This window comes from Cupressus sempervirens, chromosome 9 (genome assembly GCF_028749045.1).
Source record: "Cupressus sempervirens isolate cs-2001-9-10 chromosome 9, ASM2874904v1, whole genome shotgun sequence".
Taxonomy (NCBI): Eukaryota; Viridiplantae; Streptophyta; class Pinopsida; order Cupressales; family Cupressaceae; genus Cupressus; species Cupressus sempervirens.
In genome coordinates this window covers 177933743-178005831 of record NC_143126.1, presented here as the reverse complement: position 1 = coordinate 178005831, position 72089 = coordinate 177933743, and the positions used below count along the sequence as shown (strand labels likewise).

Here is a 72089-nt window from a genome sequence, read left to right as displayed (position 1 = left end):
TTATGTTTTGTAGTGAGAGCTTCTTGGTATATATGTGATAGGTATTGCTCTTGAGGCTTGTGATTGTAGGTTATAGATTGGATATTTTGATGATATGAGATTCACTTGGTAGACCTATTGGAGGTATGGATGGTTGGATGGATTTGGCACTTGTTGTGGGTGCTATTTTAGTTATGGATATTTTGACAACTAGAAATACATGTGATCACCTTTGGATCAATCTTTTGTACTTGGAATTTGAGTTGGTATAGTATTTTATGATCTTCTAATGCGACAGGTTTGGTGGCTTTCCCTTTTGATGGCTTCTATATATGTTTGATAGTAGTGGCATAATATGAGTTGAGATCATTCATGTTTGAGATGTTGGATACTTTGATTTTATTTTAGGTACCAAGATACAACACATGGTGTACATTGATCCATGTTGGGGGATGTGTTGGGAGAGATTGTTCCCTTGTTCATTTATGTGGCTACAGATTGACCCTATGCAATGTATACAACAAGTGGGAGATTGTTGAGATAATGGGTATTGCACACATTGCATAATATTGTTATATTTTATTATTTTATTTTATTATGTAATGTTGCATCATCACCCATGTATAGAGAGGGGGGTCAAGGGGCTTGGAGAGCAGGCCCCCTAGATGGACGTGCAACATGTAAAGATTCCTAAAGGATATACTCGATGAGTTGTATTTTAACATTGTAATAGTATTTCATGTAATTAATTAATACTAGGGAAATGGATTAAAATTTCAATATTTAATGTGGGGTCAATGGGTTAGGTAGCACATGGTTTATATAATACCACTTGGTGGCTTTGTGGGACTTGATACTATATAAGCAACCACAAGGGTAGTTGTTGGTGTCAGAAAAAGAGAAAAAGAATACAAAACAAAAAGAGGGAAATAGTTGAGTGGAATAAGGCTTGACAAGTTAGCCAAGGGAGCATTTGTGAAGGTTGTAAGCTTGGCATGGGATGTGTGGATTCATGCTTGTTCACATGGATTGCTTGGTTGTGGCTATGGCTTTGAAGATTTCCATGCTTGTATTGCAAAGGTGTTTTTGCTGAATAATACATGGTGATGGATGCTTTTGGAGGCTAGGATTTTCCCTCAATGAGGGTTTCTCAAGGTATATCTTGTGTCACATTTTTGTGGCTATGTTGTCTATTCTCTTGCACGTGGATTTTAGTTGCATATTTATTTTAGATCTATTATGGATTATGTGGAAATGGTTATATTATTTTTTGCAAGTTTCCTTACAGAAAATATGATATTTTACCTCTTCCATTACCTTAACATTAGAAGTCTCAGGTGCATTCATCAATTTGAGAAAACTAAATTGTTTCTATATATATATAACAAACAAGTCAACACGTAATCATCAATATTGAGTACATGTATTTAAATTCATTCGTAATAAATTTCAAAATATAAACTTGACTTGTGTTTAATATGTTTTTGTTTTGTTTTGGTGTTCTTTCTGATTTCCTTCCCTTTCCTCCCAACCATGAGCTATGTAGAGTACCCTAAAGAAGAAAAAAATATAACATAACACGAATCAATAAGACACATCATGAGTTCAACTCAAATCATAAACTTGATAGGTGTACAAACTATGATACCACATAGCTCTCAAGGCCAAAGTTAATGGTAAAAAACATGGCATCATCAATTTAAGAAATTTCAGCCCTCGACAAGCCCTATAAAATAGTAAAGTGTATTCTTATAAATATGCGATAATTTTGTAAATGGAAATAAGGGACAATAACAACAAGAATATCATAGGAGGGAAAGAAGACACAAGAAGGACTTCAAGGATGATATTGGAAGGATAGCTGAAAGATAGGAAAAATTGTGGCTAAAAAAGACTAGAAGGGCTAAATTGAAAACAAAGAGACCGAGAAGGGAAAGAGAGATGCAAATGAACTTTTGGCACCTTGTTAAGAAATAAAATTGAAGATTCATGATCTCCATGCTCCTATAAGACACCATATGTTATATGGAGGTTCTTTGATGCATATGGGTATATGGAGGATGAACTCATGAGATTCATTAGATGGAGTTAAGGTATGCAAGGAGCAAGATATGTGGATGGGAATTGGATGGATTTGATGAATTTGGGATGGTTTCAATGATGGTAGGAGATGGAGAGGTATTATTGTAATTTTAAGATTACCAATTAAGAAAAAATATTTCAAATACAATGTATTATTGTACTTTTAAGAATATTTAAAGAACTTTATCTTAGGTGTTCTTTCTCCTAGTCTCGCACCTCTTCAGAATGAGTACTATGTGGTGTTCTTTTACTGCTTGGTGCACTCTACATTGCATATTGTTTGAACATATCAATCTGAAGTGCTCTGTGATTTTTTTAAAAAATACTTTATAATATTTAGGTGATTAAATAATATCATGTCAAAAATCATGAGGTTCAATAGATAGGATTTGGGTAATGCTAGGAGCAAGAGATGTAGATGAGAATTGGATGGATTTGATGAATGGGAGGGTTTCAATGATGGTAGGAGATTGGAGAAATCATATCAATTAAGAAATCATATTTTAAAGCCAATGTATTATTGTACTTTTAAGATTATTTTAAAAACTTTACCTTGGGTGTGCTTTCTCCTAGCCTTGCACCTCTAATAGAACAAGTACTCTGTAGTGTTCTCAAACTACTTGCTAACCCTACATTGCATATTGTTCACATATCAATCTAGAGTGTTCTATACATTTTTTTTTAACTTTTACAATACTTAGGTGATTTAATAATATCATGTCAAAACTTAAACAAACAAACGTATGTATCTTGTCCATTGAAGACCATTTCCATCAAATCATCTGTGACTATGAAATCCCCACCTTTGTATGAATAACAAGTATGCCCATAATGTGCACATGGATGAGATGAAACTCCATCCTCATATGCCTCCATATCTATGCCATCACACATGAGTTGATAGCTAAAACAAAAATGTATATTAGGTCCCGAAGACTATAATGATGCATGTGATGATGATGGAAGTAGCACAAATGAGGATGACACTAGTGGCTCACGTGACACAATCAAAGATGGCATTAGTGGTGTAGGTGACAAAAGCAAAGATGGCACTAGTGTTGTAGGTGATACAAGCAGAGATGACACTAGGCATGTAGGTGATGTTGATGGAGTTGTTGTAGGCTATGATGATCAAGGTGCCATAAGTGATGATGATGGAGTTGTCACATGTTGTCATGACCCTAGTGCCATAGGTGATGATGATGGAGCTGTCGCATGCTATGATGACCCTAAAGGTGCAACTAATGATGGTCAAGGTACCATAGGTGAAGAAAAACTATCTAATTATGAGTTGTGCTCAATGATAACATCTATCAATGATGCATCTGCATGAAGAGTCTATAAATCAATATACTCCTCTTGAATTGATGGGAGCACAAAATGAGGCATGCTTTTTTGTGTTGTATGCCTCCTCTCATTTTGTGGTACCACTCTATGAGTCCTAGTTCTATTCTACACACAACCTCTCCCTCTACCATAGGGGTGATAGATTTCAAAGTAATTTGGCTTCTCGCCAAGGATGAACTCACAATATAGCTTTCTCAAAAAATATAGAGGCACCTCATAATTATTACATGATGGCAGGTCAAATACCATATACCACCTATCCCAAAAAAATGTTCTCATCGTAGCATGAGTGGACCAATGAATAGGAAAAGTTTTGGTTGTGTATTAGGGAGTTGTCAAATATAGGATCTGTGAAAAGAGAACATATAGTACCTTTCTTTATGTATTTATCTTTCACTTGATGATATGATAACCTATTGGCATAAAATACATGACACCTATCCCTCCATGTACCCCATTTCATAACCTTCCTAGACATATCATTTGCATTTTGGACCATTTGTTAAAGTGTATTTCCTGCAGTTGAGTAGTGAGAAAGAGTAGATGACTACAACCTATTGACCATTTAGATAATGTTAGCACTATTTTGTGAGAGGTGGTTTATTAGGTCCTCTTATGTAGTAGTTAAATGATGTAATTGTATGCATTGAGGGTTTATAGGAGGCAATAGGTTTTGAACAGGAACATTGAATGGAGGGTTGTGTGGTTGTGTCACTATGGATGGAGGGTTTCATGGTTATGTCACAATGGGCAGAGTTTTTCAGTGGTTTTTTCATGATGGGTGGAGGGCTTGTTTGTGTAGGAGGTGGTATTTCTTCTCTCCCTCATTTTATTGGATTTCTTGATGCATCTATATTTAAAAAATACATAACTTATAAACAAAATCAAATTACAAAAATTGATTAAAAAATACATAAACGATGAATAGAATGAAGACTTACCTTGTTTTTAGGGTGCCATGGATAGAGATGAAATCAAAAATCATTTTTTATGGTAAACCTGATCAGGTTTTGTTGTTCTCCTATGCAATTCACATTCCTACTACCATTTGAGGGTATATAAATATGCTCAAATGTAGACAACAGTCACAATATATACTTTACAAAACCCAATTGGGTTTCATTAAACTTGATCAGGTTATGTAAAGTATATAATTGAAAAAACTTGATCAAGTTTCACTAATCCAATCAAGATTTTTGGATTATATTATTTCATAAACCAATAAGGTTTTACAAACCCTAATCAAGTTTTTAAAAGTATAATGCCAAAGTTTGGAAATAAAGCCTAGTCGACATTTCACTTTTAAAAAACCAGATCAAGTTTTCAAAAAACTGATCAGGTTATTGAAATATATATATATATTTTTTTTGGGTGGGGTGGGGCAGGGCAGGGGGGGGGGGGGGGGGGGGTGGGGGGGTGGTGTTGTCCACTTTTTTGTACACCATCTTGGTGCACTTACCATTTCTTTATGTCCTTCTCCTTTATGTCCACCAAGGTGGCCAATGCACTTAAGAGAAACCAAAAAATATTCCTTTGGTCTAGCTTTGAGGATAAGAGGAAAATGTCCCTTGTCAACTAGAGTCAAGTTTGCAAACCTAAGAAGGAAGGGGCCTAGGGATTAGAAGTTTAAGAAAAATGAATAAAGCTTTGATCTCAAAATTGGTTTGGTTAGTTTTGGAGGCTTCAAAACATTTAACAAAGATCATCAGAGAAAAATATCTGGCTAGTGGCCCCTCTTACCCCCTCTTAATGGATGATAATGTTAATGGTACTTCTATACTATGGAAGAACTTATTAAAATCTAGAGGGGTTTTCAGCAGAGGGAGAAAGAAAATTTGTGGTAATGGAAGTAACACTCTATTTTGGTCAGATGATTGGTGTTCTACTTCCCTGCTTCAGGAGCTGATAGCTAACCAAGACCTTAATAATTAGCTCATGACTACTATTAGTATCAAAGTGGAAAACTATATTTTTTGGAGAAATGGTAAGGGTAAATTATTAGATCTAGAAAGTATTTGGTTTAGAAAAAGAGAGGAAAGGAGGATTAATGGTATCATAAGAAAGGCTATTTGCAATCTTAGTTTTTTCTTGCAGACCAATCTTTTTTTAATTTGATATAGGAGGACAAATGGATTTGGAGTCATAACTGGAATGGTATCTTCTAGGCCAGCTCTACATTCACCTCTATTGATTGACTAGGAGATGCTATCCAATTTCAGAAAGAGGTCTAGATCCCTAACCTTCTCCCTAACATTAATTTTTACTCATGGTTGGTTTCTCATGAGAAGATCTTGATTTTAGATGACCTCAGTAAAAGAGGGTTCGGTCTTGCTAATAGATTTTTTTTATCTGACAAGGATGGTAAAACTATTGACCACTTATTTATTCATTTCTCATTCACTATAGATCTCTAGAATCTTGTTTTGTAGGAGACCAAGATCAACATAAAGATTCTTATCTCTATCAAACTTTTCATTCCTCAATAGAATAATGTCCCTCAACTCCATGTAGTCCTAAGAAACCTATGGCTTCACATTCATCCTACTGTGGCTTGGGATATTTGGAAGGAAAGAAATAACAAAATATTAAGAGAATTAAAAAAGGAAATATAACCTATTTTATGCATTACTAACAGAATAATAATGGAAAGAATCAATAATGCAAGTTTCCCAAAAGGAATGGCCTTTCTTGGTTTCACAGACCTAGGAATCAAACAAAACTTGAATTTCACATATTGTTTGATAAATCTGAATTGAAATGATATCTAGAAACTATAGATGGAAAAATCCAGAGGATAAATTAACAAAGTGTAATGTGGATGGGTGCTCTAAATGAAACTTAGGAATAATAGGGGCATATGGTATCATAAGGAAAAATAAAGGTCTTCTTATCTTCGGATTTTCTAAAAACATAGGAATTAACTCTAATAACTATGTTGAGGAGTTTGTACATGGTATGGATTGAAATTATTACAAGATTATGGAGTTGTTAACATTGAAGTGGAAGGGGATTCAAAACATATCATTGTGTTAGCGAACAGATTGTCTTTCCTACAAAATTTAGTAATTCAATCTATGCCCAAGACCAAAAATTTAAAAAGTTCACAACAATTGGTTAAACATTATGTTAATTGTTTCCCTCTAATTTTTTACTAGTATATCTCCCTTTACAAATAATTTTTCAATAAATTCAAAAGATCAAAACAAAAAAATTACACACTTTTGCCAAAAATTGTATAAGGAACACTTGTGCACTCTTAGGTATTTAGGTATTGATTTACAACTTCAAAAATTTAACATTTAATCAAAAAACTCAATCTTTCCATAAGTGAGTAAGACTCAAAATAGAACTTAAATTCTACAGCAACCTAAACCAATTTTCACAAACCAAAAACAAATACAAATAGAAAGGGAAATAGTAGTAGATATCATACAATATTAACCATCATGGCTCACAAAGTAACCATAACTTATTCTACTCAAACACTAAGTTTAAAAACTCAATACAATATGATAGACATATATTCAAAAAGACTTCCCAAGCAAAAAGTCATTAAGAGATAACTTTTGCATATATTACTATATGTCTATTACTATTTCCATCTAACCAACTTTAGTAATACTAAACTATAGCAGAGTATTTTTAACCTATGAAAATCTAACCCTGTTCTAGTCAAATGCTCCAACATTTATAGATTTTTACAAACCAAAAAGGCCTCCATTGAAACCTAGCCTTCTGGTTGAAAATAGTTATAAGAAAAGAAACTATTTTGAAAAATCAGATGTCAAAGATAACCATTTGCAACTAAATATCCTTGTCAGGATTTTCTTCATTTACCATGGTTTTCTTGACTAATTTCTAGCCTTTGAAGGTGATTGCGAATTCTTGCAACATGTGGGAGTGAGGATTCTTCAAGCTAAGTAGTTTTGATTTGCAAGAACCTTTTTACAACTTGAGCTCTCTAATCCTACGAATTTTCCTTGGCATAAGGTCCTTGTTCAAATATAGCATTGATTTATTGCTGGCCAGGGTGGTGAAGTATTTGGAAGTTGGGGTGTCATTGTCCTTTATCCCAAACATGGTGTCGTTTAAGCTCTTAGTTAAGACCTCAAAGTCCATGTTGTCATCCTCAAGCTATAGAATACCTACAAGGTTGACAATATGCATATCCTTTAAGAGCTCTATATACATTCTAATGACTCTAAGTTCCACTACTCACATCTCTTCGATGGTCCCTTATAAATCAAATCCTTCCAACCTATTTTTTTTTTTAGGATGAAAAACATGCATGAGTCTATAGTTTTCATGGGATGTTCACTCAGAAATTTCAACACACCATTTTTTCAACTTCTTGGACTTGAAATGCAATGGCTTGTCACCGGATTTGATCAACATCCCACACTAGAACAAGGGTTTGGACCTCACCCAAAAATTTGTTTCCTTCCATGTACATGGTAGTGAAATCCAGAATAAATTTACTACCCTCCTTTACTATAGATCCCACCCACTCATGTATTGTGTATGACAATAATTTTCCCTTTTGCATTTGTTTAACAAATTGTTGGTTGTCTGATAAATTGGGATCAAAATATTATAGAGTCCAAATTAATAGAAAAGTGCCCAAATTCATTAGAGAATCTATGTACTCAAATATGGTGATTACCAAGGTTTTTAGTTCTTTCTTTTCTTTACTATCCCTTTCAGACTAAGTCAGCATATGATTTGCAGAGAATTTGAAGAAGTGGTTCCCAATATCTGTGGTGATGGCCCACAATTCTACAGTAGTAAATTTAAAATCCTCTATGTCAATCTACTTAGATTCATCCTTCTATTTATAGGTAGCCACCTCTATCATCACCTTTCTAGTCACAAGTTCTTTGATAACTCGCACGTCACTTTTTATCTTCTTGCTCTTAGAATTGCAGGTTGTGTATTTTGTGACAATGTTCTTAATTGGTACATGGACACCAATTGAATGTTGCATTTCTTGCTTACTCAATTTGATAGGCATGGTGCAATAGTGGAAGTGTCATCACCCCTTGATTTCCTTTCGAAGGAGTCATGAAACTATGTTGATCTAAATTTGAAGCTTCTATTAATTCTACATCACCATCTTGATTATCTAAAAAGGTGATCTCTTCTCCTTGAGTTATCATTTTCTCTTTCTGACCTTTTGTTGTGCGAGTGCCTTAGATTTGGTATTGGACCTAGTTCTAGGAGTCATGATTTGTTTAGGAGATTTTTCTCCTTTTAGCTTCTTCGGAGTAAAAATATCACCTACAATATTTGATGAAATTTGGATGTTACAAGTAAATGTTTTAGAGAAAGAAACCACCTTTGGGGATTTTGTAGTTTGTTTCTTGTTCACTGATTTCATGCTCCTTATCCTTAACCAATTATCTATGCAAGTTCAAATGGATCTGGTTCTAAGGTTTATATCATCTTCTTCATCCCAGTTACAATCCACTTCTAGTTTCTTCTACTCACTTGCCTCTTCCCATCCTGGTTTAACAACATCCAAACCATCTTCAATGACTCCCTCCAATTTGAACTTAAATTTCAAGGAACTAACTTGAGGAAGTGTTAATCTTGAATGATTCCTTTTAACAACCTCTATCTCATCTTGACAATCTTTGCATAAAACTTCTACATTAGGAACCATTGGTGATTGACCCTTAAGATTGAGCAACTTTGCTGCAAAACCTTTGCTATCAAAATCTCTCCTTCCCTGGTAGAATCCATGGTTAAAAATGATAAAGTTATTTCCAATCAAAGAGGCATTTATCATATTATGCTAAATGACCAATTTTGATGGGAAAAATAAACTCCCACTTCTCTTGAGGTATGCTATCTTTAATCATGAAAAATAATTTCCTACATATCACAGCCATAATAAAATAATCTAAGGCATAACAAGGTAGCTTCACAAGTTCTTCTACAAATCCTCCTACTCATAAGTATGTAACCTTAGGAAATTAAATGAAAGAGCTTCCCTATGTCTAAACTAGCCTTTGGTCCTTTGTGGATATTCTCGACAAAAATAATTTCCTACATATCACAGCCATAATAAAATAATCTAAGGCATAACAAGGTAGCTTCACAAGTTCTTCTACAAATCCTCCTACTCATAAGTATGTAAACTTAGGAAATTAAATGAAAGAGCTTCCCTATGTCTGAACTAGCCTTTGGTCCTTTGTGGATATTCTCGACATTGGTGCTTTTCTAAGGTTCAAATGCACGTTTTCTATCAAAACATCATGATTTTTCTAGAATTCCTCTAACACTTTTTCCTTTTTTAGTAGGAAGTAATATTGGCAAATAGTTACATCTTTGTTCCAAGGCTCATGGGAAAGGGAAGTAATATTGCTAACACTTGTAATCCAATAGGTTAGGTAGGAAGACATATGGAAATATTCTCTTGATATCTTAGAATGTTTGAGTTGATTCCTTAGCAAACTAGCTATCAATTCTGCTCAATCTAGAAATTGTTTTCCTCTTAGGATAATGTCTATGTAGCAGTACATCCAGTCTTCAAAGAGGAAACATCAGCAAACCCTTTAACCCAGTGTAGCAAAACCATGAGATCATGAACATGATGCTTCATGTGATCTTTAGTGATTATTTTGGGCAACCTTGGACAACCTTTATATGTATTCTTTGTCCATTTCCTAGGCATCATGTTACAGTACTTGTCTAGGTTCTCTTAGTATTCAACTAGAGACTGGCTAGTAGCAAAGGTTCTCTCAGGTAGATGCAAAACTAATGCGATAGTTTTTCAAGAGATGGACAATTTTGGTTCCCTATCTTTGTTCAAAATACTCTTGGTTAGATTACATCATAGTGATCAGTGCACAACTGATCTAATTTAGGACATAAAAGGGTGGGAGGAAAAGCAATGGCTTCGACTAGACCACTTGTTTAGATTTCTAGGCAACCATTAACCTCATTATCTTGTTCAAGAAAACTCTCTTGTAACTTCTCAACCCTGACTCCTTCTAAATTAGTGTCTGAAATGATGGGTCTCTTATATTAAAGACTACAAATATTCCCAAAGAAATGTAGAAGAAACCTCATTCTAAAAAAAGGAAAGAAAAACCCAACACATCTCTTGATCTTTAAAGTAACAATAATAGGAGAAAAGGGCAAGGGATTTCTTGTATTCTCACCTATGACCAGCTGAAAGAGAACCAGACCACTTCCCTTCCTTTACTGTTGCTTTGATTCTAATTTTCCTTTGCACATGATAAAACAATTAAATGGGAAACTAGTGTTTTAAAGGTAAGGGAAGATACTAGCAAAATTATTGCCTCATAATGAGGTATTCATGGTGAGATTATTTCAGCTTAACTTGTACACTTGAAACTATGACATGAATTTTCCATTAAATGATCACCTTAAGTGAATATCCTTGCAATAATTATAAACTCCTAACATCCAATCTAGCTCCCAAATGAAATATGTTCCTTCCTTTTAATTTTGATGACAACTTAGCCTTTGCTTCAAGCAACGATAAATCAAAAAAGACCCTTTAATCATTACCTTGCCACCTTATTTAATTTCTTGGGAACCATTGTCCTTTAAAAACTCATTAACATCCATGTGCAGAATTCTTAGTAGTAGAACTACTTTGAACTACTCTGAACCAAGGTTCAAAGAGGTTCGAAGTGGTTCAAGTAAATATCTCCACTACACTTAGTAGATCCCACCTTAAAAAAAAGAAAATATTGAAAAGCTTGGGTTGAACTGCTTTGAACTACTTTGAACCAAGATTCAAAGAGGCTCAAAGTGGTTCAAGAGAAGGACTTATAAAAAGGCATCATGAGACTGACTTCCATATGCAATGTACAATGACTCTTGAAAAGGAGAAAATGTGAGGAACTTTCATGATGTAAGATTTTCTAATTATAAAGAGGAATCAAAAAGTTATAATGGTGACTGAAAACTAGGGCTAACACATTGGCATTCTTCTAAACAAGGCTAGGTTCCCTTGGCATATTCTTTGTCTCATGAGTGACTATAAAAGACATATGCACTCATTCTACTAGGCTAGAATACACTAAACCATAAGAGAAGGAAATAAAGATGCTTACTTTGTGGCTAATTGGGGTCTAAATTGAAAATTGGAACCATGTGTCCACTTTTGAAAGCCCAGAGGAGTTAGTGGTTATTTTTAAATGAAGGAATGAAAACCTAAGTTTAGGGTTAGGAAGGATGCAAAATAGTACACTACTACCATCAACAACAAAGTCAAAGGAACATGAGGAATTACATTTTGTTTTTGTTACTAAAGTTATCCTTTTTATAGATATTCAAGGGAAGTTCTAAAGGTTTTGAGAGGAAATCATAGAGATAGAGATTATATTTTAGCTACCGACCGCTGTAAAGTTAGCTTTGCTAAATTTGGCAAAGGCACCTTTCATCTATTAATCATGAAACTTTTGGTGTATAAAATAAAGATTTTTAAGACTATGACATGTAGAAATAACATTATTCCCAAATATAATCATCTTGAAGAATTTTCAATCATACATCATCTATTTATGGAAATGGGAAGGTGGTATAATGTAAAATAATGACTCTTGTCATTTCAAGGGCTTGAAAGTTGCTAGTTTTAATATCAAGAGTTTTTCAAGAAAAATGGAATCTTTTGATACAAGTACAATCTTTATTTTATGTTCTTAGAGAGATATTAAGTTCAACACTACTCAATTGGCTCTTCAACTCTTTGATATCTTATACTCAATTTTTTTGGTTTTCTTAGAAGGCTTGAGAAGGGAATCCATAATGCAAAAAGATATTGTCAATCAAGGAACAGTGAGGTTTAATTTTGATATTCTTGAAGAAGCATAGATTTTTGATAAACCATACATGAAGGGAGCTTCTCCAAAGTGGGTTGAGAAAAGAAGCTGCAAGGAGTTGATGCATAATGGGGAAATATGGAACTACTGTGTGAGGACAAGTATGAGAAAATACATTGAGGCTATGAAGGGCAATAATTTGATGCTCTCCATGAGATTTTCCAACTCTTGATTTAGAGGTAAGGTCAGCATTGGTAGTGTTAGTTTTGTTATGACCCTCAAGTTGATTTTCAATGTAACATGCTTGCATTATGAGTGGGAGAAGGTAGAGAGGAAAGGGATGATTGATTACAAAAAATTAAAGTGCAAAATATTCAAGGGTAGGGAAAAGTTGATCATGATTAAATGTATTAACAGATATGATCATTTATGCCTCTCTATCCCCTTTCAAATTGTTTTCCTATGGGTTATGCATTATTTTATCCTACAAGGGTGATTTACCACTTACCATGGTTACCACTTATTGTCATCTTGGGTTAGTTTTTTTTGCTATTTTAGTTCTTGTTTGTATGGTGTCACTTCTCATGACCTTATCTCCATGTATAAGGACTTGAAGTTGATTTTTCTATATGGGTTTGGGCCATGATCCACTTTACATATTTTGAAAAGAAACATTAATTCAAATTCAAATTTAATACAAATTACTTTAGAATACCATTTTAAAAACCATATCAACAAAACATATGAATACACCAATAACTTACAATTGACCACTTTTGGTGATCTACCCTCTTAGGAGAAATAAGGACTATTAGGTCTACCTTGTTAAAGGATTTACAAATATACAATAAAGTATGCACTCTATTAGGAGATTTAGGAAAAGACTATTAAGTCGACCTAGTTAAAGCATTTGATTGATGCACCTGTTAGAATGAATCAGTGGTTGATCTCTGATCTGCAACTTTGATTTGTTGAATGAGATTCCTTGAATTGCAATGATCACCTGGCTGTGATAGATACGTTTCTTCTATAAAATATATTGTTTGTAGCCTTCTTCGACATGCACTTATCTACTTCTTTCTTCTTCACATACTTATATTTGATCATGTTTGGATATGATACAATAAATTACACTTATATCAATCCAATTAGTTACCTCTTAGAGTTAGCTATAATACCAAATTCAACATAATTCAAAAAGTCATCCCATTGCTACAACTTTGGTTCTTAAGAAAAACTCAGTGATGTTCTAACACTTGGAAAATGCTATCAACACTCAAAAAAATTTGGCATATGGTTGATGTCAAAGCTCAGTCCATATTGAGCACTTTGAGTAGCACAAATTCGATTAGCACTGTATGACTTGCTCAATACTAAGAAACTTGGTAGATACTAAATTCACTCAATTGAAACTGCATGACTTGGTCAACACTAAATTCTCTTAGTTAACACTATGAGCTCAGTAGACAGTGATATATTTGGTGTACACTAAGATCTTCATCCCTTCTACTGGAAAGCTCAATAGACTCTGCTATGCCTGGGTAACATTGTGCTTAGCCTCTAAGCTCGGTAGACATTGTACAACTTGGTAAGCACTACAATCTAACTACTTGGCTTGGTAGCAATGAAAATGCTTGGTTATCACTACTATATGAATGATAATGTTGGTAGGTATTGTTCAGCTTAGTAGCAATGAAACCAATTAACTAAGTGTTAAGTCACTAATTGAAAAATTAACCTTAATATCAACAAACAATACGCTACTACCATCAAGAAAAAAGTCAAAAGGAACATGAGAATTTACAATTTGTTTTTCATACTAAAGATATCATTTTTATAGATATTCAAGAAATAAAGTGCATGACATATTATCGTAATAGTGTCGCCATAATATGAAAGTCCTTTCATATATGTCAATTCATTATGCTCACTAAGATAAGTGAGAGCTAATTGACTTCATTGCTTATACTTTTGTGTTGTCAAGGTAAATAAATAAGCCTCATCCATGATGTATTAATCAATGCAACCCCCAAAATATGCAATGAATCAAAGAACCACCCTTAAATAGATGATTTTGGCACTTTATATGTAGTGAGAATACAATTGACCACTTGTCAAAATAGACCAAAGTGGACTTCTATTTTTGATAGTTACAACAACAAATATGAAGCTATATATAACTCAACAAGATAAGACACAAGATCTCACAAGGATCTAATTAATTACAAGTACCAAAATATGCCAAAAATTACCAAATTTTGAAAGTACTATATCCACTCAAAATTAGTCAAAGCTAATACTAGATCTAAAAAGTAGACAAAAAATTATACACATTAAAAAAAATAGCACCCGAATATGCCTCCATATAAGCTCGATTGAAGCCTCTAAAGTTGTAAAAATCAAAATTTTCTATTTGCAAAAAACTTTAGTAACAAAAATCACAAACAACCTACACCAATGTGTAGATCATGAAATTCTACCCCCCCAAAAAAAAATTGCTCGAAAAAAGGAGTCTGTATGAGAGAGATATCATTGTTTGAAAATCACCTCTATAATTATTTTTCTCGAATTGTTGCCATTGCACCTCCAAAAATCAAATGATACTAGATTTCACCTTAGATGTATGATTTTGATGAAGCAAAATTTGATTTAGGGGTTTTTTGACCCTCTAAATATGATGCCAACATTTGGTTTGCACTAGCAAGCTCCAATCTTGACCTAAAAAAATAAATCTCTCCAATGGCTATGCAATGCTGCTCCTACGGCTCTAAAACCATGTAAGAATTTTCCTAAGGAAAGAATGAAATGCCAAGATCTAGAATCTCAAGAGAGACAAGATATGATCAAATGAGAATGGATTAATCATATAATTGGTTGAATACATCATAGAAGTGCCTTATATATAAAGGCATCTGATATATCTAGGAGTCATACAATAGGTGAGCATAGCAACATAAGCACATGTCCACCGAGAGGGGATTATGATCCATTGTGCATGAATGCACGTACAACAATGAGTGGATAAGAATGTGAAGGTGTATCTCATAAAGAGATGTAGTAGACAACATGTGCTCAATTAGAGTGCAAACTACTATGTTGTCAACATGACAACTCATATGAATGTGCAAACTCCTAGGTGTCTACATTAAAACTAATATGAATATGCATTATCCTAAGTAAAATTAAGTAAAGTATAAATGGAAAATATTATTTACACCAACAAGTTCTAATAAGGATTTGAGAGGAAATCATAAAGATAGAGATTACTTTTTACCTACCCACTGCTATAAAGTTAGCTTTGCTAAATTTGGCAAAGACACCTTTCACCTATTAATCATGAAACTTTTGCTTTATAAAATTACGATGTTTAAGACTATGACATGTAGAAATGACACTATTTGCAAAACTAATCATCTTGAAGAATTGTCAATTTTACATCATCTATTTATGGAAATTGGAAGGTGGTAAAATGTAAAATAATTACTCTTTTCATTTCAAGAGCCTAAAAGTTGCTAGTTTTAAAATCAAGGGTTTCTCAAGAAAAGGGGAATCTTCTAATACAATTATAATATTTATTTTATATTCTTGGATAGATATTCATTACAACACTAGTCAAGTGACTCTTCAACTCTATAATATCTTATACTTAATTTTTTGGGTTTCCTCAGAAGGCTTGAAAAGGGAATCCATAATCCAATACTTAATTTTTTTGGTTTCCTTAGAAGGCTTGAAAAGGGAATCCATAATCCAAAAGATATTTTCAATCAAGGAATAGTGAGGTTTACCTCTGATTTTCTTGAAGAAGCCTAGATTTTTCATAAACCATACATGAAGGGAGGTTCTCCAAAATAATTTGATCAAAGAAGTTGCAAGGAATTGCTTAAGCTTGGGGAAATATGGAGTGATTTTTTGAGGACAAGTATGAGAAAATACATTGAGGCTATGAAGGGCCATAATTTGATGCTCTTTGTGAGGTTTTCCAACTCCTTATGTAGAGGTAAGATCACCATTAATAGCACGTTAATTTTTTTCTGACCCTCAAGTTGATTGGCAAGGTAACATGTTTGTATTGTAAATGGGAGAAGGTAGAGAGGCAAGAGACAATGGAATGCAACAAATTCAAGCACAAAACATTATAGGGCATGGAAAATCCGATAATGATGAAATGTATTAATGTGTATGACCATTTATCCCTCCCTAGTCCCTTTGCAATTATTTTCATATGGGTTATGAATTATTTTACCCTACAACAGAGATTTACCACTTACCATGATTACAACTTCTCACTTCTTAATATATTAAGGCATAGTGAAAGGATACATTTAACTTTCTTTTTTCGTACTCTTCCCTAGTTGATAGTATTTAAAATGGTGATATTTTGCACATTCATTTGGGCTTTATCTTATTTTTGTATCACCATATATTTTCTTAGCACACGGATCTTGGTAGGAGTCTTACTAGTAAAGAGAGCCCTCCCCAGCCTCTTAGGAATTCTATTGTTATTGAGGAAAATGTGCCAAAAAATGACCAAGATATCCCTCGAAGTGAAACTAGTGAAACTAGTAATCCAAAGGAAAACCCCAAAAATGATAAAAGAAAAAACCAGACATTGCAAGGATCCTTGTTATTTGAAATTCTTGGTAAACACAAAAATGCATTTGCCAAAACTAGTCCAGCTGGCACACTAAATTAAAGAAAATTTCTTAAGGAAACAATTGAGGTGGATAATCAAGACCTATAAGGGTATGAGGGTGAAGAAGGAGTTGAGAAACCTAGGGCTCAGGTTTATATAATTGATTCAAGTTCTTGGGAAAGGATATCTAAAAGGCCATGGGTTTAAAAAGGAAAGAGTTACAATGAAGCTAGCAAGGATGATTCTCAAGATAAATAGGAGGAGGAGACCTATGACACCAAGGTTGAAAAAACATCAAAGAAAGAGGATAACAATGTCACTAAGGAGGAATTTGAAGTAGAGGATGATGGCGAAGACTCTGAGGAGTTTGAGAAGGAGATTGAGGAAGCTCATATTGAGGTTGTTATTGGGCCTAATATTGATACTCCCATTCTTGGCAACCAAGTTACTAAATAGATTCAAATTTTGACCGATCTTGTGCCCTCAAAGGATAGTAATATTAAAAATATTAAGGAAGATCTAGAGACCAAATCAATGACATAAATGAAAAAGTGTTGTCTCTTAATGATAAGTTTTATAATGCCATAATTCGTTGATCTAGGTGTGGCCATTTTGACTATATGCAAGGTACAAAAAGAAATGATGAGAAATGCCATCTTTGGCACCGTTATAGGAAACAAAAAGAAATTAGAGAAATATATCATGCAAGAGGAAAATTCACATGTGGAGATGAAGAGCGCAAAGGATTTTAACAACTAGATAGAGGATCTCAAGTACCTAGTCGAGGATTAGGAGAACATCAATTAGACCTAGTCCTTCTTGGCACTAGTGTTCCTTTTTGTCTTATTTTATGTTTAGTACTTTTAGTTACTTGTTTTAGATGGTTGCTATGGTCCTTCTTGTAATTTTGGGACACAATTTAAATATTGTTATGTTAAATATTGATTAGGTTAATTGTGTGTACTTTAATTAAATATTGATTTCGTTAGTCATGCATACTTTAAAAAAACTCAGTTATCTTTTTTGATCATCAACAATATTTGGGTTGATAAATTAGACTTAGATTCTAGTAGTACTTTCCTAGGTTTTTTATTAAAAAAAATTCTCTATGGTGGAGTGGAAGCACAAACATGTGTCGTCTTTGGTGATATCAACAGGGTTTTCGGCTGGAATAGTTTCGGCCATAAAGGTTTCAGCTGAAATAGTTCTAGCTGTACATACATGGTGTTTTCCTATGCTAACATGGCATGTACCATTTTGGCCAAAAATGTTTCAGCTGAAAGGGTTCTGGCCAAAACCCTGAGTTTCTATAAAAGCATCGAAAAACCCTTTGCGACTATCATTTTGACTATCACAGTTCCCAGCTTCTTAGAGAGCGGTCTAGGTGTTTCAGCCATAACAGGTTTGTGGGTTTTTTTTTTCATTTTTAAAATTTTTTTAATGTGTTTTTTTATTAGTAAATGTTAATGGTACTTAAATTAATAGTTTTTTTACATATTTTATGATTGAAATATTTAGATTTGTTATTTTTTTAATATATTTAAATTGTTTTTCAAATTTTTTAGTAAATTATTTAAAACATAAGCATGAATGTAGTCAAACATTAGGAAAACATTAGTTAAAAATGTAGAAAAATATTAGGTAAAAATGTAAAAAGAATTAGTTAAAAATGTATAAAAATATAAGGTAAAAATGTAGAAAAAAATTAGTAAAAAAGTAGAAAACCATAAGTTAAAAATGTAGAAAAACATTAGGTGAAAATGTAAAAAAAATTAGTTAATAAATGTAGAAAAACATTAGGTAAAAATGTATAAAAAACATTAGTGAAAAAATGCAGAAAAATATTAGGTAAAAATGTAGAAAAAAATTAGCTAAAATGTACATTTATATGAAACATAGAAACACTTTTACATTTATATGAAATTTAGAAAAATTGTTTAACCCTGTAGTTAAATCAAAATCTACTTTAGTTAAGAATTTATTTTTTTATCACATATACATGTGTACACTTAGTTATAATTTAATCAAAAAAATATTATTATTTTATCATATATACATGTCCATGTACGTGAATATTTATTTTTCACATTTTCACATGAGCATGTTAAAATACATTAGATTATGTCTCCAAGATAATTTGTTTTAAAATACATACATTACATTCAATTGAATAACACCATACATTTAATGTTGTGTATTTATATGTACATTTGCTTCAAATTAAACTTAACTTTTAATTATTTTAATTTATACACTTGTATGTTTATATGTGTATATATATATGCATGTGCCTGCAGATCTCTAGATATTTATCATTCTTGTAGCTTCACACTCATATCATCATACATTATATACATATATACATTATGGCATCTGGTTCTAGGGATCATGGTCCTGCATCCTCAGGGGATGCTAGTGTCCACAAAGGGAGTTAGAGTGCTGAGTCTGGCATAGCATGCAGATCGACATCCTCCATTGAGGATAGAGAGTGGTTATTCAAAGATACACTTGCAAGATTATCTCATGCTATAGAAGTTTTGGACACCTCACTTTCCTCTTCTACCACCCTCCCTAATAGGGAGAAGATCATAGTGATGCGAGAGGAGTTGTTCCGTATGATTCAAACCATTGAATCATACAACCCTTTTGATGATATTAGCATTGAGACATTTTATTCTTCTTTATCTCATAGTGTCACTAACATTGTGAAGTATAGACAGGTTGATACTGAGGTTTCCACTACCATGGTGAAGACCATGTTTCCATTTTATAGAGATAGAGCTAGAGTTAGAGGCTACTTTATGACGAAGTGTACTGATGAGCTCATCACATCATTCATGTATCCTCACTGGTTGGCCACTCATCATAGATGGCCACAAAAGGATGAGTTCCTTCAATTTCTATAAATAGTTGTTTGTAGAATTTCATTTACACTATGATGTTGACTACACAAATTATCCAAGGCATGTTGGGTAGGTTCTGGGGAGACTTTCATATAGATTTAGACCCACAAACACTCCTGTACCGTTAAAAAATGAGCAATGGTGGGTCCAAACCTTTTGGTTATGTCGAGAGGTCCACAGATGGTTGCTATAGGCCAGAGTGTTCCTAATGACACAATCAGGATAGATTTATTCGAGCATCACCACTGTCACCACATAGTTGCATGAGATTTCTTCTGATCTATATGGTAGATATACGTTATAGTCTCGAGGTATCGTTCCCATAGCTACATCATCTAGCACACCTGTTGATGATGCATATGGAGTAGTAGACATACTTTCTACAGTAGAGGTTTCTACAATCTTGGAGGTGGATGCATTGTGGTGTTTGGGATCATGTTTAGCATCTAATCTTTTGGATTCATATCAAGAATTATCTATAGTCACAGAGATTCCACTTCATGACATCCCCTCTTAGATTAGTCATATTTTCTCACATACAACAAGATTAGATGGTTCACAGAGGTAGGAGGACATTCCTGCACCTTCTACTACTCCTGTTGCTACACAAGCCCAGGCTACAACACCAGCCCCAACTACTCAAGACCCTACAACACCCCCCTACTTAGGATTTCATGGCTAGACAACCTGGTCTATTTACGTCCATGCTTTTAGATCAGGGCCGCACTATCAACTTGGACACTAATAGTGTTTTTCCATTGCATGATTCAGATATTAGTCAGATCGGCAGAGCATGACATCATGCTATGGTAAATATCTCTATATGTTTAAATTTATTTTAATAGTGTTAATAATATGTCTATATTTTTAAATTTATATGTTTGTGTGTGTGTGTGTGTGTGTGTGTGTGTGTGTGTGTGTGTGTGTGTGTGTGTGTGTGTGTGTGTGTGTGTGTGTGTGTGTGTGTGTGTGTGTGTGTTTGTGTGTGTGTTATAGGGTCTAAGTGATAGTATGTTATGTTTTGCTAATCTGCAGATATCGACAGATCCTACACATCCTGAGTCTCAGGTATGTTACAATTTAAATATATATTTGACTTATATACATGTATCTTGATATAATTTTTCTATACATAATTTGGTCCACTATCATTTGACATAGGGTTCAGACACAACTGATAGACCCTTATGAGGACATCCAGAATCAGGAGGGGGATGTAGCTAATTAGATCATGGCCTTTTATTTTATGTACACATGTTATTTTGCAGACATTTGATATAGTATTTTGGATTTACATTTTATATGGACACTTTGATGTTTTATATGTTATTTCTAGATACATGTTTATATGGACACTTTGATGTTTTATATGTTATTTCTAGATACATGTTTATATGGACACTTTGATATTTATATATGTTATTTCCAAACATTTGATACATGATATTTTTATACATTTGATATGAGTACATTATTCTCTAGATATATGTACATGTATGTTATCGATCTTTTAGTGTACACATGTATGTTATTAATATTTTAATGTCTTAATCTTTTATGTTTATGTATGTGTTATTCATGTTTCTGTATATGTTATTCATCTTAATGCCTTATATTCATGTTTTCAACATTCAAGTTTACATGTATATGTTATTCATCTTAATGTCTTAATCTAAGTGTAATTAACTATATTTAATGACATGTCTTAAGGGGAGATCCTAAATTATACATAAGAATGTAGATTAATGTATATTTTATTTCCTAGATGTATGTAAATATGTTCATGTTAAATGTAGACATGTATGTTTTCAATTTAATCATGTTTATGTATATGTTATTGTTTTTAATGCCTTAAAATCTAAGTACATAATTAACTATATTTAATGGCATGCCTTAAAATTAACTATAATTAACTATCTAACTATAATTAACTATATTTAATGTCTTAATCAACTATAATATTTAATGGCATGTCTTAATTAACCATATTTAATCTAACTATAAATAACTATAAAATTAAATATATTTAACCTACTAGATTGAATTAAGCCAACATTGAAATCAACCTCCTAAGGATACAAAGATACAACTTTAGATGACCCTACATCAAAGAGGCCTAAGGATCCAGCATCCTCTTGAATCTCACATGCAAAATGCTTACATAAGCAAGTATGTAGACTAAACCAAATAGAGTACCTTATCATTGGACTTACTACCCACAAGATTGGATTCCCATGCCCTCCTTTCCCTAAAATCAACCTCCACCCAATCATCTTCCACCACATGTACAACCTTCAGTGTCTATAAATGTAAATCATTCAATTTTAAGTGAGATAGGTACCTATAACATCTCCCTTGTCACTATTCTGAATTGTAAGCAACTATATGTAAGACCCCACAAATCACCATGGAAAAATCAGCTTTCTTCTCTAATATGAATACAATATGATGATTTAGGTCCAACTTCTCTCAGTTAGCCTACCCAAAAATCTTACAAGTAACATCATTGTGGCTATCAGGAATTACATAAAATAGACAATACAATATTCCAACTATCTCAAAGAGAGATAAATGTAAAGTTTGGTGACATTGAATGCATTTATATCTTTCAAACAATATATTCCTAATGAGACCAATTTACTAATAGGAGATACAAACATAACGTGTTGGTTTTAGAAGTACTTTAAGTCATTTATTTAAGTAAATTTGACATACTAGTAATTAAAGTATTGAAAGTATTGAGGTAAGTCACTTAGCATGGGTTGAGTGAGTTTTATTATTTTATTATTGTTTTAATAGAACAGTGTAAATAAATTGATTCAATGTTGGGTCATTCCCCACTATGAGAAGGAAAGTAGGTGGGTTGGTTGGCTTGAACAATGGAGGGGAAATGATGGTGGGTTGTTGAGGATCTCTCAATTTGTGAAGGTAAGGACAATTGGGCTCCTAATCATGAACAAATGGAGGGAGGTTGGAGTGGTCTTGCCTCTCCAATTCCAATTCCTAAAGTAGTTGTTCCAAATCGAAATCACCTAATGTTTTAATGCTCCTACTTTTAGTGAAAAACACTAACTTTTTGTGTGGGAAACTTTTGTATGGAGACTCTATAGGTGGGAGAAATCATTTTCAAAATTTAAATTTTGTGAAAGAGAAACAAAACGAGTTGATTTGGAATTTAATCTAAAAATACTAATAATATCAATACCAAAATGCTTATGTGATAAGTAACAAATACCAATTGAAATGGACTTTTTGATTAAATGAGAGAAATCTCATAGAGATTTGATTTAATGACATGTCTTAATCAAAGTATAATTAACTATATTTAATCTAAGTATAATCAACTATATTTAATGAGATGTCTTAATTAACTATAATTAACAACATTTAATTGATAAAATATAACATGTAATATGTTTAACATAGAATATAACACATACATGTAAGAACATATAAAGAGTATGACCTAAAGAATGTATGTTACAACATTTAATTAATAAAAGTTAATACATATAAGAACATAAAGATTATGTACAAGTTACATAAAGAATGTATCATATAAGAACATATAAAGATTATATGTACATAAATACATAACAACATTAACAATCATATGTAAGAAAACATAAACAATGTATATAAATACATACAAATACTAAAGCGGTTGTCTTAAGAAGAGGTCAAGTAAAAGGTGGTACTAAGGGGATGTCCTAATAGGTGATCTTAAGGGGAGGTCCTAAGAGGTTGTCTTAAGGGGAGGTCCTAAGAGGTGGTCTTAAATGAGATATCCATGTCGAATTTAAATAAAAATAACAAAACATGTCTAATTTCACATGTGTCCAAGATAAATGATCCAATGCATACAAATTTATAAAACAAATATCTTGTCAACATTAAATGTGAAAGTATAAGAGCTATATAGACATAGCTAAACTAGAGCTCTACAGTAAGTACATAGGTAAACTAGAGCTCCACAAACAATGTACTATTAGGATCCTCTCTATTTTTTATTATCTGTAGAAATTTTTCATGTTCTTCAATAGACAGTTTCCACTTTTGATTTCCATGATGTCCTCTTCTTTGTATTGCTTCAAATTGCAATTTGGTTGCTATAACACGGTTACTGTAAGGTAAAACCTTTTCTCCATGCTTGTATTCAATAAATTCAATACCACTATCAGTTACCGTTGTTTGTTGATAATATGTTCCTTCAATAACAACTGATCCAATTGGATATGACTATTGATCAACATCTATAGTTCCTTCTAGCAACTTATGTTTTGCTTTTATGCATCTTAAAAGATAATAGTCCACATTTTCTGCATTATCTAGTAAGGATTGAACTGCAAAAATATCTCCTGCATGTATATAAAAATATAAATTAATATAAATTAATTTTAAAATGAATATACGTGTATATTAATTTATATATATATGTATATATGCACACAAACCTGTCGTAATTAAATCAGAAATGCGCTCATAACCAGCTGAATATACAGGATCATGAATGTCAATGTCAATGCCAACATCTTCAAAAGGATGCTTTCTAACTATCTCCTTCAAATCCCAATGTGAAACATATCCATTCACAATATTTTTACATGCACTCACTCGATTGTCCTTAATGCAGTCATCACAAAAACATGTTTTCTCTCTTACTTTAATTATTGGAGGTTTATGGTTCCCTGTAGTCATCACTTGATGTAAACTTCTAATACCAGGAATTTTTTGAAAATTGTAAGGATTAGATCGATCTATATCTGTTACAAATACAAAAAATAATTGTCTTATTTCAAAATAAATATTTAATAAAAAACTCAACTTGATTTGAAAAATACATTAAAAATAAAAATAACTTAGTTCACCTTTCACTTCCCAAAAGTAATGCTTATTGTATTCAGTATCTCGAGTAGCAAAATGAACTTTGCACCATTCAACAATTTAATTTTTGCTCTCTATCCTATTCCTTGTATGTACATACAATATGCATATATATATAATTTAAAATATATGCTACTCTAGTATTAAACATGCACATAAAAAATGCATATATTTACCTGCAAGTTCATGTTGTCAAAGCGCACATTTTATTCATGCTCCTACTCCATCATGCTCCCCTTTTCCATGTCCACTTTCAAAGAAATTCCATAAAAACCTAACATTGGTTCTAGCATGTTGCATTGCTAACCAATTAAATGCTTTTGTAGATTTGAATTGTCCTGTGAACATGAAACATGATAAGTATCTACAATTATCTATGTACACATATCAAATCGAAGTAGGCATGTCCAAATAAATATAAGTTAAAATAAAGTTAAATAAATGTGTAAGTTCATGTATACTAACCTGCACATCCATTAGAGAAAATCCAGTGCTCTGAAAAATTTATTCCATGATTTCTGAGATCTTTAGAGAACATTGTAAAATAGTGAAACATTTATTCCATGATTTCTAAGATCTTCGGAGAACATTGTAAAATAGTGAGCCACATAACTCCTATCATGAACTCTATCATCACTAATATAGAAATGTACCTCTTTGATGATGATGCATTCATTTTCATCCAACCTTTCTATCTGACCCACCTCAAATTGTGCATGTCTATAGGTCACTTGTACAAATATTGCAACTTGTTCAGAATGATAATATTGCCTTTGAAGCTCTGTTTGAGGTGCAAATGTATAATTCTCATAAAAAACTACAATTGAAATTATACAACTAGGTGGAAAACAATTTTTGGAATCACAAAACTATTTAGGTTGCCATCATGCACCATGGCAATGTTGGATATGTGGATATATCAATGGACAAAACTTGGTCATAAACTCGTCATAATGCAATTCACTCTCCTTCAATAAATTTTTTTGGATTAATCTCCTGTCTTGTTTTGGTATGTCTCATATTCATATATCTCATCCATGAAACTAGTGTGGATTCATTAATATTCTCAATTTGCATTTCAGAAAATTTGCATAAATCTCCACAATCTTCACATTGATTTTTGATGCATTGCACTTTGAATTCATTTGAATCTTCCAATTTATCACATAATATGGATTTCACAAATTGTGTTGTACTACTAGGGATGACCAAATTAGGATCAAGTACTGCCATAATTTTTTTATATGATTGCAAGTGTAGACCAAATTCAACATGATTTCGACAATAAGAAGTTTCACGCATCTTATTTATGTGTACAAAGGAAGGATGGAAACTCTTAAACATTCTTTGACATATTTTGGCATTTGAAAATTCTTGTTTGAATGTTTGAAATAATTCACTTTGAGTTATATCTATGAAATGTTTTGGATGTTTAATTTTGGCCCCTATCTCTTGATCTTTAATTTGTATAGTATCACATCTATTGACAGAAGAATGGGTGGTCAAAAATTCAACAACTTGTCTTTTTACATCTTTAGAAATTCTTTCTTTTCGAGGAACTCTACAAATATTCACCCAGTTATTCTCAATGTTATCATCTAGCATATTTCTCCTCTTGATGTATCTCTGGACAGTTCTTCTAGATATATGTAGTACATCAAAAATTGCATGTACCTATTTTCAACGTGTCAATTTTCTACTAGATATAGTAGTCATCAATGCTCTATGTGCATTACTCAAATCACCTCCTCGAGTTGTGTTGTCAATTTTGTTATAAGCAATTTGCAAATTTTCAACTATTGTTTTATTAATATTATGTGCATGGTTTTTCCTATTATCAAAACCCAACAACTCCAAAATAGGTTTCATATCTTTTCTCCTAAATAACTTGACAAATAATTGTGCCTTTCCAAATATACTTTTATCCTTGAAATATTCATCGCACATGTTCTGACAATGCTTTCTAATAGTGTTATCATTTATCATATCTTTAGATGGAATTTGGTTTAAAAGTAGTTCCTCATCCAAATCCATCAAATTTGTTCTGCCTTCTAATTTGTCTCTATTATTAGAACTGCCAATTGCTCCCTCTTTATTACTTTCATTTTCTTCATGAATCTCATCCTATTCAAGAATTTTAGTAGGTTGGTTTTGGTTACATTTTGTATGACATTTCATTTTGTCATCTCTTATTCTATCATATTTCCTTGATCTTTTCCTTTTACTACCCATTGAATACTTTAATCTATAGAAAGAAAAATAATTATTTAGATTTCATTAAATACCAAAAAATGCTTCAATATAGAATACATAAAAAATAAAAATAAGTAGATGAGAAAAAACACCTTCAAAATATTCGATCCTTTGCAATTCTGATTAAATTTGTGAAATAGTTGTTGAAAATGGCTTTAAAATTAGTTGTCTTCCGAAAATGCTCTTCCAATTTTTGTTGTCTTGTATATTTATTTTTAAAAAGGAAAAAATAAACTTTATTTTATATGAAATAGTCACATTAGCTGCATGAGATTCAATCAGCCGATAGGGGTTTCGGTCGGAACTATTACGGCTGAAAGGGTTATGGCCGAAACAATTTCGGTCGTAACTCCTTATGTGGCATCTTAGGTGGCTACCACACAAGCAAAAATAAGAACTTCTATAAACATCTCACTTTGAAGGCCAATTTGACCTACTAAATTGAAGTTCTTTTAAAAACTAAAAATATACTTTTGTAGGTCTTGGAGTCACAATTATGATCATATAATTTTATTTTATTTTGATTATGGATAATTTTTTATAATTTGAAAATATTACAAGTAGGTAATTTAAGATTCAGGAAGATGTCTATTCAAAAATAGGAAAAAAATAGTAAATCATGTTCAAAAATTATTATTTTTTAGTGCTGCACTAGAGGAGAGAGTCTTCTTCAAGAATATGTAATTTGTTTTAAAAAATATGTAAATTTGATGGAAAAAGTTTGACGGGAGAAAAAAGACTATCAATTTTTGATAACTTTGACTTTGACTAGTTATAACTTGAAAAATATTAGCCGAATTTCAATTTTTCATTTTTGGTGCACTAGGTATACATGTCAACTCTAGCATATTCCAAAATCAAACCAAAACATGAACATTTGCATATATTTGTTAGATGGGAAATAAACTCTATATTTTTAAAATTTTAAAAATAAAAATAAAAATAGACTTTAAAAATTCAAAAATAAATAAAATTTTCACTCAATTTAAAAATATATATATCGACATAAACTTCATCCAATTTTACATATTTCATTAGATTACATCATCTTCAAATTCTAAACACAAATGCCACTTTTATGTCGTTAAAATTGAAGAGTTTAAATTCTGATATCACTTTTCCTTTATAAAAGGTGACACAGGTTTGTGTTTTTACCCGGTGGGTCTCTAGAAGTTTGTGTTAGAGATCATATTTTCTGTTGCTTGGCTGTAATGGCCTAGAGAAGAAACATGCTCTTCGTTCTACATTGTATCTCTGATTTAGGACACTCCTCCTGCCTCTTTTAATCAAAAACAATGTGCATGAAGAAATGCATGTACATCTACCTAACATTTTATATGGTTATTGTGGTCCTTCTTATATTTTTGGGACACAATTTAAATATTGTTATGTTAACTATCGATTAGGATAATCGCCAGTACTTTAAAAAAACTCAGTTATCTTTTTTGATTATCAACATTGTTTGGTTTGATAAATTAAACTTGGATTCTAGTAGTACTTTCCTAGGTTTTTGATTAAAAAAAATTCTCTATGGTGGGTCTCTCGAAGTTTTTTTTAGAGATGATATTTTATGTTGCTTGGTTGTAATGGGCTAGAGAAGAAACATTCTCTTTGTTATATGTTGTATCTTGGGTTAAGGACCCTCTTCCTGCCTCTTTCAATCAAAAACAATGTCACATGGAGAAATGCATGTACATTTGCCTATAATAAAATCCACATATTTTTGTTATAGTCCAACTAATAAGCCTCTGGAATTATCACACAAATGGAAAGTTATAGCTTCCAAATTACTACACTTTTTCTATAGCATGTCTAGCAAAACTCCAAACAGAATGTTAAATGAAGAGGAATAATAATACAAAATGCATTGAAATCAAAGAAATACAAACTTACATTGAAACATTTCCATATGTACATGTTCTTTTTGTTGTGGGAAGTTGACTAGATAATTTTTGCATGATCCTTCTAAATCATGTTCATGAGATTTAAATGTTGTCCAAGAATTCTCAATTATATACTCCAAAAGTGCTACTTTGTGTAGGCTTCTTCTTTCACAGTTTTAGAACATCAATATTTTAGCTATTATGTATCCTCCTTTAAGGATCCTTAATATTTTTTTCACCGAGGGCTTAGTTTCAATGATGTGGAGGCGGAATAATAGGTGACAAAATGGATGACATTATAGTTAAATTAATTAGACTCTTGCATGCATCATAATCACTATATGACTAGAAATCTTGTTTGATCATACGTTATATCTCATCACCTTTTAGAAAAGGAAAAAACCTAGAAAATTAGATGATATACATATTGCATTCAAACCCACATACTATCAATATTGCATATGCAATGCATGTTACCAATGTGTCACTCTCATTCATGCTCCCTACATCACAATTAGTAGCATTTCATCACATAAGTCTTTGGTGCACTACCATTTCCACATGCTACACTAAATTCGTATATGCCAACAATACATATGATAGAAATATATTCTACCAATGATTTTAAAGAAACTCTCTAGAGGTTTGAACTGTGAAGGATTGCATTATCTCGTCTTACCTCTGTCCTCACAAATTGTGCTCAACCAATTGAGCTATAAGCCTTTTGCTACCGTGAAATATTTTAAACATATGAGTTAAAAATAAATAATTTTCAAAATATATTTTATTTACTTTATATGATTTAAAATATAGTATTTTTTATTTAGTTCTTTTTATTATTATTTTTTATTTTTCTTTTTCATTGTTTTTCTTTTTCAAATTTTGGTTCTTAATTATTTCTTTTACCTAAGAGAATACTAACTTATATTTGACTTTAGTTGGCACTTTCTTTTATTCATATCAACTCTTTCTTGTTTATATTGTATTTCATTTTTTTCTCACATATATGGCATTATTCAAAGATTTTAGAAATTTATTTTCAATAATTTGAACAAATCTATTTGTAGCTAACTACTCACTTGAAATTCTCAAAATTATCTTTTGTAAAACAACATTAAAGTACAAACTTTAAATTTGATAAAATTTATTTGATAGGTTTTCGGCTTAAGTCAAGATTAATTATTATTATTTGTGCTATTGATTAATATTATTTGTTTAGCTTGAGTAGACTTGAACCCAAGACATCCTAGATAAGAGACTCACAATTTACCATTGTCTATGGTAAAAATATATTATTATTATATACAAACATATATTATTGAAACATTATATACATTTAAATCATAGACTAAATTGTCTACAATTTTAAACAATTTAGTCAAGATAAAACTAATTTAATACCTTTTATATATATATATATATAATTCTACAAAATATCAACTAACGTCAACATTAATTCAAACTATCTATGTGGGGGATTTACCGTCCCTATACCATCAGGTGGTTTTGTTGGTAAGGAGAACTTTGAAAAGGTGGTCATCGAGGGGGACACCCTAAATATAATTAACATTTAATTTAGAGGGTGTCAAAAGTTTTTTGGAACAAAAGTGATATTGTCAATATGATAAGACACTTATTGAGTTCAATGGATGAGATGCCATTTCTTCACACTTATCATGAAGGTAACCATGATGTAGATAGGTTGGTAAATGTGGGAAATTTTACATAAGGTTTTAAAATTGGGTAATACATCTTGTCTATCGCTATAGATGCATGAGAAGTGATCATGTGAGATCATAGATAAATCCCATATTTATAATGATGCCATTATTACTAATTATGGGTTTCACTTCCCTAAGTTGTTTCTAGGGTTTGAGTGCACTTTAGCCTTTACAAGTTATTTAGCTTTGTCATGAAGCTAAAAGAGTGGTGTTTATTTAATTCTCCTATATGTTATTAGGTTGTTTTGAAGTCTATAAGTGTTGTATGAAGATTCCTAGTAAGAGGAACAACATGGGGAGTGATCCTGACGAGTGTGAGGAATACAAGAGTGATCCTAAACTGTGGGATACCCTTGAGTGTGAAGGAATCACCAAGCACAATATGACAATGAAGGGGTTTCACCCTGAACTATTTCAAAATATTATGGAATCTTGGGATGTAGGAGATGTTAGTGTGGGGTTGTGTTTCCTACATCGTGACTTCAGAATTGATTTTGGCTATTACAAATTTGAGTACAGAAGGTATGAGGATTCCATAGAATAGGAAGATATTGTTTAAAGAGATTCTTGACCGATTTCTAAACTCAAGGGAGAAAATTCTGAGTATGCATTATGGGTTTAATATAGAAGCTTTAAAGCAGGTTTGGCAGAAGGTGGTGAAAGTCCTCATCCATTTTATCACCTATGAATGATGAAGGGCCACACCACTCTACCCACTCACAATCAAGAATGAAACAATATGAAGATAGAGATGACAAAAATGCTTCATAAAGCATCCATTAATACTTGAAAATTCACTACAAGAGCTTACACTTGAAAAACTTCTATTTTCCGAACTTGATTACAAATGATAATAAGCCTTGCTTAAATAGGCACTTCTAACCCAAGACATTACAAACACAACCAATGTGGGATAAACGGTAAATACAACTACCTTTAAATAAATATTAAATTCCCACCCAAATACAACTAAACACCCAACAAATATTAAATACATGATTTATCCAAAACCTTCTAGAATTTCTACCTACAGACCTTGATTAATGGAATGACAACTATTTTTCTTATTTTTCTATTTACGCCACCTACGCACTTTGAAAATAGAAATTCCTCTTTTCTTTTTCTTTTTTTCTCCTTTTTTCCTTTTTTTATTATTTCTCTTCTAATTTTCGTCACTTTTCTCTCTCCTCCAGAATTTTTTTTTTTTTTTTTAATTTTTAATTTTTTTTATTTTTTAATTTTAAATTTTACATTCAACATGTCTCCCCTTTATTTAAGATGCTCCTGCATCAGACTCCCCAGGTCCGAAAAGATGTTCTAATGGCTGGAAGAACATCTTTCGGGATTCAGCACATAAATCCCAAACTGATTCTTCACATATATGTCCTCCAAATCTTCAACGTGCACACTCTTTCTCTTGTTTTTCTTCTTGTCCTTTACATCCACCACTGGTTTTCTATAGGTCTACTTCCCATGCTGATTTTCAATCTTCTCAAAATCTGCCAACTCAACTCGACTGCCAACACTCAGGTTTCTCCTACCGAGCGCTTCATTCTGCAAAGGAATCAAGAAAAACTTCCTACCACCTTTCTCAATAGTAAACACATTCCTAACACAATCATGCATAGCCCTGCAATCATACTGCCAAGGTCTACCAAGTAACACATGACAACTGTTCATATCCACAATATCACACAATACTTGATCCTTATATTGCCCAATCTGAAAATCAACAAGACATTGCTCTCTCACTTCCAAAGCATGCTCACCTTGCAACCAGCCAATCCTATAAGGACAAGGATGTCTCAATCTCTTCAAACCAAGTTTTTGAACCATCTCCTCAGCAACAAGGTTATCAGTACTACCACTATCTATAATCACCTTACAAACTTTCCCACCAGACTTACAACAAGTTCTGAACAAACTAGTCCTCTGACAAGAATCCAATGTCTTCTTACCCATTAGTACTCGTCGAGCCAACAAACTTTCTCCTTCCTCAGGCTGATTTTCCTGGACTTCAACCTCATTCACAATAGTAGCTGTCCTACCAATAGAACATTCAAAAGATCTATGCCCTTCTTGACCACACTTGAAACAATTACCTCTGAATACACCTCCACTTGTCCTTCTTCTTTGTTCCATAGGTTTTGGTTCACCTTCTACTTTTGGTTTAGCTTGTACCGAACTATCCTGCTTCTCCTTCCCTCGAGAACTACCTTGATTCTTCCTCTTTAGCTTTTCCTCTGCTCTTAAAGCATATTGATAAGCATCCTCCACTGTGGAAATATTTAGCATACCAACCTCATCCTGAATATTGAATCTCAAACCATTAATATACCATGCTACCTTCTCCTTTGACAATTCTCTATGCCCAGACCGAATAGTCAACTTGTAGAACTCCTCAGTGTAATCCTTCACAGTCATATCCTTTTGTTTCAGATTCTGCAACCTCTTAAACAATTCAAGTTCATAATCAGCTGGAATGAACTTTGCCTTTAATTTAGTCACCATCAATTTCCATCTAGTGATCTTCATTTCACCTTCCTCTTCTCTATCTCTTTGTAGTTCCTTCCACCAAAGAGCAGCATGTCCCTTCAACTTAGTTTGTGCCAACCTTACTCTCAATGGATCTTCAATACCCTCAAGCTCAAAGTAGTCCTCTAATTCACCAATCCAATCAATCAGGTCTTCAGGATTCAAAGTACCTGAAAAATTAGAAACCTCCATCTTATGCTTCAGCTTCAACTGAGATCCAGGTCGAGCAAATTGAGTAGTCCTAATTCCAATAGGTCTCTCCTCATGATCACTTCTATCCTCACTAGCAGCTTCAAATTCTTCGGCAACTTCGTCATATCTATCTTCAGTACCCACATGCCTAGGTACACCACCCAAAGCACTCACAATTTCAGCAATCATGTCACTCTTCATCAATGCAATCTCTGATTTGACCTCTGCTCTTATCTTCTCTAAGATTCTTTCTTCCATCGCTTCACTAAGGTCATCATTTTCCTTGGGGTCCAATCTTCTTGGAGGCATCTTCCAAAAATTTAGCAAACCCTAAGCAAAACAAATCCACCAATCTAAAAGATCAATCAGCCACAAGATCAACCTTCTTTGCAAATCCTGGTGTAAACTGCCTCACGTTCGGCGATCTGTCCACACACTCAGGAACTCCTGCTCTGATACCATTTGATGAAGGGCCACACCACTCTACCCACTCACAATCAAGAATGAAACAATATGAAGATAGAGATGACAAAAATGCTTCATAAAGCATCCATTAATACTTGAAAATTCACTACAAGAGCTTACACTTGAAAAACTTCTATTTTCCGAACTTGATTACAAATGATAATAAGCCTTGCTTAAATAGGCACTTCTAACCCAAGACATTACAAACACAACCAATGTGGGATAAACGGTAAATACAACTACCTTTAAATAAATATTAAATTCCCACCCAAATACAACTAAACACCCAACAAATATTAAATACATGATTTATCCAAAACCTTCTAGAATTTCTACCTACAGACCTCGATTAATGGAATGACAACTATTTTTCTTATTTTTCTATTTACGCCACCTACGCACTTTAAAAATAGACCAGAATTATTATTATTATTATTATTATTATTATTATTATTATTATTATTTTTTTTTTTTTTTTTTTTTTTTTTTTTTTGGTTAAATTTTAAATTTTACATTCAACATGTCTCCCCTTTATAAGTTTCATAGGAATATAGTTCCTTAGACTTCCCCACATTTAGTGGTTGAGTTGAGCAACTAAGTTCTCTTGACCATTCCTTCCTTGTTGAAACATGTTGGCACCCCCATTACTTCCAAAATCTCCTTCGGGGCTTTTGGTGGTTTGATGTGGTTATGATTAGTTGGTACTCATTGGTTCAATTGGTTCGATGTTGCAAGCATGTATCTTTTTTATGGTAGTTGGGTCCATTTTTTCACGTTCTAGGTGGTTGCTGAGATTTTTGTTTTTGGCCTCCCAATCTATTTCATTTCTATAAGTTTTTGTCTTGTTGGTTCTATTGTTTTTGTTTTTTTAGTTGTCGTTTGTATGGTGTCACTTCATGACCTTATCTCTGTGTCTAAGAATTTGAAGATAATTTTTCTGTAAAGATTTAGACCATGACCTAGTTTACATATGCTGAACAGAAACATTAATTACAATTCAAATTTAATACAAAATACTTCAGAAAACCATTTTAAAAACCATATCCACAAAAAACATTAATAACCTTGAATAACCAACTTAATCAACTTCATGATACTCAAGATTATATCAAATCAAACACAACATTATTTATTTATATTATATACCAATATATAAATTATTTACGCTATACATTGCATTACATTATTACCTTCACAAATAATTTATACACTAAAAGACAAATACTTCCAATAATGACACTTTATTTTTATTTCTTAATCCATTTTCTCTACTTCTTTAGTTCTTCTCTCTATTTTTGTGTCCGTCCCTGTGCGAAAGCGAACATTTCATTGCCAGGAGGACGCAGAACCAAAACATCTTACTGAAAGCAGGGCCACGTGGATGCCACAGTAAAAATATCTCCATGTCCCTTGCTTCATTCGATGAAAGCCATCGGTAGATTTCTAGGTTTCGCCAGTTGCGCTCCTTCCCCGGCCACAACTTTTTCCTTATATTAGACGAAATTCATTGATCTTACTACTTCGGGGCTCTAGGGAATCATATATTTCAGCGCAGCCATTTTATATATTGTTATTGTTTCAGAAAGTGAAGAAGCAAAGTGCGCACCAAGAGCAAGCGACGTGAATCGGAATGAAGAAGCGGAAGAGAGGAAGGAGGTGAAGTACAAAGGCGTGCGCCGCCGGAGTCGGGGAAAATGGATATCTGAAATTAGAGTGTCGAAGAAGAAGAGCAGATTATGGCTCGGCTCATATGACACTCCTCACAAGGCCGCACGTGCCTGCGATGCGGCGGCTCTCTGTTTGAAGGGCGACTCCGCCGTCCTTAATTTCCCTCACGCCGCCCACACTCTCCCCCCGCGCCCCGCTCAATCTCAGCCCCGAGACATTCAATCCGCTGCTTCGGAGGCGGCGCAGCCATTCGACCAGCACAGAATGCTCTGGCTTTTCCCCCACTCTTCGTTGGAACCCCGTGGAGAAGAAGAGGGGGAGAGTCATGAGACATTGCTGTCAAATGGGGAGGTGGGGCCCGACGAAGATTTGAGATTTAATGAGTCGTCGGACATGATGGAGAAAATGGCGGAGGCCCTCCTCGTCACACCTCCGCGAATACACGAATACGACGACGACAGTAAACCAGAGCAGAGACTTTACCCGCTGTGGAATGATTGAAGGAATACGAGTTTCCCAGTTGAGGTAAATAGATGTACAATGCCTCTTTGTTAGTGCGAAAAAATATAGGTGCTTTTAACTTGAACTGGTGCGTTGAATAATGATGGACAGGAGGTTAGGATAATGTACGGGATGGGCTTTACACCATCTGCCAACACCACTGAGAAATTTTATTGTGATGTTTTATCCATTTGGCTCCCCTGCGGCAGTTATTAATTTTATCTGTTCCTCAACAAGGAAATATTCGGGCGAGTGTTTTTTCTTCTCGTGAATACGAAATATCAGTAAATCGAATACGGGGACCCAGAACTCGAAGCGTTTTCTTTTAGAATACAATAATTTGTTAGAGTCATAATATTCTTTCCCTTGTAGTTCAGCTTTGATAAATATCTTAGCAAAACTCGATTTGCCTTTCATCCACCAGTCAATTCATACTGCCCCCCAGAATTTTATATATTTCTAACTTTAGCGATCAAAGGGGATTTAACGTAGTTTGAGATATGCTGTCGCTTGGACCAATGCGATTTGACACTACAGTACACACTAATTGATGAATTGTAGGTGTTGAAAAGTTTAATAGAAAATATAGAGGAGTTGTATTCTCGTTGAGATTGGAAACTATGTTTAATCGTTTCATCGCTTATTCTAATGTCAATCAATATTCTGGAGATATTTCTAGTTCAACATTAAACATACAATAAGATAGATACTAAATTGTTTATCTTGTTTTAATTATTCAATAATAATAATAATAAGAATAAAGTTAAATGAATTTTATGTAACTGTAATTATCAAGCTCTTCGACTGATAATTGGATATTAGGTTATTATTTCAATAATTGGATATTGGGTTATTATTTCAATAATTGTACAATGGGTTATTATTTAGGGGGAGAGGAAGGTAGAGGCAAAGGTAGAGAGGAGAGGCAGACACCGAGGGAGAGGGAGAGGGAGGCAGAGGCAAAGGCAGAGAGGAGAGGCAAAGGCAGAGGGAGAGGGAGAGGGAGAGGGGGAGGGAGAGGGGTGATTCAAATTACAATAGTATTAGATCAAGTAAATAATATGGTGATGTAGTCAAGGTTGTGGGGTTCAAAATAGATTCTATGACCTTGGAACATAATTCAACACAAAGATTGAAAGAAATGCATCATTAGTAACCAAAAAAAATTAGAACATGATTGTTTGCATTATCATGTAGAGATTACAATAGGTCCTAATAACCACACTTGTAGGATTCAAGGATTTTATAGGCTTATTACAAACTTGTATGCAATATTAGTTTTAGATCCTAATTTTCCAACTTCTTAACTCTAAATCTCTACCTATATTTTAGAGAATGATTAAATATTAGCTTCAAGCCTTATGAGTGATCTAGTTTAACCTCAACTAGACCTCAAGTCCAATGTCCATTAAAGAAAAAATGTCAACCAATAATAGAAGATGAATCACCAAGAGTATGTTTAGAAAGGCATGGATCCATCTAAGTGTTCCAACCCCAATCCAGAAGTATCATGTGATCAATATTGAAGATTCCACAATGTGCAAGGGATTTTGAATGATGCATATCATAAGATTAAGTTCAATCCACTCGATAAGAAAATCTTTTTGTAAAGATATCATTCATAATACAAGTCAATATTTGTTGTCACATAGATATAGTGTACTTGTGAAACAAATATTTCCATGTTCAAATAGGATAGGTGAGATAAAGAATTGCAACATAATTCCTTAACGTTTAAAGTAGGATTCTCCTCTATTAAGACACTATTTTTTTTCTAAAGAAGCATCTCTACATGTTGCAAAATCTTTTTAAAAATTAGGTCATTCCAATTTGGCTTACGAGCTGTATCTTTCCTAGGTTTTTGTTTACATTTGACTAGATACTCCCTGCATTTCTTGTTCCAATAGCAACACACAATCTAACTATTTTAAAAAAATTTGTCAGTTTGAGTTAATCTTGTAGTAATTGGTCTTCAAAAGTGTCATCCCTTTCCAATTAAATTGCATGAAAATTTTTAATATCTATACTAAAAAATATTAGAAAAATGTCAATGTCATAGAATAATTGAACCTCAATGAATTTCCAAAAGAAAAGTCAAAGAAATATTGCATGATCCAGGATTCTTCATCGTAAATTTTATTCAACATAATAGAATGGTTATAAAAATTTATTTTATTGCTACATTTAGATCACATATTTTTCGATAGGTTGTCAGTAGCACATTAGAAGTAATATAGTTAATTAAATTCAGATAAAAATATTCTATGTAACTAACAAATTATTCTACCTCCAAATAAAAAATTGACCAATGAATGTGTCATATCAAAGACAATAAATTTCCACAATCCTAGCCGATCTTTGTATGTTTATGATTTCATTTGAGTTGTTAATTTTTTCATCAACATTTCAAATCACACTTTGTGATCCATCATCACAATTATTGATAGAGAAAAAAATAAGTGAATGATAATAGTAGAAGACACAACCTATAAAAATAGGGAAGATGGATGTGTGTGTGTGTGGGGGGAGGGGGGGGGGGGGCGGGGGGGGGGGGGAGCAAGTGGAAATGGTAAGAGAAGATCCAACTCAGAGAATAAAAGTATTTTAATTAGAAATAAGAGAAAGAGAAAAAAATACCAAAAAACTCCAACCCTAATAATAATAATAATAAAGATGGTCCAAGGAAATACTCTTCACTAGGGATTTCCATGTAGTATGGTTTTTTTCTAAATTCATCTCTGGTTTTGCACCTGTCATATTGCATTTATTGTAGGAGCATTGGGGTTTTTAATTATGGATCTGACCAACTTTATACTAGTACGTAATACTAGTACTAGAGTTGTTGCGATGGATGATCATGGCACCACCAAATTACAAATGACCTCACAAGTTTGTTCAAAAAGTGTTTCATGAGCTAAAGGCTCCCATGATATTGTTTTCAACATTTAGTTTTTTTGATAATGCATATGAATGGCTAGAGAAGCATACTTTGATTTGGTCTTTTGTGGGTAGCACACCTCCTTAAATTATTCTTAAATAATGGGTTTCCAAGGCTAGGACTCATCATGGAGTTTTTCTTAAAGGTGTTCAAAGCCTCACCAAGGACTTTTTCTTGTTTTGGTTTGCTAACCCTTCCTGGGCCAACAGTTTTTAACCATGGGCCCTAGATGGTCAAGTCTTTAGTATTGATTTTCTAGTGATGGTCCCATGACTTATTTATCTTAGATAACATGAAGCCTAAGGTCCCTATATGGGTTGAGTAGTCTCCCTATGCCTTGTTGGTAATTTATCCATGTCATTGGTCAAACCCTTCGCAAGGTGGTATGAATCGAACGTAAAAAAAATCAATGCTCATCTTTAAAGGAGGGTTTGCATTAAAGTTGACCTTTCTAGTGACCGTAAAGAAACTATTGATATCTAGGTTGGAGTTCACACCTTTACCCATGTAACGCCCCGCCAAGGGATCCAAAAGAATTAACCTAAAGTTTCACTAAGTTTGCTAAACATTTTTTTTTTTTAAAGTAAGAAAGTATGACATACACATCAAACACATAGTAGCGGAAGCAATAACATGTAATCATCAACAAACATACATTGCAAGTTACATTTCTTAAAGATCCCAAGACGTTGAGTCACGTCTAAATTTAATTAATTCTAAGTCTAACAACTATCACATACATATAAAAGAATAATCAGAAACTCCAAGGTCCATAATATACATTTGTTCTGAATGCTCCTTGGCAAATTAATTCGGAATGCTCAATCATCCACTGTACATGTCACAGGGTATGAGAGGCTTAAAAGAATATACATATGTAAAGATAAAGATACAACATCCTCAAATCCATGATACAAAGTACAGTGAAAATATATATGAAATTATTCCCATACATGATACATCCATACATCAATAATGATAACACATCTATCATAAAATCTAAACATCCATCATAATAATCCAAGAACATAGTGAAGGTAAATGCCAATCACGAAAACTCCAGCCACGGTGACCACGGAACGGATCTCAATGGTAAGAGTAAAAGCACTACCACCCGACTGCGTGGAACCTAAATGGTCCACTCCCACCGCGCTGAGGAGATAGTCTCAAGTCCCAAATAGGATAACAAAACCTATAATCAAAAATACTCTCTAAGTCCAGGAAATCCTATAAGTATGCTAACTCAAGGGTCCCTAAAAAGATCGACATCTAACTCCCAGAGGTACCACAAGACACGTAGGAAACCTAATATGCAAGTGGGAAACTGTCATCGCAAAAGTCACGTAGAAGTTACTCGAGCAATCCCTTAGGAATCCCGGGTCCCTACTGATCCTGCGGCCACTAGTATCCTCTCGTACTGATGAGGCCTACTATGGAATGCAAGGTCGTAACCAAGTGTTCTCTCTACCCCATCCTAGTCTGTACTAGCACTCATGGCATAGGAGAGAACATACAATTATCTTGTTAGGTTCATTTTCTCTCATTTAGTGTAAATGTTTTCACTTATTAAAAAAAATGACTTACAATGGGTTTCTCAAGGCAGCTTCTTAGGGCTCCGACCCCCATTGCAAGCCACTTCCCGACTCTACACATAGATAACCTACCCTAGCTCATGAACTCGTAAATCAAAGAATCATAATAAAACCACCTCAGTCCTATACGAGCAACTGAAAAACATCATAAAAAGATAATCCACAAAATTACATCAGTTCTTCATGAGCAACAGATAACATCAAATAGTAATAATGTAATCACGACAATTCTCTATCAGCAACTGAAGGCATCACTGATAAGTCACAAAATCCAATGGTTCTCTAATGAGCAACCAGAAAGTAATACAAGTATAACTGATCGAGACTCAGAAATGGTTATCAAATATAACTGATCGAGACTCAAAAATGGTTAAGTTAGGTATTCTCAAATACATACACCTCAACTTCACACAAGGAAACTGGAAAGCAACAACAAATAGTAACACAAACATGTCATAGAGCACTTCATCACATTACCATGGTCAGGTTAAGAAAGATCGAGACCAAATCATCATGACATCACATTCACAACCCCGAGCCTCTGGTAACAACCTGAACTGGTCAATGCTAAACCAACCCCAAAACATTCAAAGTACAAAGACAACATCAAAGTCTCAGAGATTGGATCTGAAAGTATATTGTTTGAGTTAAGGTAAGGTTTATGTTTCAGTTTAATGTCAAATTCAAGTAACTAGGTTTTCTCAACTACCCTTTACAATTATCCCTTTCTATAATAACTTTCATTAAATCAATATCCAAATTTATAATTTAGTCAAATAAAATTCATTATTAATTAACTTAATTAAACTAATTTTAATTAAATTAATCAATAATCATTTGATCTAATTACTTATTTTAATCTAACCATTAATTGTTAATTTATTAATATTTAAGCAAAATTATTAATAAATTAAAATTTACAAACTATGTCTATGCATTTAATATTTATTTATTAAATATTAATAAAGTTTAAACTATTATTAAATTAAATATATTATAATTTTATTATTTAAAAATTTTAAATAATATAAAATTTGTTTTAATAAATTAAAAATTATAAAAAAAAAACAAAAAGCGAAATCAAAGTTTTTATATATATTTTTTTTTATTCAACCAATGTTTATAGCCCGTCGGCTTGGCCGCAGGCCTGCGGTTGCAGGGCCTGCGGCGGCAGGTACTCTGTACCTGCCGTCGCAATACCTGCGATGCAGGTACTGTCGACCTCCGACAGTTGGGGGCGGGTACGGGGTGATTCCCTCCCCCCCCACTATATATAATTATATTTTTTTTATATATTTCTTTTTTTTTTTTAAATTTTTTTTTAATATAAATAAAATAAATCAAGTTTTATTTTAAAAATTAATTTTGTTTAATTTTTAATAAAAAAAATTTCTTCCAAAGGATAAATATATAATATATAAATATATATATATATATATATATATATATTTATTTATTGATTTATGTTTTTTATCTAGAACTTTTCAATTTCAAAAAAAATCAAAACCCCTACTAAATTAAATGTTAATTTCTAAATCAAGAAAACAAGGGTTCTAATAATTCATCCAGTCTCCATGGATACAGAAATTATTGAAGAGCAATTAATAAATTCACAATATTGAACAGTTAAAACTTTCATCATAGAGAATTTAGATCTACAAACCCCAGACACGAAGAAGACAGGAAGGGATAATTGCATATTTAATGGATAGTCAAAACACAAGACCCTACCTAATCTTGATGCTATTATGCAATCTCTAGGAACTGTATGCGAATTTGCTCCTCTCAATAACCTTCCCCTGGAAAACTTTCTTGGTATCAGCCTTCTGAAATTTGCTTCCAAAAATTGTCTCCCCCAAAAATTCCCGTCCAACTTCGTCTCCCACAAAAATGAACCCCCAAAGTTGTGATAAGCAAATTCTCCTCAATTCGGGGCACTAATTGTGCGTTTACCCGAGAAGACTCTTTGCCCAACTCAGTTAACTCCAAATTAACTTTTATTATCTTTTCTTATTCTTTTGCATTCAACTTTCATGCACATTAAGTTGAATTATTAAATAACTTTATTTAAAATTTCACTTGACTTCAATTCTTAATTAATTTATTACTTTAAATCTTATGTGCACTTTTAAGAAATTAAAATAACATTATTAATTTTTATAATTTAATCTTTTAATTTAATTCTTGTATTTAACTCATGTTTAGATCATGCGATCTAGAATTCTTAATAAATTAATATCTTTCAACTTTTTAATTTATTTTAGAACTTAATTGATAACATATTTAATTAATTTAAATAACAATAATATTTAGCATTTATTTAAAAATGAACTCCAAATATATTATTATTAAATTAAATAAATATCATCCTGTTCTAAATATATCTTTGAACTTTAATCTCCAACTTTAATTATTTTATTTTATTAATTAAATAAATTAAATATAAAGATATCATAATAATTCTTTATTAAATTAAATCATTAATTAGTCTTTTTAATTAGACTTAATTAATAGAAAATACACCAAGGACTCATAAAGCAACATACGAAAACCCATCATAGAAAAATACATACCAAATCAACAAAAAGGGTTATAATCACGAAATTACATCATTTGATGCATTCGGAGGGTACTTAACTCAGATACTTGTCCTAATTATCAATTAGGACAATTGGCTAAAGGGTTTAGGATTTGGACTTAAGAGTTTATCTCCCCTCTCTTACCATTGAGACAGTGCGATAGGGTACGCTCATCCTGACAATTCAGGGAAGTCGATACCCGGTACCTGCAACCTGCATAAAATCCACGCATGTACAAACACAATATTCTAAGCTAAACAGACAATGGTAGGAAGTGGTGCATCGTGTAGATCCCGACTAGCAGGTGACTACGACTCCCTTCCTTAACCATATCAGAAACACCATACATAAATAAAACAACACGCACACCATACACATGCAGTATGGGGTAAGTATCCATAAGAAGCACATGAAATAATAAACCATCTAACTAATCATCATCGATAACTGAAACCATTGAATAATCATCATACAAGCATGAAATATAGAGTACCAAGTAATCTCATCATATAATAAACTGAGTGTAAATATCATCTGATAATCTCTAAAATAATAATACTACTCATCAAACATAAATTCGCCTAAAAGAGTTTGGAAATCATATCATAAATGTAGCTCGAAAATGTAGACTAGGGGCAGGCACTACAACCCAATAGGTACTTTACTTGAATTTGTTGAACACCTTCTATGGGTTTTAATTGGCCAAGCACAAGATTGAGGATTTCCTATTGGCTATGCCTGGCAAGATGACCCCTAGCAAAGATTTGCAAGAAAAACCTAATAAGAGTGGTAAAAAATATGAGTGAACAAATATTTTTTATAAGGGTAAAGATTCATTTCCATCAAAATAAACAATGTCTTCCTCTACCAGCCTTTCATCGGAGATTATTCTAGTCACTTTCTCTACTACACCAATCACACTAGTGGTGCCACCACCCATTTCAAACACATCTTCTTAAGGGACCAATGTGTCTGTGGGTGTCTCTTGACTTGCTTGGGTCTACACTCTATAGGAAGCTTCCATAATTGTTTCCCATCCTTTGCAAAGGTCTCATATCCTTGATGGTTGTGGAGAAGACCAAGATGGTTCTTTTGAGAAGCAAAGAATCATCTCTGATGGAGATTCTTTTCCCAGCTTCACTGCCAATTCCTTTTTGCACAACATTTTATCCTCTCTTAGGGATTATGATGACATGCAAGAGTTATTATCATGAAGTTTATCTCATTTAATGTATAGGGTCTCATAGACCTTCCTTGCAAATATTATGTACAAGAAATTAGGTGTGGGATTGGTATCCTAGATATTTTTCTCAATGCTTCTTGCCATGTTATTTGTCTAGATAACACTATTGTTTCTTCCAAATATGAATTTGGTTAAGGTCGTTTTTGAGATTAGGTTTGCTGCACACATTGCATAACATGATTTGTGTTGTAATATTTTATTTTATTATACATAAAGTTGCACCTAGGAGCACCTAGATGGACGTGTAAAATGTAAAGATTCCCATGGGATATACTTGATGAGTTGTATTGTAACATTGTGATAATATTTGATGCAATTATTTAGTATTTAGGAAAAAGAATTAAATTTCTCATATTAAATATTGGGTCAATGGGTTAGGTAACACATGGTTTTAGCACATGGTAGTTTTTGAGACTTTCTACTATATAAGAAACCACAAGAGTAGTTGTAGAGACAAGAAAAAATGGAAAAGAAAAAGTAGAAAGGAAATTCGAGCAAGACATGGCTTGATAGGTTAGCGAAGAGAGCATTTGTGAAGTTTGGAAGCATGGCATGGGATGTGTGGATTTATTCTTGTTCACATGGGTTGCTTAGTTGTGGCTATGGCTTCAAAGGATCTCATAGTTGTATTTTAATGGTATTTTTGTTGAATAATATATGGTGATGGATTCTTTTGGAGGTGGTTTTTTTCCCTTGGTGAGGGTTTCCCAGGGTATATCTTGTGTAACATTTGTGTGGGTATGTTGTTTATTCTCTTGCATGTAGATTTCAATTACATATTTATTTTCAGATCTATTATGCATTATGTGGGAATGATAATATTTTTGGTTTCAAGTTTCCATACAAGTGGTATCAGAGTTATATTTTATTATTGCAACCCTAGATCGAGTCCATGGGAATGCATGAGAGGATAAAAGAAAGGACAAGATATATGGCTTTTATAGGTTGTTTGTTGTAGCTCTGAGGGTTTTGGGTTTGTTGTTATGATGGGATGTTGAAATATTTTAGGCATTTGAAATTGTTGGTTAAAATCATTTTTTTGATGCTTCATTCAAATAAGGGTTTTAGGGGGAGCTTACACAAATGACCTCCTAGGAAAAATATATATCTCACCATTGGATCTGGGATGGTTTTTTCATAATTTTGATATATAATATGCCCTTGTTTGGTCACATTAATATGCTGTCAAATTTAATCCCATTAGAATTTTCGTCACAAAAACAAAAATCGTAGTGAAAATTGGAAAAATTTTGTCTTGGTAAAATGGACATAACTTTCTCTCAGGAATGTATCAAATTTGGACTTCTTATAATAATTGGAAAGCTAATTTAGAGACCTACAATTTGGTATTGGCTTTATTTTTTGGTTTTGCCATTTTGTCTGATTTTAAGATCCTGAAAGTTAGTTTTTATTTATTTTGAGTACAAATTTGGGCATAACTTGGGCATACAGAGTCAAATTTTGGACTTTGACTAGTCAATGAAAGCTCTTGGAGAGCTCTACACAAAGGTTTAGATTTGGTGTAGGTTTGGTATGATTTATCTAGTGATATATTGATCTGAATAACTTATGATATATATTAGCTATGGTAACATTGTGAGTTTACCACATTCTATCTTTGGAGATTTAGATTTTAGTGTGATTGTATAATTATCTTATATTTTAGATTAGTCTCATGATGATAAGGTTTTTAGTGTTTTCTTTGGATATGTATGATGACTTGTTGGATCTATAAGTTGTGTAGTGTTGTAAGTGGTCTATACTTACAAGTTACAATTACAGCTTAGATATGGGTTGAATTTTCCCATTGATCTTTCATTATTGATACATATTTAGATTGGTGGTTTAGATTTGAGTTGTATATACCATATGCCCTTAGTCACATGATTTTTTTGATTTTTCTTCATGTAGAAGAGATGAGATGTTGTTAGTAGGTACAGTCATGGTGTAGGGTTGTGGTTGACTATTTTATGTTGACAAGTTGGACACTTTGGAACTTACATGATTGGTTCATCGATTTCATCATGGTGCCATAGATTTTGGCATGACACAATTTGATATACAGGTACTTTATTGATGTTCATGGTTTGGATTCCTGGCTTGGTTATAGTGGTATACATTCTTCATTGAGGATTATGGTTATTTACTTTCTTTTGAGAATCTTTTGATGTACACTTTGATTTCACTGATGATTTGATGCTTTCATTCATTCTCATGGTTAATGGATGGTTTTTTATCATGATGTCGTGGATATCTTGGAGACATGGTTTAGTGAGAGGTTGTAATAGTGATGAGGTGGCAGTGCAAGATGAGCTCCTAGTTTACTTTGTATCTTCTTGGTTGAAGATCTTGGTTTCACTCAGTATGAACACTTCGGTTTTGTGTGTGTGTGTGTGTGCGCGCACTTGCATGTGTGTGCATGTGTGCATGTGCATGTGTGTGTGCATGCGTGTGTGTGTGTGTGCATGTGTGTGTGCATGTGTGCATGTGTGTGTGTGTGTGTGCATGTTTGTGTGTAGACTTAGAGGATCTTCATAGAGGAGATGGATTTTATGATGTCATGGGTCACTTTGTATCATAGTTGAGTGGGATTTTTTGGAATTGATAAATTTATTGAGTGTTTTCAGATGTTGGGGGTTTGTCTTAGATTATGTTGCTGCAAAAAAAAACTGACATTTGCATGGTGCACTTGATTCTTCACAGTGTATGGAGATGGCTCTTCATATTGTGTGGTGATGCTTGAATCTTGAGTCCACTCATGGGGTTCTTGGTAAAGGTGTGGTTTATGATTTCATTTGACATGTTATCCTTGGTGTTAGGATGGTTTTATTATTATGTCATGGTATAATCTTGATATGTGTTTAGAGTTTTGACATGTTATGGTATGTTCATATGAAGTATCTTATCTCTTTGGTTGAGATGGTAAGATCATGTTGTCATAGTTATGTTTCTAAGGCCATGGTTGGATACTTTATGGTATTGTTATGTTGCATTTGGAGTTGGCATGGATTGATTGGTTACAGGCTCTAATGGATACTTATAGATGATGGTGATGTTGATTTATGTTGTGATTAGATATGTATTTGTTGGGAGAGTTGATAGTTTTAGTAGGAAGTTTTTGGGGAATTTACCTAATATGGACTTAAACGTATATTTTTCTTAGATGAGTCTTGGTTGGAGACTTGGATATCTTAATAAGCATTCTCATTCCCCACTCTTGGTTTACTTGATGATTTACTACTTGAGAGGTATAGCCCATTGTTTCTCTCAAATGCATTATGTTTATGCTTGTCTTTCATAGATATGGATCTTAAGCTATGGTACACGAGTTAGTTCTAGAGGTTTCATTTGAAAGGTATATTACCATTGGTTATCTCCTTGTGTATATCATTTTTATTATGTTGGCTGAGTTTGGGAGATGGTTTTATATTAGGCATAATCCTTGGATTAGGAATGGTTATTCCTTGATTTAGAAATAGTTTATGAATTTTATCTTCTTGTGAGAGGCTTACATCCATGATTAGTTATATGGTATGGTTTGAGAGTTATTGTGGCTTCTTGTTTGGGGTTTTGTGGAGGATATCATACTTGCAAAGTTTACATCTAGAGGTGTGTGTAGAAGGAAAATGATACACCTTATTATTTGCATGTTTTCTCATTAGTCATGGGTATCTTTCTCGATGTTTTGTTTCAATTACATTGGAATTGAGATTGGTTGGAGATTGTGCTCATTTGTTTGTGTTCATTTATGTCATGTGAGAGATGACATGGTTATTCCTTTATCACTTTCCTTTGTTGGTTTTGGAGAATTTTGGAGAACAATGGAGCATTGTTATGAGATTTCTTCTTGGATATTATTGTTTTATGTATCATGGATGTCCTTGATACTACATGGATTAACTTCTTTCAGATGTTGTGAGTGGATTGGCTAAATATTTGATATTATCTTTTGCAATAGGAACTTCATGGCATATATGTGGTAGGTATTCCTCTTGAGGCTTGTGATATCAGATTACATATTAGATATATTGATGATGTGAGATTCACCTGATGTACCTTTTGGGGGTATGGATAGTTGGATGGGTTGGCAAGTTTTCTATGGGTATGATTTCAACTATGGATTTTGATCACTAAAGATACACGTGATTACCTTTGGATCATTTTTTTATGGTTGGAGTTTCAGTTCATGCCAAGGATAACTTTAGTGGCTAATATTCACCAATTGGCTAATCTCACTTATCAAGGACCCTAGATTTGGCTAACTTTTTTATAATTTTGGGGTGTCCGTGTTGACGATAGTTTACCAAAATTGGGTCTCATGCTTAGGGTAATCACCAATAGTAATACATAAGTATTTATATTTTAGTGATGACTTTGCCAATGTAATCTAATTTTTCTACGTAGTAAATTAAATATTTTTACCTACAAATTTTAAGGCTTGTCTTAATTAATGGTCATATTCACCAGTATTTGATAAAAAAATTAAGTTACACTATAGATTAAGTATGTAGATTTTACATGTGTCTCTATTTCAAAGAGGTTTTATGAATTTTTTTATCCTTTCTCACTTTTTTGTGCAATAGATTTGATTGGGGACACATTTCTTTACTTTGGAAACTTTCTTTAAAACTTGGTATCCTTTTAAAATTTTGGCTTGAAATAGGATTTAGGCCATTGATTTAGGATCATCCGAGAAGTAAAAATAATAGGGGTGCTTCCCCCAAACCACTATTCAATAATCTGGAGAGAAATTGTAATGATAAAGTGGGCTAAATTTAACCTTCAAGTTTGATAATTAATTAGGCTTCATATAACATTAACAATAAATCATTTTTTCTAGGTATGTGTACTTTTTTCCATTTTTTTTATCAATAATGAAGGATTCACTAGGATTTTATAGAATTTTCATATGATTGAAATACAATCACCAATAAAATTTAAAAAATTCCTACTCAAAAATAAAATTTTCCAATAGAAATTAATTTCTCCCCTTCAACTACTGTTCGATTCACCAAACTTTAATAGGTTTTTATAAAGGGGGGTATCTTACAGTTATCACTGGTTGGTACAATATTTTATTATTCTTAAGTGATAGGTTAGGTGGCTTTCTCTTTAGATTACTTTTATGTATGTCTGGTGGAAGTGGCATAATAGGAGGTGGGTTCACTCATGTTTGAGATGTTGGATACTTCAATTTTTTGCAAGTATCAGGATAAAACACATGACGTACTTTGATCCATGATGGTGGATGTGCTAGGATGTATTATTTCCTTCTTCATATATGTGGCTATAGAATGACCTTATGCAATGTATACAAAAAGTGGGAAACTGTTGAGCTTATGTGTGTTGCACACATTGCATAATATTGTTATATTGTATTATTTTATTTTATTATGTATTGTTGCACCTAGGAGCACCGAGATGGATGTGTAACATGTAAAGATTCCAATGGGATATATTTGATGAGTTGTATTGTAACAATGTGAAAATATTTGATGTAATTATTTAATATTCGGGAAAAAAAATTAAATTTCCAATATTAAATATGGGCTCAATTGGTTAGGTAGCACATGATTTATGTGATACCACTTTGTGGTTTTGTGGGACTTGTTACTATATAAGCAGCCAAAAGGGTAGTTATAAAGATAACACAAAAGGAAAAAAAAGGAAAAAAGGAATGTTGAGCAAGACAAGGCTTGGTAGGTTAGCCAAGGGAGCATTGGTGAAGTTTGGAAGCATTGCATGGGATGTGTTGATTCATGCTTTTTCACATGGGTTTCTTGGTTATGGCTATGACTTTGAAGTCTTCAATGGTTGTATTGCAATGATATTTTTTTCTTAATAATACATGGTGACAGATGCTTTTGGAGGCTAGATTTTTTCATCAATGAGGGTTTCCCAGGGTATATATTGCATCACATTTTTGTGAGCATGTTGTCTATTCTCTTGCATGTAGATTCCAATTACATATTTATTTTTAGATCTATTATGGGTTGTGTGAAAATGATAATATTTTTTATTGTAGGTTTCCTTACAGTGGTGTGGTTACTCTTCTCCTCTCTTTTTTGATTTCTTTAGTTATTTCTCATGGATTTGACACCATGCACAAGATTGTTTTGATTTTTCTATCTTTCAATAATCATTCCTTTGGTATAGTTAATTTTTATGGCTCCAATTATTTTGTTGAAAGATCTTAGTTATGGCATTGGATGGCAGAATTTCTACCATCTGCCATTTGGGTTTTATGTGAGGACTTCAATATGGTTAATTTGGGCTCTAAAAACCAAGGGATTTTAACATTTTTTATGGATAACTAGGGAAAGGGAAGTTTGGTACTACATGCATAATAAATTAGGCCTTTTTTTTATCTTAACACCCATGGTCTGCATTGTGGTGGAATTTGGGATACTTGGTCTAAGTTTAGAGTTTGATTTGACATGATTTTTAAAATACTTGAGTGTGCAATGATAGAAATATTTTTTCTCTTTTGTAATGGAAAGGAAATTACCTGCCATTCTATAGGATGTAACTTTCTTAGACCACTATCTTATTCTATTTACTATTATCAACCAACCTACTCAAAGTTGTCCTTGTAAAACATACTTTTTTCGTAACATGTCACTCTTGAGTCATGATCCCATTATTGCTAATATTTTGTGTGTCTATAATTTAGAACCTTAGCCCCACACCCACATTGGATGGATTAAATATTATTCCTATGACGCAACTATGAAATATCTATGTGCATATTTTGAGAGTGTAGCTGTGAATCCATTTGTTAATGATCTACAACTTTAGCTAGATAGTCTCTACCATCAAAAGCAAGTTGCTGACAACTATGCTAGCAAGGGCGCATAGATTAAGGCTCACCTCCAGTGGCTTGAAGTTAGAGACCAAGCTTCAAAGGAGTTCCTTCAAGCTCTCATATCTCATCATACCTTAGTAGGGATTAAAAAATCTAAGAAGGACAACCAATTTTCTCTGACCCTTCTAATATTCTTCAAGATTTTATATGACACTATGAGAAGGTTTTCACTGTGCAAGATAGTTCTATAGAAAGGGATCAAGGTTTGACTGGATGCATTTATGACTCCTAACCACCTTGTAGTGGAGCAATGTTCTTTCTATGAGAAAAAAAACTCATCATTAGTGACCCCAAGGAAGTTGTCTTCTCTATGGTAGATGACAAGGCCTCTACTTGTGATGGTTTCCCTTGTGAAGTTTACAAATATTTATGGAATTCCATGGGTCCAGATTTGCACAATGTCTACCTTGATGGAAATATTATTAACAAATAAAATATTGAATTCATACCTAAAGTCACTAATCATAAAGATATCTACAACTACATACCTATCACCTTCTTGAATGACTCCAACAAGATCATAACTAAAGCTCTATCTCTAAAAACTTTCCATCTTTTTCCATTGATTATTCACCTAGAGTAAATTAGTTTCATCAAATATAGATACATCTTGGATAATATAATTATTTTCTAGGAAAGTATAGAATGGGCCTAGAGGTCTAAGAAACAAGCTCTACTTCTAAAGATTGATTTTTGGAAGGCTTATAATCATATCGAATGGACTTTCATTCTTCCAATGCTTCAAGCCTCAGGATTTGGGTAAATCTTTCTCTAATCACTTGAGACTCTCTTCAAGAGTTATTTTTCTTACATCACCATCAATGGTAGGAAATCAAAGGCCTTTTGTCTATTCAGGTCCATCCATCAGCAATTTTCTCTAGCTTTGGCTTTGTATGTTCTTGTTGATAAATTATTTGGGTATCTCCTCACTAATGCCCTTTCCGTTGGTTGTGATATAGTCATTTTCCTTCCCAAGTCTCCCAATCAACTAGTCAATGGAAACATTTTTGATTAATCCTTCTTTACTCTTATTAAGGACAAAAAAAATTTCTCAGATTCCCTCCAATATCTTGATACCTTTTACTTGGATTGCTCTATTCTATAAATAATCTTTTCTTCCAACTTCACCTTGGCTTGGATATTTTCTATAGAAATAGATTCCACGTGGAGATAATTTTGGCTTTCTATATATTCCATTTGTCTTTCAAGCTTTAGTTGTTGATCTTTGGAATGTTGTGCTTGCCAAAAATTATAAGAAGCTAGAGTACTAGCTCAACAAGTCTCTTTCACTAGAAGGGAAATTCTAAATATATTCCAAGGTTATAGTTGCTACCCATGTTTATTACTCTTGCTATTGGGATCCATCTAAAGCCTCTTACATAAAGTTGGAAAATCTTCTCAGATATTTCCTCTTGGCTTTGGGACCTATGCATCATGTATTTCAAAGAATCACTTGGGAATACTATTGTTTACCCAAGAAATGTAGAGGGCTTGGCCTCATTTCCATTGAGAAACATGGAAATTCTTTATATAATAAATGGGTAATCCACTCCCTTACTAGATATGAAGCCTATAAGATTATTCTTAGGCATTGCATTTCCTTTGGACTCCCACTTAATAGACCCACTTAGAAGGGGGTTGGATTTGAAACCCTTCTCATCATGCCAGAACTAGTGTAAATCAAGCGAATGTGTGTTGTTAAAAGAATTTGGAGAGCCTAAAAAACCATCAAGTCATGGCTTTTCTAGGATTCTAATGGTTTTAGAGATGGGCTTTCTATGAATTGACATAATATTTAGTGGTCATCGTTGTTTTCCATTCAAGGTGTGTCTCTTGGTAAGATTTAGGGTGCTAATGTAGTGCAATTTTCAAATGTGGCATCAAGACTCCCAAAGATTTTTTTCTAGAGTTACCATGAGACTCGAATCATGGGAGGATATGTAGGTCTAGTTTCAATTATCTCACCCAGACTGACAAACTTTTGACCTACCAGGCTCTGCATTGCTGACCCACATGCTTCACAAGTTGGGTATCTAGCACATCAAACCATTCTTGAACGACTCAAAATGGTATCCATGTAGTACTCAAGTCAATGACATGCCCAATATGGAATACATTTGGCCGGTGCCTCATTTTCCTATAGTTGATACTCTTAACCAGCATTGGTGCCTACAGTCTTCACAATAAATTAGAGATACAGGTTTAATATTGTTTGGAATATCATCATTGAGCTGAAGATTATATAGTTTTCACGATGTATCCTTTTCCAAGGATTACCTCTAGGTCCTCGACTCAAGAACACTGGTATTTCTGACCTGGATTATCCTTTTTTCAAAAATCTCCATCTTTCCTACACATCTTTTGGTTCTATTGTAGTGCTCAACTTTATTGGCTCTAGATTCATGACTTTTTCAAGCCTTATAGTCTAAAACCCTTTTCTTGGCATATGGTTCTACTATTTATCTCAAATTGGTTTTGACAAGGCAGTGACAAAACACTTAGTCATTTTCTATTAGTATTGCAGTGCAAGCCAAGTGATCAAAGCATGTCAAGGATTAGTTTCCAGACAATACATGCCAAGCAATATACCTTGTCAGTGTTGAGCAATAGTATATACTAAGCAGATAGTATGTATCAATTCATTCATGAGTCGAGAAGTCTATACATGCTAAGTGATTTAGTTTCCAAATAAATAGTGTATGCTGAGTCATTCAAGACCTAAGTTACAACATTGAGAATGTAGTGATGGCTGAGAATCAGACCCTTCATATGCTAAGTGAATAATTTTGTTCATAGTTATTTTTAATGGCTCAAACTTCTATGTAAACCATTTTTGGGTTGACATGATGGTTTCTTTATGATTCTAAAAGATAAGTATGGAGGTATATTTTGAATCCCTATGCATTACATGCAACCAATAAATTAAGGGACCAATTAAGTGGCAATATAGATCAAACTCAGTCATTGATTCTCACCTAACCCATTCCACCTATGTTTATTTAACAAGGCAAAACCTAAAGAGTTTGCATGCATAGAAGGAGACAAATACTAAGTGCAGAGAGAGCATTCTTGCTTGCTATAGGAAGAGAGAGCATTCTCGCTTGCTATGGAGGTTATGACAATGTTTTGAATTCTAGAATTAGTTAGAGAGAAGATAGGAAAGAAGAGAGAGGATAGAGGAGACATATTTGATCAAAAGGATCAAGGATCTATTAACAAAGAGAAGATCTAACATCTAGCAACAGTGTGGTAACCAAAGGATCAACATGAAGAATCATTTTAATAGGTAATGCAGAGTAAATTTCCTAACAGAGTAGTCTTAACAAACTTGTGTAAATATATTAATCGATTGCTTGCTTTATTGTAAGTTTAAGTCCTCTAACAAGGCACACTTTTAATAGGGTGTTGAAATTGTTTAATAAGATGAGACCTTACAGTCTTTGTAAGAATTTAACAAGGTTGACCCTTCATAGGGTAGATCATAATTTATGGTCAAACTCATTGTAACCATAGTTGGCTACACTTTATAGTTGTAGTAGTGAAGATTTATGGGTGTCAAAAATATCTTAATTCTGTATTTATAGAGATGGTTGGTTAGAAGGAAGGGTTTTCATGTGCAAGAACCTAAGGAAGACAAGGAGTCTTGGGTATTTTCTTCATTCAATGACCTAAGAAAATAGACTGCATTGGAAAACAAAGAAAGAAGGCTTAAGATTATGGATGCTTGAAGGCTGAACAAGCTATCAGAGCTCAAGAGTGTAAAAGCTAAGAAGAATTAAGGATTGAAATAAAAATCTATAATTTGCAAATGGGGTTGTAAGTTGTTATCAGATCAAGATTTATCATTACCTTCTAATCATTGTATTAGTCTAGGGTAAATCCTTTGGATTAAGGTTGACCTAATAGTCATTTTAAAATCCTTTAATTGGGTGACATTCCAATTGAATGATTTAAAGTCCTCTAACAAGTCTCACACTAACAGGGTGATTGAAATCCTTTAACTGGGTCACATTTAATAGTGTGTATTGTAACCTTTAACAAAATTGGCTTCTCAGAGGGCATCACTTCAGAAGAGTGAGAATGAGTAGCATGTTACTGGTCATTTTTCCCAAATTGGTTTTCTACATCAAATATTTGTGTAAAATATGTTATTGAATCTATTATGTTTCATGTTTACATTTAAGCAAATTAATTTGATAGTAACCTACAAGTTGAAGTGAATGCATAATCTAATGGATGCATGCATGATGAAAATGTTTTATGGATATGGGTTCACTGAGCTATGAAAGTTTTTATATGTACATCTAGACCTTGGATAACTGACTCACCTCCCCTCAGTTATTCTAAAGAATTTTGATAATTGGTATTAAAGACATTTTCTTAAGTTGTTTAAAGGTACTAGAAGCACAAAGATAAAGATGTCAAAAAGAGAGGTGCCCAAGCTTAATAGAGATAACTTTCCTTCATGGAAATGTCTAATGAAGCTACACCTAGGAGGTTTTGGAGATCATGCACAAACTACAATTATTTTTGAGCATGTCAATCTTGGTGGAGCTCTAACTACTAAAGATTTGAAAAAGAAGAAAGAACACAACTAGGCAATGTTGGAGATTGTCTTTTGCCTAAGTTATGTCGATTTTGATGATATCATGGATTGTGAAAGTGCAAAGAAAATGTGGGATGCTCTACACACTATCTATGGAGGTAAAAAAATGTTCTAAGAGCCAAAGTTGAAAGTCTCAGAGGTAAATTTGATGATATTAGAATGCAAGAAGGTGAGAATATTTCTCAATTGTTCTAGAATAAAATATGTTAATGCAATATAAGGAGCTATGAGTACAATATATGATGATATTGTACTAAGAAAAGTTTTGGGAATACTGCTACCTATATATGCTATTAGAGTTTATGCAATAGATGTATGCTAGGGAATAATCTAAGTCTTGAAGGTCTAGTAGGTAGGCCCACTACTTTTAAGATATCTAACTTTGATAATTATAAACCTGAAAAATGGAATCTGGTCTATAAGCTAAGTTGTTTGTAAAAGAACTTGATGAGAAGAAGAAGAAAAAAAAGGAAAAATATGTGTCCAATGACAGTGATACAAATGAGGAAGATGCAGATCAGCTTGAGGCATTATTAGCAAGGAGATTTCACAAAGATAAAGGCAAGTTTAAAGGTAAGTTACCTATCATGTGTTTCAATTGCAACGAGGTTGGTCATATTGTTCCTAGATGTCCATAGAAGAAGAATTACAGGGGCGGTGACAAGCACAAAAGTAGAAGAGATAAAGACATCAAAGACTACAAAGACAAAGGAAAGAAGTCTTACTATATTGCTAAAGAGGAAACAAAATATGGATCTGATGGTCATGATGATGAAGTGGTGAATGTTGTAATGAAGGATTAATCTGACAAGGATGAGGCAATTGCACTAGTGTCTTGTGTAAACAAGAATGACAGATGGACCATTGACAATGGGTGTTCACATCACATGACTAGAGATACAAGTAAGTTCATTACCTTGAATTATTATGGTAGAAATAGTGTAAGGTTTGGTAATGATGCACCATGTCTAATAAAAGGAAAAGTTTCTATCAAGGTCATAGAAAAGATTTTATGTGGCAATGCTTATCATGTTGAAGGACTTAACTATAACTTGTTGAGTGTGTCACAACTAAATAATTTGGGTTCTAAGGTTCAGTTTGAGAACAAAATTGCTAAGATATATGATACTAATCGAAAACTTATTGGAAAAGGTGATCAAACTAGAGTTAATTTATTCTAAATTGATAGAGGATGCTACTTGTGTAGTTGTAGAATTTGATGATGTGTGGTTGTGGTACAAAAGGTTATGTCATGTTTATTTTGATAACTCTGTTAGTATCAATAACATGAGAAGAGTCAGAGGTTTCCCTAAGTTGAAAAATCCTGACAATATTATTTGCAAACAATGTCAGTTAGGCAAAATGAAAAAATCAAGTTTTAAAAGTTAGACTCATAGCTCTAAAGGAATATTAGAGATTTTTCATACTAACTTGTGTGGACCAATTGAAGTACAAAGCTACAAAGGAGATAATTATATTATACTACTTGTTGATGATTATTCTAGAATGATGATAGTTATGTTTATGAAAAAGAAATTTGATGCTTTCCAAATATTTAAGTGGTACTTAACAAGATATGAGAAGGAAACAAGTAAAATTCTAAAATGTTTGAGATCTGAAAGAGGAGGAGAATTTATATCAAATGAGTTTGAGATGTTTTGAAATGATAGAGGAATCAAAAGATAGACATCTTCTCCTAGAACCCCTTCAAAAAATGGAATTGCTGAAAGGAGGAATAGATCTTTAATGGACTATGCTAGGACACTCAGGATGGAGAAAAATGTTGCTTTGAAATACTGGAGAGAAACTATACGTACAGATATTTCTACCTTGAACCATGTATAGGTCAAGAAAGGTACTCATTCAATGCCTTTTGAACTATGGTATGGATATTCACCCAATTTAAAATATTTTAAGGTATTTGGAGGCAAGTGTTATATTCTCAAAGATTTCAAGAATGGTAAACTAGAATAAAATAGTGAAGAAGGTATATATCTTGGTTATTCCACTAGAATTAAAGATTATAAGTGTTTAAATACTAACACTAAAAAAGTTGTGGAAAGTGCAAATGTGAAATTTGATGAATATACAAAAGTATATGAGGCTGAACCTATGAAGGAACCAAAACAATATAAATCATTCGTATACTTTTATGAAGGTATGTATACTAAAGAAGATGTTATAAATCAAGTTGCAAACCAACAGTAAGATTTAGTGACTACTGAGTCACATACTATGAATGTCAAGTTGCATTGAGGAAAATCAAACTACATTCAGGTGTCAAGGTATAGAATGAAGTTGAGGCATATTTGGATTCTAAGATTAGTGTACATAAAAAGAGATGCTGAATTACTTGATAAAGAGGTACATGGTGATTCAGAACTTGAGAGACCAAATGTAGAAGCCAGAGTTGAACCAAGATTGTCCAAGAATGTCAAGTGACATCATCCTGCTACACAAATCATTAGTGAAAGATGCTAGACCAATAACAAGGAACAAGTTGAGAAATGGTGTACATGTTTGCTAAGCATGCAAGAACCTAAAACGGTGAGAGATACCTTTCAAGATGTGGATTGGAGTAAAGCCATGGAAGAAAAGATTGAACAAATTGAGAAAAATAAGAAATGGACTCTAGTTCCCTGACTAGAAGAAAAAAATGTGATTGGTACCAAGAGGGTATATAGAAACAAGTTAGATGAAAATAGTGAACTCACAAGGACCAAGGAAAGATTAGTCTATAAAGGATATGTACAAGAAGAAGGGATAGACTATGGAGAGACATTCGCTCTTGTTGCAAGGTTAGGAGTAAAAACTCTACTTGCTTAATTTGCATACAAAGGTTTCAAATTTTATCAACTGGATGTTAAGTCTACATTTATTAAAGTTATATTGGAGGAAGAGGTTTATATAGAACAATTAGAAGGATTTGTTGATGGTAACAACAAAAACATGGTATGTAGACTACACAAATCTTTATATGGTTTGAAGCAAGCACCAAGAGCATGGTATGAGAGGCTTTATAATTATATTGTGAAGATTGGATTTGAGAGGATTGATGATAACAATAATCTATACTTGAAGATAGAGAAAGGAAAAGGTATTCTTTTATCTAAATTTTTTTTTGATGATATCATATTTCGAGGTCAAGATACTTTATGTAAGGCTTTGCAAATGAAATGAAGCAAGAATTTTAGATGTTTATGTTTGGAGAGATCAAGTTCTTTGTGGGTTTTCAAGTACATCAAATGAAATATGGTATATACATCACTCAGTCAAAGTATGCTAAGGAGATTCTAAAAATTTTTGGATTGGAAGATTCCAAGCTAGTAAGCACACCCATGGTGATAGGACATAAATTGTCAAAGAATGATGATTCAACTAAGGTGAATCAAACATTATCCAGGTCTATGATTGACAAATTACAATACACAGTACATAGTAGACCTGATATTACATTATTTGTAGGGATAGTTGCAAGACTCTCTACTAATTCCAAGGAGATCACTTGATGGCAGTAAAGAGAATAATGAGATATCTAAAAGGAATAGAGGAGTATGGTCTATACTACAAAAAAAATGACAAATTTGAATTGAATGCCTACAACAATGTTGATTGGGATGGAAATATTAATCATAGAAAGAGCACTAGTGGAGGAGCATTTTTCTTAGGCAAAAGGTTGGTTACTTGGACTAGCAAGAAACAAAACTATATATCTCAATCTACTGTTGAAGTTGAATATGTTGTTGCGACAATAAATTGTATAAACATTGTATGAATCAAGTAGCTACTCAAAATTATGAAGGAGGAAATCACTGAACCTATGATACTTTATTGCGATAATACAAGTGCTATGAATATATCAAAGAATCTTGTGATGCATACAAAGACTAAGCACACTGGAATGAAGTATCATTACTTGAGAGAATTAGTTCAAGATAAAGAGGTAAAGATGGAATTTTTCAACACCAAAGAGAAAATTGTTGATATCTTTACAAAATCATTACCTAAGGATGCCCATGAGTATCTAAGAGGTAATAGGGGTGATACACCTATCAAAGGCTATCTAAGAAGCATGAGGAATGCCCTACATCATTTAAGTTGATTGACATATGGTATACATTGATATAATGGCTCTTGCTTAGGAGTTGCCTAAAGTAATCAAAGAGATGGAACTACAAATCAGTCACAAGATAGGTAATCAAGGGACAAACTAAAAATATCTAGATCTACATATTAAGATGACAAATCTTTTGCATTATTGTCAAAGAGGGAGATAAAGGAATTGAAATATGAGGGATAAATCTTGATCTTCCTAATTTTGTGGGGGGAGATGAAAGAAAACATAGAAGAAACACCTATCTAGTGAGATGGAGATAATGTAGAGGGAGTTATAAGAAGTGATCAAGAGGATTCATAAGGATGAGTTGATCGTCTGTTGATCAAAATAGAATTTTGTAACCTATTTAGAAGATGGAATTTGCTAATAGGGAGAGATTTCAATACAAAGAATTATTTTCTTCTAGGTATTTTTTTGGTCATACTGATTAAGTTTGGTCAATTCAGTTTGCCATCAATGCCAAAGAGGAAGATTGTTGGAAACATATTGATACAAGTATGATAAATGTGTTTCAATAATTGTTTTGTCACTGATGTCAAACCTACTAGTTACTAGTAAGACAATTTCTTATATGATTTGAGTACTATCATTTTTTTGATTGATGAAGAGGATTTGATCGAAATGAGGTAACAATAGCACCTACAGGAAAGGTTGAGTTATGATATGAAAAGGAGTACAAGAATCAATTAAGACAATGATAATATAGTGCATTGATATTCTACTTAAGGTTGAAAAGGTTGGTTATGTTGATTAAGTCTAGACGAAAAAATTAAATGAAGTTTTTCAACCAAGTTTAACATTCTACATAGTAGGTGCTGAGAAAATTTAGTGTAAGCCAAGCAAAAAATCAGTTGGAGCCAAGAAAAGTCAAATTTTAGTGTAAGTTGAGTGAAACAATGTAAGCTGAGTAAAGTTTATTTGATGCTAAGAACCATTAAAATCTAGTTTGTGTTGAGTTTTTTGACAGTGGAAGTTGAGCAATGCAGTTTGTGTCAAGCATCAGAAGCCAGTTAATGTTAAGTGTTAGCATTATGAGAAAGATTGTGAATTTGATGAATCTTAGCGAACAAGTTTCATTTCTTAGCTTATGTGAACTATGTCGAAGATAAGCTCAATCAGCCAATGGCACAAAATTCAAGATAAATTGTTTTGAGGTAAATTCAAAGAGGATTAAAAGGAGAAATTTCTAGAAGGGAATGTAATAAAATGAAGGGTAGATTCATTGAATCCTACCTAGTCCAACCTAACCCTAAAATGGATGATGGAGGATGAACGATAAATATCTTAATTCTCTATTTATAAAGATGGCAAGTCAAAAGCAAGGGTTGTCATGTATGAGAACCTAAGGAAGACAAGGAGTCTAGGTTATTTCCTTCATTCAGTGACCTAAGAGAAGAGACTAGGGTATTATTAGGAACATCCTTGATTTGTATTGAGTCCTATTGACTCACTTGGTCTACATGTTGAGGACTATCATTTCACACTAGTACATCTTCTACATTTTGTTCATATTGTTGCTCTTCTTTAGCTGTGGCCTCTTCTATTGTTGCTACTTTCTCAGTGCCTCTCACACTAGCATCCTTTACTGATACCTCTTGTGCTATTTTTGATGTCATTTTTTAAATCTTTCTTGGGATATTTCATTTCTTTCTCACCTTTTTATTTTATTGGAGGAGTGGATGACCCATAGATTGTTTTCTAGATTCATGTGTTCTTGGTCACCACATCCTCAATAGTGTTGTTCAATATATGGAAAGCTCTATATTTTGGGGAAAATTTTGACTTGTTCCTTGCTCGATCTATCTCTTTGTTTGTAGACTATATTGTCATTTCTACTCAACTTGTTCATATTGACTCTTAGGAAGCGAGTTGGCAATCTCAATAGGAGTTTATTTGAGAATAGTCATCATCACATATGTCTTCATCTATAATATTTTGTTCAACTTTTCCTAACTTGTCAAAATCTATGTGATCAAAACGAGATAAATCTACATTTTATTTAATATTGTCACATTGTAAATTATCTAATTCAAAGGAGGGACTATGACTTACCACCTTGAATTGACTCATGTCATCAGATCATATCTTCTCCTCATCAAAATTGACCAATAGAGTGTATTTTCTCCTCACATATGTCTTCTTGGCTAGTCATCTCAACTCTGTTGAGGCAATAGTCCTTTTTCCTTTACATTTCTCAGCAACCTTAACTTGCTTGGTGGTTTCTCTTGTGCTAGACCTGGTAGTAGGTATTGCTAGCTTCTATTGTGAAATTTTCACAAGCTTCTTCTTGAGTTTCTCCTCCTCAGGCTCCTTAGCCTTTCTCTTCTTGTTCTCAATAGGCTTGGGTGCTTCATCAAATTCTTCTCCCTTGAAACCTTCTTCATTTACTTCCTAATCTTCTCCTTGTCCTTGAGTGAGTACAAAAGGGGCTTGGACTTGCTCATCCTCTTCTTCTTCTCCCTCTTTTCCAAATATCTCCTTCAATTTCTTCACAAGTTTATTCTTCTTCCTTACCGAAAAAATTGTCTTTAAGTCAATTGTAATTATAGACTTGGCTTCCTCATAGTTTCTAAATGAGGTGGAACTTTTATCTATTTCTTCTGCTAGTAGATTTGTGATAGCTACATATACCTCATCAACATTGATCTCATATAGCAAGGGCTTAAGCCATCGAATCCTAGGAAGAGTTGCCTACACATATGTATAATTTATGTCCACTAAGAAGAAAACATCATTGTAATGTTTCTCCACTAGTGACACATGAATCCTTAGTCTTTGTTTCATGGACTTCTTAAAATCTTCAAAATAAATAGTCATCACTGACCCAAAGTTATCTCCAAGTTTCTCTATGAAATATACAATCTGAACTATAATAGACCTATTGGTCTTCCAAGAAAATTTTTCAAATGTAAGAAATGTGTTATGCACATAAAAGAATATACAAACTAGTAAAGAACCAAATTTTCAAGATGCACTCTTTGTTTTCCTTATGGCGTCCAAGTTTTTAGATAGTTGTTGAAGTTACAACTTGGCAAGGTCATAGGTGTGGTCTCTCTTCACTATTTTGTATTCCAAATCTATAGCCATGCAACAAATACTATTTGGTCTAGTAGATTGAAAGAACTTGTGAGCTATCACTCTCACAACAAAGGCAATTAAGGGGTTTGAGATAAAATCTATAGACATTCTCCTCTTGTTTCATACTACACTTGTGTTCTTCTCAATAATCTCCTTTGAATCACTTTGCATGCTTTTGGATCTGTCTATTATAGAATACCCTATCATTCGGTTGATGATTCTTTTATAGATGTTAATTAGTCCATTTTCAAACGATATGAAGTCATAATGTATTCTACTGAGCAAAATATTTATTCATTTAGTTATCAACACATTAGGGAAATATAGTGCATGAGTTAACCCTTTCTTCTCTCAAGTTTGTTCTCTTCCCTAAAAAATCCATCTACACAATTTAAATGAACAAATCCATTATCACCATGTCTCCTATACTTCCAACTTTTCATGTATAACAACACCTAAAATCTTGAATCATAAGAATCTTTGGTGGTATCATCAACATCGCACTAGATGGGTCTTCTTTTCAAAAATTCCAAGTATTGCTTCGAAATGTGGAATCTTTACATCATTACTGATTAATTTTGCATTAAACACTTCCTTTCCTTCCTTCCTAACACTTGCAGAAGAGATAGCTACCATATTTGATGCTTAGGGTTCACAAAATTTCAAACAATAAAACTTGGCACAAGTAGAATATTAATATTTTGGTTTGGTATTAGGATGGATGGGAAAAAGGTCAGAATTGATTTTGAAATGCTCTGAGGCATTTCAAAACTACATTTTTTTAGATTTCCTCTTTTTGGCACAACATGATCTTGCACATACCCACACTTAGACGATATCGATGATACTAAATAGAAGCATCCCTAAGGATCTCTAAGCATCATTGGGTTATAATCTTGGAGAAGGCATATCTTTGACCTCATACAAGGTATTAGTGAACTGTCTATTGTTAGAGGATCCCATTATTTATGTGTATAAAAACCTATCTTAGTTTTAAGAGATTCAACATTGTTTGGATAAATGGCACCCCTTTCTTTCCTAATGCCAAAATTTACCATGTTGCTTAGCTCAAAAGAGAAAGGTTATGTATATTTCAAACCATTGGTCGTGGGATTGAATCATTTTCTTTGTTAGCTCCAGTTGGGTAGGTTTTTACTATGGCCAACCTTATCAGCCCCAACATCCCTCAAAATATATCGACCTCACTGAATGCAACTATCCCTAAGAGTCCCCAAGCATCATTAAACTACAATTTTTGTCCAAGCATATATCTAAGGCTGTGCAAGGTATTGACATGCTATCAGATGCTATAGGATCACGTTGTCTAAACATATAACAACATTTTCCAATTTTAAGAGATTCAACTATTTTTGGATTTTCCATCCCTTTCTTGTCTGATGCCAAAAGTTATAGTGTTGCTAAGTTCAAATCAGTAAGGTTCTATATATTTCAAACTCTTGGTCCTAGGATTGAATTGTCTTCTCTATTAGCTCTAATTGGCCAGGTTTAGGCTAGCAGAAAACTTTTTTTAGCCACAACATCCCTCGAATGCTATCAACCACACTAAAAATAATAATCCTTAAGGGTCTCTGAGCAACATTGGGCTACAATCTTTGAGTGGGCATTTATATGAGCTCGTGTGAGGTGTTGAAAAACTATTAGGAGCTACAAGATTGCATTGTATAGGCCTAGAATAAATTATTTCTATTTTAAGCTATTTGAATTTATTTGGATTTGGAATCCCTTTCTTTCCTAATGCCAAAAGTTGCAGTGTTGCTTAGTTAAAATGAGTAAGATTTTGTATATTTCAAACCATTGGTCCTAGGATCAAATAATCTACTCTGTTAGCTTTGATTGGTTAGGTATATGCTAGGGAAAAACTAATTTAAGCTATAGCATCCCTCAGAGTCTATCAATCAAATTGAATGGAAGTGTCTCTAAGGGTCTCTAAGTACCATTGTATTGTGATCTATGAGAAAGTATATTGCTAATCTTGTATGAGATATTGCCAAACTAATAGGTGCTATAGGATCACGTTGTCTAGACCTAAAAGAAACATTTATCTATTTGAATAAATTCAACTTTATTTGGATTCAACATCCCTTTCTCGCCTAATGCCAAAAGTTACAATGTTTCTCAATTCAAATGGGCAAGGTTCTATATATTGCAAACTATTGGTCCTAGGACTAAATTGTCTACTTTGTTAGCTTAGGTTGGCTGGGTTTGAGGTAGGGCCAACCTTATTTCAACCAAAATGTCCCTCAGACACTATAGAACATGTTGAATAGAAGTGTCCCTGAGGGTCTCTAAGCACTATTGGGTTGTGATCTTTGACACAAATACAAAACTCATGACATATATTTATTGTTCATATCTTATTACATCAAAATAAGTGACATATTAGTTTGATTACATGTTATAATGAATTTGATAAACATGTTACATTTTCTATATAATATAATTAATGCTCATGTATTTGATTAATTGCAAGAAAGTAAGATGACATACAAGTTTGTATATGTATATAATGAGTTGGATCTCTAGTGCTAGTAGGAAGCTCAACCATCGATGAATAAGTGCTAGTATGGGGCACAACTTGCATGTAAGTGATAAAATATTAGAATTGTAGAGTGGCATTAGGGATTCCAAATAGAGTAAAAAAAAATGTATTGTATCTTGATTTGGATCTCCTGTGGTAGTAGGATGCATAACCATTGAAGAATTAGTGATGGTATTAGGCACATGATGTATGGTAAGCAATAAAATGTTTAGAATTATACAGTAAGAATTAGAGATTTCTATTATATGCACAAGAAATCCAAATTGAGATCACAAGAGGCCTTCAACTAATACATGCATACCTCTAGCCTCTATCATGTTTTACCCTATCTTGGATGCTCGGGATTCCTAACAAAATAAAATAGGAAAGGTTTTGTATGAAGTCTTGAAGGGTTCAATAATAGGTAAAAGATAAATAACACATGTTAGTAAGATAAAATTATTGATAATTACTATAAAACTAAAAAAAATGTATTCATTTGTAAATGCAACTATTCAACATGTATATAGAAAACATGCAAACTATAACCTCAAATGCTTGTCTTGTACTTGTAGAAGGAAAAATCACTAATGAGGTAACATTAACAATTTCCTACATAAAGAAACATGAAATGTTATGAAAAAATGATAAAATTTAATAGAAGAAAACTATGAAATTTTACCTCTTCCCTTTCTTGAACATCAACAGTGTCATCTCCTGTGCATTTATCAACTCTACAAAACTCAATTATTTCTACATATATTCAACAAACAAGTTAGAACATATTCATCAATACTGATTTCATATATATAAATTCATCCATAATAAATTAAAAAATATAAAATAGACTTGTATTTGATACCTTCTTTTTTAGTTTGGGTGTTCTTGTTGATTTGCTTCTCTTTCCTACTGACCTTGAGCTATGTGGAGTACCCTAAAGAAGAAGAAAATATAAAATAAGAGGAATCAATAAGAAACATCATGAGTTTAACTCAAATTGTAAACTTGATAAGTGTGAAAGTTATTATACCTTATAGCTATCAAGGCCAAAGTTAATGGAAACAAGTGTGGCATCATTAACTTGAGAAATTTCAGCCCTCAACAAGCCCTATAAAATAATAAAGAGTATTCTTATAAATATGATATAATATTGTTAAAAAGAAGGTAAAATAGAAAAAAGAAGATCATAAAAGGGAAAGAAGACACAAGAAGGACTTGAAGGATGAGATTGGAAGGATGGTTGAAAGATAGGAAAATTTGGGGCTCAAAAAGGCTACAAGGCCTAAATGGAAAATAATGAGATTAGGAAGGAAAAGAGAGATGCAAATGATATTTTGGCACCTTATTAAGAAATACAATTGTAGATTCGTGACCTCCAAACTCTTGCAAGAAACCCTAGGTGATATGGAGGTTGATAGGTTGTTCGATGGGGATGGATATATGGAGGATGAACTCATGAGGTTCATTACATGGGGTTTGGGTAATGCTAGGAGAAGAAGATGTGGATGGGAATTGGATAGGTTTTATGAATGGGATGTTTCAATGATGGTATGAGATGGAAGAGGATTTATAAGAGGTGTTTCAATAATGGTATGAAATAGAGGAGGATCTATAAGTAGGGTGGGTGAAAGAGGGATGATAGTTGTGGGACATGGAAGAGGAATGATGGGTGCCAAAGATGAAATTTTTTTCCATGCTAGCAACTTCACATGAAGTAATTAGATGACATGACTCATTAGCTTAACTTGAACATGGATATTCTATTGGTTTCCTTACAAAAAAAAATTTAAAAATAAATTAAATGGAACTATGTATTGTTTTTTTTTGAAGGAAAAGTGGATGAACCACGCATTATATATTAATAATATAAACTACTTCAAGAGCTCAACCAGGAAAGAACCAAAAAGAAAACCCAACATTGTTGCAATATGTACAAGTTACAAATTATCGATATATACAACTTAAAATATTGATGGGTGAAAATTGTCTTACAAAACAAGGATAGAATCCCACCAACTTTAAGATTTAACATTATTTACAATTATCCTAGCCTATCCAACAGTCAGCAAGCAATCCCAAACCCGATCTCGATCAATTTATAGTAATGCGTCATGACATAGGAAAAGTTAAAGGAAAATTAATAAACTCAATCCTCCTTAACTTCGCAGTAGAAGTCATTATCAAAATGCAAGACTGAATTTCAAATAAAACTCCCATTCAAAACATGACAAACATGCCACTGGAGCATTCTCCCATTTCAAGCCTAAGCCAATCAAAATTGCCATAGCTTGCAAAATCCAAGTGCCAAGTTGAATACCAAATTGTAGGAACAAACAAAAAATCAAAATGGTTCCTAATCCATTGAAATTGGGCCATCCCTTGTTGACAGATCTAGCCTCGTCAAAGGATTGTCAATATTCATGATAGTCAGACATGCCAAACAGTCAAAAGTGTCCACCTCATGATCATGTGATATTAAAACATCAATAGCATGAGCTTTGGTGATTAAATCATCATCAAACTGAGGTGTTAAAAATAGTCTATAACACTATAAACAGAAATTAGCTTGTCCAAGATTCCCTTCACCCAAAGCCTTGGAAAATGATGCCAAGAAACTTCAAAATTTGGTGTGACCCCTATTATGGAAGAAGCCATGAATACCAGAAAAAGAAATCTCACCACTTACCATATCATACTTTCATAAGGCTCCTCTAATAGCTTCCATGCCAAGCAATTTGCCAAGACCAATTTTATCTGCAATAATCTCCACAATGGCACGATCCTGAAGAAGGTCAAAGGTAAAAGTAAACAAGAAGGATATAATGTGGGATGGAAGAATAACCCTCGGGCAAGGAGAACATAGAACAAACGGGCCTAAAATGTCCTTAAAACAATGCAAGCATGTATCACATTTGATCTTCATATCTTCTTTCAGTTCACTATCTGGAATGCATCCGAGCCATGGGTGTTGATGACCTTGCCCCTGAAAGAACACTCTAAATACATTGCTGCCAAGCTCTAAAAATTCAATTGCCCACAAATACAAATTCTTCCAATAAATGAAACTAGGGCCACAAGATTTGTAATCTGCTTCACACAAATTGCGTAATTAAAGATGACACCACTTGTAGTGCCTGACCTAGTATACATTTTTGCTATCATTGTTGAACTCTTTTAAACCAGTTTTATGTTTGATGATTAGTGGCATTGTTTTGAGATTATCAAATATTGTTTCAGATTTAGTTGATATATGATGAGATTACTTGGTACTCTATACTTCATGTATGCATGATGATTATTACAATGTTTTTCACTTATTGATGATGATTAGTTAGATGGTTTATTATCATAAGTGTTTTCTAATGGATACTTACCCCATACTGCATGTGTATGGTGTGCGTGTTTTTTTTTTTTTATGTATGGTGTTTCTGATGTGGTTAAGGAAAGGAGTCATAGTCACCTACTAGTCAGGATCTACATGATGCACCACTTCTTACCATTGCTTATTTAGCTTAGAATATTGTGTTTGTACATGCGTGGATTTTATGGAGGTTCTAGGTACCAGGTATCAACTTCCCTGAATTGCCAAGATGAGCATACCCTATCACATTATCTCAATGGTAAGAGAGGGCAAATAAATTCTTGAGTCCAAATCATAAACCTTTAAGCCATTTGTCCTCGAAAAATTAGGACAAGTATCTGAGTTGAGTACCTTTTGAATGCACTGAATGATGTTAATTCATGATTATAACCCTTAAGTTTGGTCCTGTATTTGTTTTTTTATGATGGGTTTTGGTATTTTATTTTATGAGTTTTTGGTGAATTTTCTATTAATTAAGTCTAATTAAAAAATTAAATTAATGATTTAATTTAATGGAAAATTATTTTGATATTTTAATATTTAATTATATTTAATTAATTAGGAAATAATTAAATAAAAATAATTAAATTTGAAGATAAAAGCTATAAGAATAATTTTAGAATGTGATGATATTTATTTAATAATAATATATTTAGAGTTCATTTTTAAATAAATGCTAGATATTATTATTATTTAAGATAATAAATATATTATCAATTAATGTTTCAAAATAAATTAAAGAGTGAAAAGATATTAACTTATGAAAAGTTGTTAGATTGCATGATGTATGCATGAGATGAAAATATAAGAAATTAATTCAAAGAGAAATCAAGTAAAAAGTAAATAAAGTTATTTTATAATTTAATAAACGTGCATAGAAAAGATAAAGAAAAGTTAATTTAGAGTTGAAGTTTTGTGAGTAGAGAGTTCTCTCAAGTGAATACACAATTAGTGCTCTGATTTTAGGAGAGAACTCCATATCACAATTTGAGAGATCATTTTCAAGGGATCACAGATTTTGGAAGAAGAATTTTGGGAAAATTTTCAGAGAGAAGTTTTTGGAAAGAAACAAATTCTCTCACAAAACTTTCAGTGGTTGTGTATTAGCATCAGGCTTAGGTAAGGTCTTGTGTTTTGATCACTAAATGAATTTTGTAATTCGATATTCATGTCTACTTCATGATTATAGAAATATATTTTCTTAAATTTTGTTGTATGAATCTTTCAACTCTTCATTTTGAATCTTTTGCTATTCTATTCCATCTGTATATTGATTGAAAGACCAATTAGAAAACCTCACTGAGTATAGTTTAGAGAATTATATTTTTACAAATAGGGTTGCATAAGAAATCAAACAAATGTGAGGATTTATTTTGTATTTGGGTGTTGAAATCAACTTTTAGGATTGATCAGAAAACAAATGTATTATATAGAATTAAACTAATTGATTTAGGCTTCCATACCAGATCTATATTGGAGAATTAAAAAATAATAATAATAAATTTAATTGAGTGAGAAATGTTATGTAAAGATTTCATTTGAAGGAAATAAATTTAATATTAAAAAAGAAGAAGAAAAATGTTATACAACAAATTTTTTATTAAATAAACGATTTTGAAAAAAATTAATAAAAATAATAAATAATAAAATAATAATAAATAAATAAATAAATATTTAATAATAAATCATAAAATAATAGTGGGAGGCAGGCCACCAAAATCCCACCCCCACCATAGCATACACATACACAACAGTGTATCGCCAGTGGCCTTCAATGGCCTCATGGCAGGCCACTATCGTGGTAGTGGCCAATAGCTGCAAAAAAAGATAAAGTCGACGGGCTTTCAAAAAGTACGTTAGGGGGGTCTAATAAAGTTTTTTAATTTTATTTTATGTCAATTTTAATTTTAATGAAATTTATAATTGTTTTTTATTAATAATATTATTTATTAATAAAATTTATTAATAGTTTTTTTAATGTTTATTAAATTAATTAATAGTTCATAAATATTAATTATTAAAGAAATTTTATTAAAAGTTTTATGATTATTATTAAATTAATCATTAATTATTAAATTAGTAGGTTGGGTTATTATTGATGAGTTTTTAATTAATTATGTTAACTCATGCTTGTTTTATTATTATTTTAAAAATTAATTATTGATATTATCGGGAAGATTTTATTTAATGATCAATAGTTATTAATTTAAAAATTTATTTTTAGGTTGTTAGGGAGTTATTTCATGGAATATTTGTGATTACATTAATTAAGGAAAATTATGCATTTGATCAAAAATAAATATAAATAAAATATAAATAAGAAATAGGTTAGAAAGTAAAGGGTTCAAATGTAAATCTTAGGTACTCTCAAACATACTTAGAGACAAATATTTAAACCTTCTTGTTGATTCAACTATGTGCTTCAAAATCAAACCAAACTATGAGACTATTCTATTTTCTGTGTGTTGTCTATGTTTTGGGGTTTTTGGGATTTGTCCTAGAGTGTTGACTAGTCTTAGGATGTTACCAAAGGCATGGGAGTTATGTGATTGTGATGCTATGTTGACTTGATCTTGATCTTTTTAACCCAACCATGGTAATGTCTCTGGTATGCTTTATGGTGTGTGTTGATCTATTGATTGTTATTATTTTTCAGTGTCCTTGTGTGATGCTGAGGTGAAGGTGTGACCCCCTTGACTTAACCATTTATTATCTTCGATTAGTTATATATGGATTGCTTTCTGACCACTTTTATAGGACTGAGGTGTTTGTTAGGAATTATTTTGGTGATCTCATGTTATGACATATTTGACTTTACCATTTTGAGTCTTCGATCAATAATTTTGGGATGCTTTCTAGTTGCTCGTAGAGAACTGATGCACGATTATTGTGAATTATCTTTTGATGCTTTCCAATCACTTGGATAAGACTGAGGTGACTTTATATGATCCTTTGATTTATACTTTTATGAGCTTAGGGTAGGTTATCTACTTGTAATGTTGGGAAGTGGCTTGTAATGGAGGTCGGGGCCCTAAGTGGCTCCTAGGGTAACCCATTGTAAGTTGTTTAATATGTGAAAACACTACACTAAATGAGAGTAAAATGAGCCTAATAAGAGTCTTTGTATGTTCTTTCCCATGACTCGAATGCTAGTACAGACTAGGATGGGAGTAGAGAGAACGCTTGGTTGTGACCTTGCATCTGTAGTATGCCTTGTTAATATGAGAGGATACTAGTGGCTGCATAGGGATCACTAGGGGGTCGGGGTCTTGAGATACCAGGGTAACTCTAGTGTGATTCTTGTGATGACACTTGCTCGCTTACATA

The 72089-nt window shown here is 32.9% G+C and overlaps 1 protein-coding gene across 1 annotated transcript; it reads left to right on the top strand.

The window, feature by feature from the left end:
• The first annotated feature begins 18081 nt into the window (after positions 1-18081).
• On the top strand, positions 18082-35844 carry LOC149538061 (ethylene-responsive transcription factor ERF024-like). Its single transcript, XM_089802416.1, has 2 exons — positions 18082-18241; positions 35258-35844. Exons 1-2 carry the CDS (start codon positions 18082-18084, stop codon positions 35842-35844), a joined length of 747 nt encoding a protein of 248 aa, XP_089658542.1.
• Positions 35845-72089: the final 36245 nt, after the last annotated feature.

Excerpts from the sequence above, each read along its gene's own strand:
- LOC149538061 (XM_089802416.1), top strand. The coding sequence starts at position 18,082 with ATGGCATGTACCATTTTGGCCAAAAATGTTTCAGCTGAAAGGGTTCTG. Across the intron at positions 18,242-35,257 it reads AGGTGTTTCAGCCATAACAG|AAAGTGAAGAAGCAAAGTGC; the intron begins GTTTGTGGGTTT and ends TTATTGTTTCAG.